Source organism: Mugil cephalus, chromosome 8, assembly GCF_022458985.1.
Source record: "Mugil cephalus isolate CIBA_MC_2020 chromosome 8, CIBA_Mcephalus_1.1, whole genome shotgun sequence".
Classification (NCBI taxonomy): Eukaryota; Metazoa; Chordata; class Actinopteri; order Mugiliformes; family Mugilidae; genus Mugil; species Mugil cephalus.
This window is the reverse complement of record NC_061777.1, coordinates 6,333,980-6,394,927: the sequence shown is the minus strand read 5'-3', so window position 1 is coordinate 6,394,927 and position 60,948 is coordinate 6,333,980. Positions and strand designations below refer to the sequence as shown.

Below are 60,948 nucleotides of genomic sequence, written 5' to 3'. Positions count from 1 at the left end.
GGTCAGAAGGAACAGCTGGACATGCTAACGTTGCTGAATGCCTGCATTTTCTTCTAGGCAAGTCATTCTTGTATGAATTCGCTATCTGAGAAAGATTTCCCATGATTCAGTTTGCAAAGTGCAGAAAAATTACATAGAAGAGACTAACTGCAATTTTTCGGATAAATAAATAGCACCTATTCCTAATTCGTCCACTAGGGGTTGCATTATTTTAGCAAAAGTTGCGGATATAACACAACAATGAGACCATGAACTAAACAGCAGGTGGAAGCAGTGCACCACAACCGCAATTGTTTTTCTGGACAAAAAATTCATTGTTGATAAGGTTTCGTTATATTAAATGCATTTTTAAAATAAGGTACAAGGGCTTATTTGTACTAAGACAAAAAGAAATGGACATGGGCCTTCTGATTGTATTCTGTGGTGTCTGGCCACAGAACATTATTAGTGGAGGCCTTTGGCTCCTCAATGTGCAGAGGAGAGGGGCCTCTGTGAATCTGGCTTGCTCCATGATCAGTTTGGGATCTAATGAATTTGGAGGCCAGATCAACACCTCATGCTGTTCTTCTTTTTTCTTTTTTAGTTGTTCCTAATTCATTTTTTGTGTATTTCTCTGTGTCAGGCTGCATTCAGCTGGGGATGGCTGCTGTAGTGTCTGGTCTATGTGGGAGCTACATGTCTAAGTAACACCCACACGAATAAAAAGGTCCAAAAGTTTCCCAGCAGAACATTGTATTGTCACAAGATGGTTAGTGTTATTTACTTTTCCTGTCAGTGGTCGGTGTATTTTACAGCTCTGACCCACTTGAGATGAAATCGGGCTGCATACGTGGCCCTCCCCGGACTGAAGCGAGTTTGACACCCCCCTGTTGCAACATTTATTTTAAAAGCTCAAGGAGAGTGTGGAGCGGTGGCAGCCACCAGCAAAGAGAGCGACACTAGTGCGTGTTCACGCTGTAGTCGTGCTCTGGCTGCCGCATTTAGATTTCCAGCTCAGGCCAGATAGAGCGCACAGCACGCTATGTCTCCAGTGAAGAAATGTGCGTTTCCCACGATAGCCGTGGCTGTCACAGGAGCCGAGTCTGACGACGATCGTGTCGGTACGACGGACCTCCCTCTTTCTGCTCCAGCTGGCCGTCTGCTGGACACGCAGAGCGCAGATCTCGCCCGGCTGTCAAGAGATCTCATTCCTCCTGCCTTTCTTTTACATCCACTTTTTAAGCCTTCACGTTTCGACCGCGTCCCCGTTCCACCGATCCGAGGAGAAGGAGGAGAAGAAGAAGCGGCAACATGCCGGTGAGAGGAATAATGGCTTCTTATCCGAGCAAGAGCGAAAATGTCGGAGTAAGTGGCGCTGTGCTGCGTGTGCGCTGGCGACGTTGCATTTGGCAACGCGGGGGGAACTTTGCTTTAACGCGGACACAATTTAGTTAAAGCTGTGCACGTGGATCGTTTAAGAGCGCGAGGTGCAGGTGTGGGAGTTAGTAGCCAGCCAGGCAGTCAGTCAGTCAGTCAGTAAGGCAGGCAGTACACCTGTTGTCGTGTCTCAGGCAACAGAAAAGACGCTAAAATAATACTTTGTCTGTGTTGGTGTTTATTTTCAGCCTTGAGAAAAAGTGGAGGAACAAAGTTCGGCGTTGAGCCACAAATCAGTGCGCACATTCTCAGCGCAGTGATTGTGGTAATGCACAGATTGACGCCTTTGGTTTGGCTGGCAGTTCTCTGCAGATCAGCCACAACATTAAGACCACTGAGAGGAGACATGGATAACATTAACCATCTTGTGACAAAACTTTTGTTCCTTTTATTATGTGGATGTTACTTGGACATGTAGCACCCACCTAGACCAGATCTGGCACCCTGACCCCATAGCAATAACACTCCTTGTTGGCAGCAGGTATCCCAAAGAGGATGCAGCCTGACACAGCTGAAGAAAAAAAAAAAAAAAGGTGCTGACCTGGCCTCCAAATTCACTACATCCCAAACTGCCAGACACCACTGGACATCCTCAGAAGGCCCACGTCCATTCTCTGATGAGTCTCCACTGTTTTGAAAGCTCAGGGGAGATCTAGGCAGTATTACTCCGGTGGTCATAATGTTTTGCTTGTTCGGTGAAAGCGAGGTAGTGTGTACAGCAGAGGACACAGGACAGACTCCTAATGGGAGCCGGTGTTGAGTTTAACGGTGGAAGATGAGACGCCATAACAGACAGTGGCCTGCTTGTCAGGAAGTCCAGGGCGCAGTTATAGAGATGGATTTAATCCAGGCCGCAGCAGTTTGTCGGCTAAAGTCTGCAGAAGGACGGCGTTTAAAGAAGAGCTCCCTGGCATGAGTCCCTGTTCTCCAGGAGGGTGAGGGTGGATAACGTGGACAGACCGGTTGCTTCTGTAAGCGAACCCATGGGGGTCCATGTTGACGGTTACGGTGGCGTTTCGTGTCGACTGAACCAGCAGTTCAAAGCGTTTTCATGACGATGAGGGTTAAGTTCTGCTGAAAGGGTCGGTGTCCACGCTTCTCACAGATGAGTTTCTGGGCTCTGGAATGACGGTGGATGTTTTGAGACAAACAGACACCGCACCCTGGGAAAGAGACTTCATGCAGACATGGACTGACCCTAGCTCAGGGGTGTCAAACTCATTTTAGGCCGGAGGCCGCTTAAAGCCCACTTTGATCTGAACTGGGCCGGACCAGTAAGATCATAGCATAATAAGTTTAAGAAAAAGAAAAGAAAAATAAGTCCAACGTCTGCTGTGTAGTCTTGAGTGCCAGTGTTATGTTCTGTCCACTTCTCTGACTTTGTAGTTTTCGCACTTTTCAAATTCATGCTGCCCAGACCCTCTGATCGGCCACTTTGGGCCCGTATCGACCGTATGTTTGACCTGAGCCCTAGATTGTGCTTAATTAAATAGTATGAATCCGTGCAACCAATTACAACAATCAAACCATTTTCAATTTGGCTTTGAAATGCTACATATAAGCTAAGTAAAAACTCAGATTAGTCTCAGATTTGAGGTTGATGTTTCAGTGCGTTCATGGGTGAGGGCCTGATTTTTTTAACAGCCGACTAAAAGTAGACTGGTCGATGAAACAGGATAGGAGTTTGGGATAATTTGACACTTTCAGATGAATTAAGAGGCTGACATGAAAAAAAAAGAAAGAAATTTGACTCCGGGCCAGGACATTCGTGGGAGTGATTGTGAAGCGATTCTGGGTGAACTGGCCCCTTGTGTAACCCAGAGCCCTTTTGGATTTTGAAGGATAATAGACTCCTGTGAATCCTTAAGTCTCACTAATCAAGTATGAAACTAATAATTCAAAACTTTCCCACAGGTCTGCTGCATTGCTGACAAAGTATTGTCTGTGTGTGATGATACGTTATCTAACTACAACAATTATGATGCAATAAAACGTGATAAACAGTTGAGGCTTTTGCTGACGGTAGAAGAGACCTTTTCAGACGGTGTGATGATGAAGATCTAAATCTTCTGCTGCTGCTGTGCGACTGATTATTCATCTATAAAACTGTGTGGCTGTGTGTGACTTCTCAATTCACAGGAGTAGAGCTGGTACAGATTGTGCTCCTGGAAATAAATTGTTATAAAGGATAAATAAAGTTACTTCTGTTGTTAGTGTTCGTGCACAATTACGGGTTAGATTCAGAAGCTGCTACTGTGTCATTTTATTAATGGGGGATTTTTCCTCTAAAAATAAACATGAACCAGATGGAATGGAGGTTATTCCTCTGTGATCATGACCTGTCATTGGATTTTGATAATTGATTATGTGTTTTTTTTTTTTTTTTTTTGTGTCACCTTCCAGTCACACAATGGATGGAGATATTGATCCTCCAGCTCTGTGAAGCTGTTAGTCCGCCCACTCTGCAATGTGAACTAATGCCGCTGTTGGACGCTTAAATGGATCCTGCAGCTTTTTAATAAACTCAGAGTTGGTTTTGTGGTTGGAACCACACATTTGCGCTGGCTTATATATATATATATTAGCGTTAGTGAGGATAAAATCAAGGATATTTTGTGATAAACTGGTTCCAGTTTTCTTGGGCGGGACGCCAAAGTGACCGATTACTGCTGCAAACTATTTGATCGACAGGTCAGTTTTATTTAAGTTTAAAAACTTTTTATACCTCTGTTAATTAAAGTAATTGTAATTATGGATTTTAATTTGCAAGTTGGTGATACTACTACACAGTAGCCACAAAATTCTATAAATTAATCAGTTTTTTACCTTTATGTGACATATTTCAGAAGTCAGTCGCACATTATTAACCCTATTTGCCGTGAGGACCTTCTTATCATAAATATATTTTCTTTGAACTCAGTGTAATTGAAGAACTTTTAAAATGTGACCCTCTTGCATCTACACTAACTGAAACGTTTTAAGATTATTTTTGCTTTGATCGACGTCCAGATTTGTAATGATGTCGGCTCCTTCGCGTCTTTAAATTAACGGGACACAGTAGGTTTGCACCACTTCTCCGTGGATGACAGACTCGGTCCGCTGCCTCAGACGGAGCCGTCAAAGGGTTAGCGTGGCATTCGCTGAGCTAGAGGGACGCGGTTCAAAATACCTCGCATCAATAAAGGAGGCGCAGGCGTTAAGTTTGCCAGCATTACTCCTCCCTCAAAGAGAAACTCCAAGATTTTAGCTGACCTACTTTCATTCTTTTTACTCTCGACGTCTGTGATGCATTCCTTAGTTTTTTCGTTTGAAAACTTTGCGGCCCAGTATTTATCTTCTGCCTCGTCCTCCGAGCTTCCAGTACGCCCACGCTTTTCAGGGCGAGCTATGCAGAGGCAGCGTGTTCACTGTTCTCACTGTTCTCACTGTTCTCCGGGGAAACATAAAGACCCGGTTCACAGAAAGTTGCGACGTGGTTTTCCGCTCTTCTCCCTCTTCGCTGTGTCCAGATGTTTAAGATAGTTACCAGCACTAGAGTTAGTGGAGCTTGTCCACAGCACAGAGCCTGCTGACAACCTGTTTTGTGACTATCTGTGCTGTAGTTAGACCTTAGGTTATAGTCAGTAGGTTTGTGCTGATAAATATTAAGGTTTTGTAGTATCTCAGTTTTCATAGGAGTACTGGAATAAATTTTGGCAGCTGACCCTGTGGCCCATTTAAATATCCAGTTCACTCAAAATACCACAATCACTGCGTTGTCTACAGATACAGTATAAGGACAGCTTTCATGAGGTCAGTTTATGATCGTGATGACGAATATTATTTCAAAGTAAAAAGCCACAAACAGCTGCATAGCTTTAGTTTCAGTGTTAATATTCATTCATTCATTGTCAAATGTTTATTATGATCAATATAATCCGGTTACACAGCTACACTCCTGCGTAATTTTCACGCTCGTCGGATTCTGAGACAGCCTCCCTATTCTCCGATTCCCTGCCGTCTGCAGCAGCTGTGAGCGAGTGGAAATAACTTCCAGCAGTCACACTGCTTTTTTTTCCTCAGATCCATGTTTGTTGTTTTTAAAGTCATTAAACCACAGTTCATGTGACAGACACCTTCCAATTTTTATGTCTGACTGAAAAACAACAACTTTTCCCCTGCGTGTCTTTTATGACGAATGCGCCGCTGTTGCCTGTATAATGTAAAATTTTGTAATTTACTTTACGCTGATTTGTGTACTTCTCTTAAAAGCAGCATCATCTGATTTATTTATCTATTTTTTTTTTTTTTTTCTGCTCTGGAGACGCTGTGAGTGTGCTGTTATTTTTAGTACCCATCCACCCCACCCCCAACCCTCATGCCCCCATGTCTAAACTAATCCGCCTCTGCACGGGCTAATCCAGATTGCAAGACTTGCACCTGTGGGAAGCCTACTTTTGATGTAATGCTTTCTAAGCTACCTAAACTCAGCTAGGTCATACAAAAGCAGGATTTTGCTTGTCAGGGCGGAGGGTATGACAGGGGAAAGCATTCTTTTTTGTTGTTTTTTTTTTTTTTTGTTTTTTTTACTCAAAGGAGCAAAGAGGAGGCTTCAGGCTAGCTACGTATGTCTAGAGTGAATGCCGATGGGCCGTGCCAGCCAGCCCAGCTGGCACTGGCGTAGGCATGGGGAGACTAGCAAGATTGGGTCCACAGGCTGCTAGGAGGGGGGTTTGGTGGTAGGATCCAGCTAAGAAAGCCAGGCTCCAAATAGCTTAAAGACAGCCTTGTGTTCCAGATCAGGCATAACATTATGACCACCTTCCTAATATCGTGTAGGTCTCCTTTTTGCCTAAAAAACAATTGGGACTCATCAGAGAAGGGACACGGATGTTCTGATCGTGTCCTGTCCAGTCTGGAAACAGGATGTTGTTAGTGATGGTCTTTGGGTCCTACGGGTTGAGGTGGAGGGGGCCTCTGTGGATCAACCCACAAATACTTGATCAGTTTGAATTGTTACAAGATGGTCAACGTTATTTACATCTCCTGTCAGTGGTTTTAATTTTGTGGCTGATCAGTGTGTGTTTCCTCCTGTCTGAGAATTGCATGAATGGATGGAAAGTATTCAGTTTTAATTTTAATTTTAATTTTAATTTTCCTGCTGGTAAAAGGCATAAAGGAGTTGAACATTGTCAATGCAGAGAAGGATCAGACATGCAGTGTGACTCACCTGATTTTATTTATTTTTTTTTAAATAATAATTACCCACAGAAACTTAAGTCATGGAAAAGAACCAATGAAAGTATTGATAAAGATATAATTTTAAATCCTTCGCTGCCTCGCTGCTACAGGATCAGAATTAAAATATTAAAAAATTTTTGCTTTAGATTTTCTTTTTCTTTTATTAGTTTCATCATCATCTCAATGAAAACTGACCAAAATGTTAAATGAAGACATTATTTTGAGTGATGAATTTCTTCATCTATGTCTCTTAGTTGGCTACAAAATCTAAGAGCATCTAACTGCAGATCAGATTTAATGTTACTTGTCACTGATGGACAGCATGACTTCAAATTTTCTTATGTTTTGTATCCATCATCTCACTCGATATAATTCCTTTGTGTCCAAAAAGTTGTGACACATGATTAAAACATGATATCAAGGATTTGCAAATCATTTAAGCCCCTTATTTAACTGAAAATAGTGCAAATACGAAATCTCAAATATTGAAATTAAGATATTTTTTGCCCTAAAACTGTCATGGTTTATACCAGAATATCATTTAAAACTGAGATGTGAATATGTTTGATTTGCCAAGTTGGTCAACTTAACATCGCTCCTGTAAAAATGTGCATGGATGTCACTATTCCTGCACCTTCAGACACATACAGAATAATTGCTCTTCATGTGAGAGAGGCAGGGGAAGACTAAATGCATTAATAATTAATAAGTAATGTGCTTTAATAAAAGTTATCTAGTCTAAGTCCTTTTAACTACGCTTTGAACAAGAAGGTAAATTCAGCTTTATTTATTTATATAGCACTTTAAAAACAGCTACAGCCGAACCAAAGTGCTATACGAAGGTAAAATAAGAGCATAAGACATAAAACAAACAATTAAAAAGCAATAAAACAATGAAAGCAATAAAAGCAATAGAAAATAAAGAAGCACCAGACATGTGTGCCATATAACTGTTTCAGAATGTGTTTTAAATGTGCCGTCAGATTGAATATGACTTGGAAAAGCTTAGAAAGTTTAAAAACGTTGTGAAGATTCATCCGATAATCGGTCGTCTTGCTAAGACTGGCCTGTGTTACTCACGCTGAGTTGTCACCACCACTGAAATGTTCTTGTTGTGTCTGTGTTTCGTGCAGAGCTCCGGGATGGAAGACACGGTCTGGGAGCAGTACACAGTCACGCTGCAGCGGGTGAGTTCGTTCAGCGGTGCTGTCGGCCCAAGAAAAACATCCATCCATCTGTCTGATCATCAGCCGGAAGTATCTGGGGATTAGATGTTGCATTGATCCCGGTTTAATTCTAATAAAGAAGAGAATATCATCATCTAGATCAGGGGGTGTCAAACATGCGGCTCGTGGACCAAAACCAGACTGCAAATTAGCTGCAAATAATAACTGCAATTAACTGTCTGCTATTCCTAAATTGTCCACAAGAGTTGTGGAAAAAACTCACCACAATTATACTTGTCTTTCTTAAGAAATGTCAGATTTTTTATAAAAGATTTTACAAAAAGATTTCATAAGTTTCATAATGTTCATGTACATCTTTGCTCTAAAATATTTAGTTTAACACTTTATTTATAGATTATTATACTCTTATGTTACTGATCCGGTGCTATGGAGATTAAATAAAATGAGTTTGACACCCCTGATGTAAAATATCATGTAACGTTAGAATAAAACAATCTTAACTTTATTAGACGGATCACATTTTACAGAAGTTTAGTCAGTTCACTTGTGTTTGCTGTTATCTAATGTGGCCCTCATTAATACTTTTACATTTTTAAAAGGTCGCGGACAAAGAATAAAAAAGCCTGCAGCTATGTTTCTTATAAAATATACATATATTTAAAGCGGGGGAACATAACAGTGTCTAATATGCAGCATACAGTATTCCTTTTACTGATGTTACATAAACTTAGATCTAAATCATGAACAGCACAGAGGAAACCCCCTGTGTTACATCAGAAAAAGTTAAAAGTTTTCACAATGGTATGGTCTCACAGTAAATGTGTTTACTTTGAAAGGCCTCTATGTTGAATAGCTCTGTCCTGACCCTAGCTAACCCACCCCGAGGATGACTTTCCTCAATGGACTGTGTCAGCATCACTTTATTGGAGCAGAAAGAAATGAGCACCCAAGTGAGCACCATTACTTACCACCACTACTTCACCACTGTCTTTATATATATATATATATAACATTTATACACAACTGAAGCGCAAAATAAAAACATTAACGAGCATATCTACCATGAGATGATGACTGCAGTCTTTCTGTCGAGGGAAGATCGTTACTTAATTTGTGCGTTTGCGTCAGCCCTTCGTCCTGTCACCACTTTGCCATTACCTCTTGTCGTCACTAGACTTCTGGCCTTGGCTTGAACAAGCGTCACTTCTCAGTTGTCCATTGTCCCCGTGCCCTTCGCCACCTAGCTCGTTGTTGTGGTTCCCCCATGACTACTCAAGTAGGCTGTTGTTTATCTCTTGACCTCATCTCTAGTCCTGATCCTTAACCATTCAGCCAACTTCAAGAGCAGATGTAATGTTGTGGCACGCAACACAATGACCAGTTGTGCGCCGTGAGACTGTACTTACTTCATGCTTTTGCCGTTCTGTTGCTGCGAGCCTTGTATTGAATGCACCAAAGTAGTCTTTCAGGAGAGCTCGCGTCTTACAAGGCTATAGACTGTAGTGACCCGCCAACGTTGAATGGAGCCATCTCCATTATTTAAGTGCAGATGGCTCCATTATATGAGACAACAATGTCAGTCGTGTTCTTTTGCTCTGAGCATCCTGGCCAAATATGAAAGCCGAGTGCGTTGAAAGAGTTGGTTTTACTCGACATGGCAAGAATTAGATCGACTGGTACGGTTTAGGACCGTCACAATTAAAGTTCATAAGCTCAGCTTCATAAAATGACAGAAACCGTTGTTGGTGAAAATGTATTTTACACGTCCTCGGCTTCCTTAGTTTGGCTTAATATCCAATGGCTATCCATTAATGACACCAGCATCTGCCGATCCCCCTCTTTCCTATTGCCTCTGTGATCGTAAATACAAATACTTACATTGCTCGACAGTTCCCTGTGCTGTTTGTGACCTTGGTCTCAGTATTTTCCCCCTCCACGGGTCTTTCAGCTTTTATTTTTGTCTTCAGTAAATTAAACGCATGCTAGATCGGGTTGAGATCAGGTGTCTGATCCCTGCCGTTACATAATATTCCAGTACTATAACTTCAGAGACTCCTGGCTTGCTCTCACAGTATATTTTGGGTCACTGCACAATTGATTTGCTGCATTTGGCTGAATCTGAGCACACAGTATATTCCTTTACACTTAGGAATTCATCCAGCTGCTTCTGTCTTCTTTCACATCTATAAACACTAGCCCACACTGTTTGCACCTTGTATTATGGATGATGATGATGATTATGAGCTGTCCTAAACCCTCTACATACTATTTTCCATGTGTCTTTTAGGTTCACACTTCAGATTTATGGATGCTTTGCAGCTTTATGGATGTTTTTTTTCGAGCCCTTTGTGTTTGCTCTCATGAAGTCTTTTCTCTATTACTGTAGATATACTCAGACATACTCACTATGGTCCTGTGTACTGCATAAAGGAAGAAGACACAAGTCAGTGTATCGCTTAAATTGCGGACACTACATGCATCTTCTACACAGGACAGTCATCAGACTCAAGAGTTGTGACGATAATTACCCTCTGGTCTTCTAACTGACCTTTCCCACTTGCCAAAATCTTGGTTTTGTCATCTCAAGCCCTTCCTGTACCTCAGTTGTGTTCGGGAGTCGGTCATGCTCCATTATCTCCTGGTTCCTCCTTGGGTCACAGTGCCCCCCCCCGAAGTATTCCTCTACTTCCTCCCTCTGGACAATGTAACTTGCTACTCTGTCCGTCCATTGTGTGGCGGACTTGTAGGAAGTCAGTGTAAAGTTCAGTGATGACCTTTCAACTTTTGCAAGGATGCATTTCCTTTCCTTACTTTCTTCATGGTGATCTTTAATTCTCTTCAACCTTCGTCTTGCTTGCTTGTCACCAAAAAAAAAAAAAGTTTCCCAAGAGATGAGATGAGAGTTCATAAATCTACTACTATCTCTTCTCCTGGAGGTTTATTTCACTGCGTTTTGCCTCTTGGCATCCGAAAGGTGCGGTACCACTGTATGTAAAATATTGTACTGTTCTATATAAAGTAAAACCCTTTTAATCTAAAAACATTTACGTCATTCTAGCTGGATAATAATTAAGGAGACGTCCATTGTGTACATGTGACCAAAACTAATCAGCCCCTTGATAAAGCTGTTTTTCCTCTAGGACTCTAAGATGGGCTTCGGCATCGCTGTGTCCGGTGGTCGTGACAACCCCAATGTGGAAAACGGTGACACGTCAATAATTGTGTCGGATGTGCTGCACGGAGGACCAGCGGATGGATTACTCTTGTAAGTCTCTAACAGCAGCCAACTCTCTGATCGGGCTTGTAGTTTTGTAATTGTTACAAGATTTCATTTGGTTCTCAATGTTTTATCATTTGTGTGTGTGTGTGTGTTTTTATCTAGCGAGAAGGATCGCGTCATTCAGGTCAACTCTATTTCCATGGACAACGTGCCTCATTCCTTTGCTGTACAGTCCCTCCGTAAATGTGGAAAAGTGGCCAAAGTAGTGAGTATTGACTGACTTTATATAAAGAGCACGATGTGAGTTTATCATTTTCTTTTTAAGGCATGCTTAAGGAGTTTGTTCAACCGATTAGCTTCACCTGGCTTTAGCTGGGTGTCACCTGCATAGCAGTGCAAATGTATGCAGTGTTTCCTCACGTCCTGGCACCGAGCCCTGGGGAACTCCGCCGCTAATATTTGTGCATGTGGAAGAATCACCATTAACGCAAAGACATCTGAATCTAGAAAAAGATTATATCGTATCTAAGTAAGATATCTGACCAATCTGAGGCTTTGTTTAATCCCACTGACATATTCCAGTCTCTGCAGTAATATATAATGTCAAATGCAGCACTGAGATCTAGCAGGACAACTATGTGGCAGGGAAAAACCACAAATTTCAAGAAAGACAGGTTGGATATATGTCAGTAGTTGGTTTATGTGTTACTAAAGATAGATTCATCTGGTTTAATATGGTGTTATTTTAGGATAAGACATTTTTGAGCAGCTTAGTTGGGTGTTGATGTACGTGTTAACTGAAAAAAAGGGTTTTGAACAAAGACTTTTGTTATTTGTTCTTCCTCCGTCAGACAGTGAAGAGACCTCATAAGGTGGCGTCCCACTCCATGAAGCAACCCCAATCCCCAGACAGGGACAGCGGGGAGTACACCCATTTCACCCACTACTACGACGCTGACACCGACAACGGCTGGTACGGCGAAGACAGCCAGGACCACATCCCTGATAGCAAAGGATACCCGGACTCTGAATACAGGGGAGGGCAGGGCTACAATCAGAAAAGGAGAACCAACGGGCAGAACCAGAAGAAAGCCTCGCCCAGCCCCGATAGATCCAGGAGGGAGGGAAGGGGTTCACGTGCCCTGGACGCAGGCCATCAGAAGCACCACAGCCGAGGACGCAGCCCCGGGGGCAGCTACCACACAGAGGACAAGTATGAAAAAGGACAAGGCGGGAGGTTTAGGAGTAGGGACCAGCATAACGACGGGTCTCCATCCTCACAGCGCAGCAAACATTTGAAGCCACTGGAGAAACCCGTCAACGTCCTGCTAGTGAAGGAGAGATCCAATGAAGGTAAAATGAGAACTACTCGCATCACTGTGATGTACGACTGTGGACGAAATGAGTATCATATTGATCTCATGCTTTGTGTTTGAAGCCTGTGACTGACTGTGTGTCATTTGAATTGGGTGGGTCTCCTGTCTTGTTTTGCTCTGCTGTGCTGGTAGCTGGTAGACAGAGTTGGCAGTATTTTCTTTTCAGAAAGCAAGAGGAGATAGTTCTTGGTGATGTCAGTTCTGCTTGTTTCACTCAGTCGCTTCACCCAGGGACCCCAGGCCTTAAATGTCCTCAACCGTCATTAGAGAAGAGCAAATTGCTTTATGTGGACGAGGCTACTACACTTTTAGGACCATCTCTCTGACCCTGTTCAGACCTTATAGTAACTGGCATCCTGATTTCCGTTTTTTATTGGTATTAGTATCGGCCGATACACAGGTGCATCTGCAGGCTGCTCGAGACCTGCTGACCCATGCAACCCATAAATTTCCCCTCCCCCACTAGCAAAGTGAGCACAGCTGGAAGCTGGAAAATCCTTGTGCTCATAGATGTGTCAAGCCTCCCTAAAAATAAGAGTCGGAAAAAAATCATCTTTCCTTTGGCTTATTTATTTATTTATAAAAATAAAATTCAAAACAGTTACCAAACCAAGATCTACGTACTTTATCACTCAGCACCAACACATGACAATCATTACAACAGCCCTAAGTTTTACTGTAGTTGTTGTTAAGTAGGAATTTGCTAGCTGATGTTTTTCTTCTGTCTCTGGCAAACTAATGGTTGTCAGTCAACCACTGTCCACAGTTTTAAATTGAAGCTGTTGTGCTGTTGTTAACCTTTGGAGGGAGTCAATGTTTATGTTTTTGCTTAAATTGAGACTTGGAACATTTGTTATTGTGTAAATGGAGGGACAAAAAGCAATAACGGCAGATTTTTACATCTGCTGATGTAAAAATCTGAGAGTCCACCCTTAAGTACTTGTGTACACACTGGACATCTAAATGTGTCTCTAGAAGCTTCTAGGGCCACAACTTGAGATCTGATCACAGTTTCACGCTCACACAGTTCGTAATACACACAGACGTCATTTGGTGCACACTGGATTCTTGTACAAACAGCTGCTATAGCAAAACAATAGATTTACTGTGTTCAGTGCTCTTTCTGAAACACAAACAGTGCTGTTTGTTTTGTGTGTGTGTGTGTGTGTGTGTGTGGGAGCGTGGCTCTCTAGACAAGGTGACGTAACACAACTCTCGAAACATAATGAGATGTGGAGTCGCCCACACTCAACCCACATGCGTTAAGTGAATATTTATTTATATGCCTCCCCCTGACATTAGTTGTTTAAGTGACAACAACTCAACTCAAACCTTGGAAGAGTTCACACACACACAAACACTGCTGCACACCCATAGAAACACTGGTCATTATTGAGGTAATGTGTAACTTAACTCCACATGGCTGCAGAGCTATGTCAAAATCAATAGATGCTGATATGTTTGTTTGTTTTTTTTTCATTTACATGTTCAAAATATTGCAAAAGGCCTTTTCTACTAATGAACGCTACATTACTCAATAGCGGTTGTGTATTTTTTCTGAATGAATGAAGCAAAACTGTGGCCAAGATGCATGTTTGTTTGTTCACACTACTAAGGGAGCATGGTCTAAATAGTAGCAGGTCTGAACTTTCTCCATATGTACTGGTGTACTTCTTTGTTTCCTTTGGTTTGCAGCAGCTTGAAATACGCAACACATGATACTTTCACACATCTCTCTCACACACACACGTAATGCCATTCAATTGGTGAGTTCCATTTACCTCGGAGGTTGGTAGTCAGAGCTGAGAATTACGTCACACCTGAGTTATCTGCATTCCACTTACAGAGATTGGAAAACAAGATGGCCGCATCCATGAAAGCTCTTGTCTTGTCCAAATATAACTTGGTGGAAACTTGCTGTCTTCAGTATTGACACTTTTTGAGTGCAGAGTGAATTTAAGTTTTTAAAAAATTCTTGATATTAGCTAATATTATTGCTATAATGTTAAGCCAAATTTAGGCTATTTAAGTTGCACAAATTGTAAATCGAATAGATCACTTGAGCCAACCAAATCTACAAGACCACATGAGGCAGAAATTTATAAAAATTAAGTTTTAATTGTTTAATTTAAATATAGAAAAAAGTACACCATTAATCACAGTTTACCACGACGGTGTTTGCCTCTGTTTTGGTTTTACCAGGCCATTGTTTTTAGCCGTTGTTAGCGTGACACAGACTTGTAGTTTCAATATAACACATGAAAAACTTACACTGTAACAGCATTTCAACATATATGTGTGGAAAAATACTGTCTGTACGACCAATTTAATGCAACAAGAAATAATCAGAAGTGCTAATAAATGGAATATTACAGGAGTTTCTAATTACTGATTACACACAAGGCGCCATCTTGGTAACTCAGCTTGGGGTTGGTGAGGATTCTACAACTTTCTGAGTAGAAAATCAGACTTTGGGGACGTTCCAGTTCCAGTTGAAAATTCAAACTTGGAACTCGGGAATTCTGACTTCTGAGAAAAAATGGAACGTACCAATTCAACCAGTGACTCTCTTAAGCGTGGTTTATGCTTCTGCCGGACGTAGATGGCGATACGTACGAACGTGGCCTACGCCAAACCATTTATACTTGCTCATTGGTTTGTCTCAACACTGTATTTTTTGCCAGTCGGGTCAGTCAGATCCAGCAATGGATTATAGAGTAACTGTGGTGTGCTTTTCTTTTGTCTATTTTCGTAGAGTACGGTCTACGTCTCGGGAGTCAGATTTTCATCAAACAGATGACCAGCACGGGCCTGGCTGCAAAGGACGGGAACCTACAGGAGGGAGACATTATTCTCAAGGTGCACGTTCATTTATTCACAAAGTTTGTCACAGTGGAATGAAATAGAAAAATGCACGGTTTCTAGACATGTAAAGACATACAGCAGATTGATCAAGTGTTGAAACTGTGTTTTCTAGCCACTCTGTTTCAATCTTTGGTTTAATATTTAGGAAAGCAATAGTATATGTAGTGTTTTAAAGAAGGTCTGTGGTTTGTAAACCAGACATTTACTCAGTCTGGGCCTCCACAGCCTTTGTCTGTCATATGTGTTTGCTTGCGTGGTCTTATTTTTATTCATTGGTGGGAAAGGCGGTGATGGGTCAGGTACCTAGGGAACGCATCAATGAGATGTCCTCACAAAGATAGAAACACAAGTTTGAGTTTTACACCATTGTACTTTGGTGGATGTTTGTGCAAAGTGAGAAGAAGTTGGCTGGGCCTCACTTCTTTGAGACTTTTAGGGTTTTAGGGTAAAGGTTTCGATTGGAGTTGGGGTAATGGTTAGTGTAAGGGCTTAGGGTTAGGGGCCAGGAAGTACATTATGTCAGTAAATGTGTTCACAAAGATGGCCATATAAACATGTGTCCGTGCACATGTGCAGATCAATGGGACGGTGACGGAGAACCTGTCTCTCCACGACGCTGGGAAACTCATAGAGAAATCGAGAGGAAAGCTGCAGCTGGTGGTCCAGAGAGACAGCCGCCAGATCCTCGTTCGCATCCCCCCCCTCACAGACTCCGACTCGGATAATGACGGTGAGTCAGCGAGTGCATGTCCTGACCAACAGTGTTAAACCATAATGGAGGTTTTGTAGCCACGACCACGCTGTGGGTTATGATGTGTACATGTACATCATATGTGTATTCACATGTGAACATATATATATATTGGGGCCCAAATGTCTGAGACCATGCAATTAACCTCTTCATTACAAATTAATGAAATATTTACGATTGTAAAAGTTCAATTTTAGTAATCTGGTCTCAAAAAAAAAAGGATTCAGTGACAGCTGCACTTCAGTCCAAATGTGGTAACTCGTGCATGATGTAACAGTGTTTCAAAGTGCTTTAGGTGATATCAGTTGAGAAGTTAAGAGACATTTTGAAGGGAAATGTGCACAAGAAAAGGTGAATGTGGAGAAAAATGCTTAAAAAATCACTCCTGGTTTCTGAGTAGTTCTTGCAAAGATGTGAGGTATGTTTCTTGAATTATCTTGCTGTAGTATGCATCATTCAAACACAGTGTAGCATGTCTCTGTGGTATGGAGTTGCTCAAATCAAACTCAGATAAAATCTGAATATTTGTCTCGAACAATAGTCTCCTGGTAAACTTTGGAATCATGTCGCCAGTAAAAGTTGAAGAGTTCAGGATAAATGTATAAATACCAGAGGTCTGCAACATAAACTTATGCAGCAAATTAAAAAAAAAAAAAAGTTTAATTAGTTTGCATGCAGAGCTTATGTCTGTGTGAAGTGTAACTAACATGCAAACTAAGAACCTAATCATCAAAAGCCACAGAAATAAACATTTTAGCAGATCTATAGCTACCGCTCAGTGTTCGCTACCGTTTAAGGCATTGAGAAATCAATTAATGAGAAATCAACAGTCGCATTGGTTGGTGCTGAAGTCGTTTAGAGAGGGAAAACCTGCTTTAATAAGCTTCTGTAATCAAATATCTGATCAGTGCACGGAATATAACTCAAGAAAATGTGCTTATCAGGTTATTGCCGTTTAATTTGTTAATTCTAATTGCTTTATATGTCAGAATACTTTGCCATTTCCATATTTACACATCACTATGTGGTCTCGGGCATTTGAACCCCTATTTATAAACCATCCTGTCACCTCCACATGTGGCGGTTGTTGTTTTTCTTCTCCAAACACAGGTTCTCTTTTCCTAGAACTGCGCTGTATATACTGTATACAGTATGTTTGAATATACAGTACGTTGGGGCATGTGTGTGCATATGTGCTGTATATTTAGAATAATCATCATCATTTTGTACAAACGTCATTAAAATGCAAATGGATTTGAAATTATTATGATATATGAAGGAGTTTAAAAAGTGTCCATTGACATTATTTCAACTGCTTCTTAGACATACACCTTTATACAAAAAAAAAACTGAGCCGCTCCAGGTCAGCATTTAATCAGCTTCTTACGTATCGATGCTGGATGGTACTCACCTTGACAGGCAGAAACAATCCCTGCAATCGCTCAAAAGTGCAATCTTTGTCTTGTGTTTTCTCTTTCAGATAAAATGTCATACTTTTAGATGAAGGACCACCCAAGACACATCATGTATAAACAGTCTGTTGCCTTTCTCTCAGTGACAAATACCTGTGACACAAAAGTTGTAAAGCTCATAACCTTTTTTTTTTTGCGCTTCATCTTGAGACTGCTCTAACCCCTTTTTTCATAAATTACTAATATCCTTGAATAAATAAACACATATAAATCTTTATCTAATCGTGTGATTTCATTAAGTGTAGATGTTGAATAATGCCAGTGGAAGATGAATGTCCTTTATGTTAATAGTAGCGCCGTATACAAGAATACTGGATCATAATCCTGCATAACGCTGGATGATATATTTTTCTACAGAACGTGGCATGAGAAATAGAAATTTCCTGTACAGTAAATAAAAAACGGACAATGTGTTTCCACTTCCTTGCATTGTCCAACGTGACGATATTTGACGCCATCTTTTTAATTAACATTAAGCTCTGCTCTAGCTCCACCCGTTATAAGGAAATGTTGGTGGTCGCCATTGTGTCACATCCTGTTTCTATAGCGCTATATATATATTGGCTATAAATAAAACGAAACTTGTCCAAAAACACTTGAACATACATCAGCGTTATATTAACTACTCAAAATGACAGAAACCATCCTTGAAAAGAAATTAATTGGCGTGTATTTTAATGCTTTATTTTGGCCCAAGTCCCATTCGCTAACATGGAAGGGGGTGGAGCTTATGACCTATACTGCAGCCAGTCACCAGGGGGAGCTCTACTTGCTTTGGCTTCACATTTCAGGAGCAGTTCCATCTTTACACTGTCTATGGTTGCAATTATCTCTCTAGCTGATATACCTGAATTACAACATGTCACATAAGCATCCTCATATCATTCTCAGACATCTGACAGTGGCGCTATAATCCACAGATACCAGGGACCGGGATGGTCCGTGCAGACGTTGATGCTGGCTGCTCTTGCGGCACGTTAGCATTTAAGCATTTGCTGTGAGGAATGCATAAACACAGTTAGAAGCGGCGCGTGAACATCGACCGCAGAGAACCACACCATCTGTCAACAGAAAACTACTGATGTTACAAATTCAGGCAATACCGAGCTGATACTGATACTTTGTGTAAATACACCCTAATGTGTCTGGTACATCTAAAACAGTATCATCAGAGTAATTTATTTATTTATTTTAAACTCTGAAGTATATTGCGGTACCAGCTTCATTTGCTATATAGCCTCAAATGAGAAGGTATCGATATTTTGATTTGAGAATCGACTTTAGAGCATGAAGATCTGGTATCGGAAGTATCGATATTACAGTATCACCACAGAAAACATCCCAGTCAAAACGAACTGCAGCACCATCAGCGTCTAAAAGGCTATTAGGAAAACATTTTTCTGTATTTGAAGCTACGTCCTCCCCTGCGTGTTTTTAACGGCACGGTGAGAGTAATCCAAGGCAATATGTGGTGAACAGGCTGGTGGGATTGGATTTTAATATTTCATTTTGCCCATGTGTTATTAACCAGGGTGTGCAGTTCTCCGAGCAGCTGACCCATTTAGCCTTGAGTCATTCCCAGTATCATCTTGTCTGTGTCAGCACATTCATTTCGAGCGAATCAGTCCACATAATGTACACCACCTGTCAAAAGTTTTAGAACACTCCAGTTAATCACAAACCAGCTCCATGGAGTTAAAGTCTAGGGAGTGAACCATGATGCGCTCCATGTTTTCCATCTAGTTTTTATCCTGAAGTAGTTCTGGTAGAGCTTGGACTAAAGTTTTGAGTCATTATCTTGCTGTAGGATGAAGCCCTGACCAACTAAACCAGAGGATACTGATGCTGTTCTAAAACTTTTGACCAGTAGTTTATGAGCTAGAACCATAAACATTCTTTGTGACTTTTCACACTGCAAATATTATGATTTACATCAATATTGTAAGGACAGTGTGGAAGACGTAGACATTTTAAGAATACTTTGGGTTGAGGGGGTTCAAAAACTACTTGACACATTTTTGGTGGATAACCCCTTGCAGTCAATTAATGCCTGAAGTCTTGGACCCTAGACGTCAGCAGGTGCTTTGTATCTTCTCATGGGGGGCACTCCCAGACCTTCTCTGCAGCCCTTGGTTGGTGAATGTCTTTAGCCTCATCTTCCACAAGTAGAAAGCAGTTCAGTCAGATTGAGATCAGGTGACTGATTCAGAAGATGTTCCTCTTCTTGAAAAAAAAAATCTTTCTTTACGTGACTCGGACTATTGTCCTCTTGAATGTTTTAATGCATTTGGACTGAAGTGAGCAGAATGTTCCTCGATGGCCATGGATCATAAGCTGTTCATTTTTTTCCCCCTGTCATGAAGTCTTTCATCTTCCTCCTCAAGTTATGGAGATGACATGTTGTTGTTTTTTATTACTTCCAACTCGGTCTAAATGAAAACAGTCAGCTCTGAGCCACATGAGAGCTCTTCTCCACATGAAGGTGGTGGGAGAGACAAATGCATTTTGCCGTTAAAGTTAAAAGGATAACATGAGCATCCATGAGTGCAATCTGCCACACAAGACAAAAGACAAGACGGCTACTTATTGATTCTTTGATTAAAGATTGTGGTTTGGATGTACATCGATCAGGCAAAATATTATGGCCACTGACAAGTGAAGTGAATAATCTTGACCATCCTGCAACATTTCAATGTTCTTTATGACACAGACACACACATAAAAATGGTTTAGGAACAACTCAAAAAAACATGAAGAACAGCACAACCTTACCAAAGTATCTGTGGGATGGTCCATGGACTCATAGGACCTAAAGGGCCCCCACCAGCACCACAGGACTCCTTCATAAGACCCATGTCCATGAGACCTACACAGTCTAATGTTATGCCTGATCTTTATCTTATGACATCCCACCAGTTATTATGTGGATCCAAAGTATCATTACAGTTTTTAATTATATTATTATATCAAACGCCGCATTTGAAGATAAATTCTTTATTGAGCTTATATTTTAGTAGTAGCATACGCCGTTCATCACATTCCAGTTCTTCCATTTGTCCTTCCACAGCTCAGATGGACGTCTCCGAGCCAACTCAAACACTCTACTGTTGACCTTTGTGCCAGCTCCTTGCCGGCTTTGCCATTGTCTTTTCAGGTCAGATGAGATGTTAAGCTTGTTCTTGGTCTGGTCATGACTCAGTGTAGGAGGCATCCTAAGACCTTTTCACACCCGAAGATCCCAACAAAGGTCCCGAAACGAGGTTCATGGCTTTCACATTGTTGCTCTGTATGCATTTGATCTGGATCTGAAAGGGCGCAGAATCATTTTACACATCTGATGTGGGCATATTTTCAGCTTGGTGGGTGGCTTTTCTGTCACTGTGTGAATGAGCACGTCTATTTTGTTGCCATTATAGTAATAGCATGGCATTAGTAATAGTTCCATTAGTGTAGCATCCCCAAAGCTGAATCTCGCTGTCTACCCAATCTCTCTGAAAGAATCTGAAAGCTTATATCTGCTGCATAATGGAAATCCTACTAAAAGGTGTACGATATATGAATGGGAGACCGATAACCTCGATATTAATTCTGTTTTCATCATTATTGTTTCTGAGCTGTTAATTCAGTGTGTTTAACAACTCTGTCCCGTCTTTCTTTCCTGTGTTCCTGTGAGCTGTGGCAGTCGTCACGGCAACCGTTTCTAATAACATCCTCTGTTGACGTCTTCACTCTGTGCCATGGGTTAATTTGGTGGTGGTGGTGGTGGTGGTGTTGCAGCTTCTTGTGGCAAATCATTATTTGATTTTTTTATTTATTTATTTTTTGTTAATGGGGGGAGGTTGGAGCTGAAAGACGTTTGTGTGTCTAACCGAGGTGTCTGTGTGCTTGTCTGTCAGACATATCAGAGATGGAGTCATACCGTTCCTATTCTCCTCCAGAAGACCTTCCCTGCCGCTCTCCTCATGAAAAAGCCAACCACAGGTAGGACGTGTTGACACTTCACAGATGCATGAAGTCAAATCAAGGCTCGTGAACGGACACTTGTGATGTTCGATGCCACCGATTTCCTTTCTGATCCGATACTCAGTAAAATCCAGGCTGGTATCGATGATACTGATCCGATACTGATACTTTGTGATAATACACCCTAATATGCCTGGTCAATCTAAAAATATGTTTATTTATTTTAAACTTTGAAGTATATTGAGGTTGTGGCCTCATTTACTATATAGCCGAGCTAACACATATATAATGTCCTCCTCATCATAAATGCCTCATGTTCTGTGTTGTGGTTTGACCTGAGCTGTTTCATAAGGTTTGTTGTGTTGCCGCCGCTCAGTGGTTTAGTTACTTTCCGCTGTGTTCCAACACATTACCTCGAATGACCAAAGTATTGACATTTTGATTTGAGAATCAATTGTAGAACATAAAGACCTGACATTGGAATTATTGATATTTTGGTATCGATCCGCACATCACTAATGGACACATCACAGACCTGCGACCCAAACCTCGTCTACATAGGTCATTTTCTGGCAAATAATTCAGTTTTGGAAGCAAATTAGAACATAAAATATTATTTTAATGGTTTTCAAAGATGTCAGTTGTAGATGTGAAGTGTTAGGTTCCCAGAGATGCGTTAAGTGGGGTGAGATGCGTAGCCGTAAAAAAAATAATAAATTAAAAAAAAGGATAAAAATGTCAAGACTCCAGCAATACTTCATCAGGGCCACGAGCCCAAATGTGTCAGTCTAATATACTGCGACTGCTGCTGAAGGCTTGACCTTGTTATATATCTTCTCCTCATCCAGGCACGCTTGGTAGTAGGTGAGGTGGCACCATAAATATACACCCATCAGCCACAACATTATGACCACTGACGGGAGAAGTAAATAACATTGACCATATTGTGGTAATTCAGTGTTTTGCTGGTAAACTTTTGGACCTGGCATTCATTCGTGTTTATGTTACTTAGACATGTACCACCCACCTAGAGCAGACCAGGTACCCCCACCCAATAACAATGACACTTCTTGATGACCCCAAACCGATCAAGTATCTGTGGGATGATCCACAGAGGACCGTCCCCTCGACCCATAGGACCAAAATCCTGTTTTCCAGACACCACAGGACGCCCTATTCTTCCTCATGTGCATTAAATCACCCACTACTTAATGATGGCTGCATTTCACCTGGAGCACAACACTCACAAAACAGATGTTCTCGGCTGGACTGATTAGATTAGAGTCAAAACAGACGACGGACAGATTTATTTGAAACTCCTTCTGTGCAGATGCAGCTTTCCTGTAATATTGTCTCTCTCCTGCGTGAACTAATTTACCATAGCCATGCTTAAAATTAGTTTCTTTAGAGCAAAGGTGTCATTATCATTATAGATCAGGGCGCATATGCAGGCTACTTTGATCTCAAGGGGGCAGGACCAGTATCATGATATTATAATAACCTATAAATAACGACAATAATAACATTTTACAATTTTTAAGTGAAAGAAACTATCCTTCAATAAAAAAAGAAGAGCTAAAATGTCTTGAGAAAAATAGGTGCAGTTTCCACACATTGCTGCCATCTGCTGTTTAGTTCTGGGTCTTAGCGTTGTGTTATGTCCGCAACTCTTAATTAAAACGGCACTTTTCTAGCGGACGAATTAGGAATAGTAGTTTATTGACCCCTTCATGGCCTACGTCACTGTGACGTCACCATGTTAACTGGAGGCAGAACAGAGGGAAGCTTGAGGCGAACACTGTCGCTTTCAACCATGAAAAATGTCGTCTTCTTGTATTTTTTTGGTGCCAAATCCGAAAAATCTAAAAAGTTTTATTACATACCAGCCACTGCCAGATACAGACAACTTTTGTGATTAAAAGAAAGGAAAACATTATGGGTTAAAATAAATTATGACTGAAATTATGTTAAGTTAATCATTATTTGGAGGATTCTTGATACATGCTAATGCTAACCACAAGCTAAGACAACATTAGTTGTGTGTTTCAGGGGCGTCCAAGCAGAAGTTGCATTTGCTACATTTCCCTCCAAAGTGGTTCCACTTACTTCTTGTAATATCTTTGTGGGGAGGCTTCACTTGATAAAGACAGACCGGCCTTCGTGTCCTCCTTTGGTTAATTCCTCCACACAGTGAGTGAGAGTGTAGGTGGTCGGTGAATATAGTCCCATCAGTCAGTCAGACACTCATGGTCTCGGGGAGAGAGTATATTAGTATATTCTCTAAAATTTGCATTTTCCTCGTCCATTCCAGTTGAAATAGTCCATTGAAATACGCTAACAGCCATTTACAGAATATAATGTTACAGATTTTTGCCTCCAGCTAAGCCCCGCCCCTCAAAAAACGTCACACTGTTTACAAACCGTGAAGGGGTCTATTGATTCATTGAACATTTTCAGTTAACTCCTCTTTGCACATTCATCCCACGGACAAGATCGGATCCTCTTGGGGCCCAGATTTGACCTGCGGGCCATATATTTGACAGCCCTGCTCTACAGTCTCTCATCCTGTCATTTATCTGTGTGTGTGTGTCGCTGTGTGTGCGTGGCGGGTATGACAGACACGAACCCATGAAGACCCAACCCAAGGCGTCAGCGATGGCCTCTCCATTCAGAGTACCCGAAGAGCCCCAGACGTCAAGTGGTGAAGTGGACGCAGATACGCCGCACATAGAGGAGCCTCCAGGTCACCAGTCCCACCACACAGTCCTCACACTGATTCTTTTAATGTTGAGAGAGCACATGCGTATTGGGCAGTAAACATGTCATTACTGCTTTATTATATAAGAAAAATCATTGTCTAAACTCAGAAATTCATCCATTTACTAGAATAAACTTATATGACATGTGGTTATTAGCTCAAGGCTTTTAACACTCCTGATTTGTTTACATAGTCGCTGTAACAACGACGCCAAAGATTCTCCTCAGACCAAGTCCGGAAGAGGAAAAAATATATGGGTGAGTATATCTTTTTATCCTTTCACAATTTCTTTCTTTCTCTTTCTTTTTATTATTTTGGTAAATGCATAACAATTTGAATTCAGTGCCACATCAATTGGCATTTTGACAAATTTCTTCTCCGTGACGAAGGCAGCTGAAGCGAATTTAATTTGTATTTTACCATTTTAAACTCTCAACTCTCAAATTCTGACTCCGGTTGGCTTCATCTGAGTGGAAACCATTGCATTTTATTTACAGTGCAGCCTCAGGAGACATAGTGATGGAATTACACTCACATCATCAAACACAGAAATAAATAAATAAAGAGCGCAGACTTATGTATGAATGATGACACATCCCGCAGGCTTTACAAGTATCTAACGTTTGTCTGGACCAGATTTATATAGAAACTCTGGATATTTGTTGTGTGCTTTTGGTGTAAGGGAAATCTTATTAATGATGACATGACGGTGTTTGTCAGGCCAAACACAGTGATGGTGAATTTCCAGAAAGGAGACAGTGTCGGGCTGAGGCTGGCAGGAGGAAATGAGGTCGGCATCTTTGTCGCCGGCGTCCAGGAGGGGAGTCCTGCTGAAGTGGAAGGCCTGCGCACCGGTGACCAGATCCTAAAGGTACTCAGTTCGTTCCTTGTCTTTGTTTACATCGTTTTTTGAACATGCAAATCTATATAAAATCTAATCTCCTGGTTAGATTTTTTTTTTTTTAATCTGCATTCATCAGCGTTTAACATTTATGTCATTTTTTGAGACACTGTAGCTGAGTCACTGTATTTTTAGAATTCTACACTAGGATGGTTACGGTTTTTCAGTAGTTTCAAAAAACATCCATGACTTTGTCTTCACTGTCAACAGCCACGTTTTCAGTCTCTATGTCTGTCCACCAGTGCCATTCTCACTGATGAAATTATTCAGAGCCCAGAGGTCATGGTGACTAGGATTTAATTCTTGTAATCGTGTCAGAAATGCCTCAGTGTTTTTTTTTTTCTTTAAAGATTTGGCTCAGATATTCATTTGGAAGCCATCAAAATCTTATCAGTCGTCTCTATGTACAGTGGGTATGACGAGTCCATGCATTCCTGGTAAATCAGCAGGTTTTTGTGATGTAAAAAAAAAAATCTAACAAATTTAAATGATATCAGATAATTTGTAGATTTATAAAAAACATTCCGGATTAATAAAAAGAGGAATAAACTACATAAATACCACTGAAGCAGCTACTGATTTTATTACAGTGCTTTTATTTATTACAATGCTCTGGTCTTTTTGCCATTTTCATCACAAAAAGCTACAGATAAAGACTTTTTATACAAACTTTACATCATCTGACTCTGGACCAACAGAGATGTAAACTGCAACAATTTCAGACACAGCAGTTTCCATGTTTTCAAGACTTTCTGGAGCATTTTAATCCTTTAAATTAATGAGCTGAGCCTGAGAGGAAAGGCTGACTCCATTAAATTTACAGTGGAGAAAAATTACTTTACCTAAATAAAATATTCACATTATGCTTTTTTCCATAGTTTCTACAGGACTATTAAACAATCCTAATTTTGCTTACCTCCACTTGTGCTTTGAAGGTGAACAACGTTGATTTTCAAGGTGTATTGAGAGAGGAGGCAGTGCTCTTCCTGCTGGACATCCCTAAAGGGGAAATGATCACAATCCTGGCCCAGAGCAAACCTGACGGTAATACATGTCCTCTAGAAACATCACTTAATGCACAGTTCTTCTGTTGTCACTTTAAATTCTAATTTGAATGAGATGCAACCTTTGCTTTTGTTTTGTTTTTTAAAAAAAGGATAAATATATAGTATATTCAGTATATTATGACCAATATTTCACCTTCACACACACAAAAAAATAGTTTATAAAACAATTTATTATGTAATTTGCCAACTTGATGTATTTTCAGCTGCTACAAACTTTCTTTCCTCGAATCTTTTCATTCAAGGGATTATTTCACAGTATATTACAATTTAAGTCACCATAAAAGTGTTTATATTATGCAAAAGCAGAATTTGAAATGATGAAATCCTAATGTCCTCTAATGTGTACTTGTGAATTTGTTAAATTTGCATGTCAAAGCTAATAAGCAGTACCAGTACATAGCAGACAAAAGTGTCTCCTTATGAGGACAAGAAGTCTAAATGAAGACAGAATGAGCTGCAACAAACCTAAAACGTAATGTCCCCATATGAGGACGTTGGGTCTAATATAATTGCAGGTTGTTTGTGGTGTTCTTTTTAAGTGGGGTTTGTGAGAGTTGAATCATATATAATATATGAAGTGGTAATGAGATATAGTACCTTTTATCACGTTAAACAAATAGGATGTACAGATGACAGCAGGAGGAAGTTGTCATGGGCAACAGGCTGCTTTAAATTTGTCATGCCCTCATGAGAGTAGCATCATTACTCTTATCAAAGTCTTTGCAATTAACTAATAACAAATTGTAAAGCTATTGCCTTAAGTGTTTGCAGTGTGACCACATTTAATAACTAATAGGTTGACATTGACTATTTTCAGGTGATATAATTATTCCTCCACGTTTCTATGACGTCTCACAAGTTTATATGTTCCACATGTTTATGGACAGGATGTGGTGAAGCCAGAGAAATGAGGGTGTCCTGTATGGGATATGTGTGGTCTTGTATATGTCTCTGCCTTTTGCAGATGATGTGGTTTCATAACACCATGAACTTCAGCGTACACTGTAGTGCTTCATAAGCTGCAAACTACCCCATCAATCATGATGAGATGAGAGGTTGTGGTGCTCGGCAGGAAAACTCTCACTTGTAGAGTTGGGGTTGACTTGTTGCACCAAGCGGAGGAGTTTAGCATAGTTCATATGTGGCAATAAAGTGGAACAATAGATGAAAGTGGAGATTGGTGCAAATGTTGTCACTGTGGTGAAGAGGGAGTTGAGCCACAAACATTTCAGTTTATCATTTATCAATCTACATTCAACATTTACTCTTACTGCCTTCTTTTCCTACATCAACAGTTGTCTCACTCTTTTTAATCCTTCATCTTTACCTCTAATTTTCTTGTCTTTTCAGTCTATAACGATATCTTGGCGACGGGCCGTGGTGACTCCTTTTCCATCCGCACCCACTTTGAGTATGAAAAGGAAATTTCTCAGAGCCTGGCTTTCAGCCTGGGTGACATTCTCAAGGTGGTTGATACCCTGTATGATGGCAAGCTGGGCAGCTGGCTGGCAGTCCGTGTTGGCAAGGACAATCAGCTCCTGGAGAAGGGCATTATCCCCAGCAAGAGCAGGTAGGGCCTGGACTGTGATACTTTGCCTTTCCACACTTCAGATATGTCCAGACAGCACCTGCATTTGTAGCACAGTGACGCCTTGAGGAGCCAGTACTTATTCTTCTTTCCCTTAAAGTAAAGCTCTGCAACAATGAGATCTATAAACTTGACCTGAATACATATGCTAAGAGCAGACAGCTCATACTCTGCACTGCAGGCATGTATAGCCTGTATAAAACAGGCAGCAGGTCAGCACCATCGGGAGTTGGACCGTTGCTCTTAGCCGATTAATTCTTCAAATGAAAGTGAATTGCAGTTGGGCGTTAAATCAGGGTCATTTCATGTTGTTGACTAGTTGACGTGATGCTTATAACACTGTGTCACAACTCTGTCTCAGTGTTGGCAGATGAAATCACCAGGGAAATGACAGATCATCGTACCAGAAGCTTAAAATGATCATAGTTTGAGGAACATTATGGGGGTGAAGAGGCTTATGGGATGGTGGATGGCTGTGCACAGCACTATTTGATTCCTTATTAAAGCCTGAAGTAGTTCAGTTCAGATTTATTGCCGTCCCAAAGGAAATTCAATTTGCAGCAGACATCAGAGACACAGTGGACAAGGACAACATCAGATGACATCAACAGAACACATTAATCACAATAAAAGTAGTAAAAATACTACTAATAAAAATACTATTTATAAAAACGTGACACATTAAAGTGCAGGGTAGAAGTGCAAACAATGCATAAAGTGCAGAGTACTAAGAATCTCAAACATTAAACCCATTCTAGTTTGGTTGACAGTAAAATAGCAGTAATTCCGACTGCTACTGGGAAGCTACGTCCGATCTGATAGTTTGATGACAGTGACTAATATATTATCCTCCCCCGTCAGAGCGGAGCAGATGGCCAGTGTCCAGAGATGTCAAAAATCTGTTGTGGGTGATCGAGCTAACTTCTGGCGGTTGCGAGGCCAGCGTTCGGTGAAGAGGAATGACCTGAGGAAGAGCAGAGAAAGCCTGAGCAGCCAGAGCCCGACCACCAGATTCCCGGCATATGAACGAGTGATTCTCCGCGAAGGTGGGTGAAACACCTGCTCTGCGGTGATTTATCCCCCAGTCCAGTACCAATCTAATATTCAATATAGGTCAATCTGAGTCCATATTAAAATTCTAATCCCTTAGTTCTTCTCTACTACTACTGTGTACCTGTTAGCTGTGTGAGCCCCTTCCTTAACCTCCCTTTCCCTTCCCTCTACATGTATGATCAACATCGCAGCCGGTTTCCGACGACCCGTGGTGCTGTTTGGCCCTATCGCCGATGCCGCTACTGAGAAGCTGGCCTCCGAAATGCCCGATCTGTTTGTGATCGCTAGTGAGTCCCAGCCTGTTCACACGTGTATGCGTTTCAGTCTTTTTTTCCCCCACGTGAAAACATAAAACACTGCCCCACTGTTTCTCTGTTGTCGTGTTAGAAACCGAGCCAAAGGACGCCGGCTCTGACAGGACCATGGGTATCGTTCGTCTGAAAACAATTCGGCAAATCATTGAGCAGGTACTTAGCGCCTACACTCAGTCACTCCATGTCACGACCAATACATTCATTGGAATAAAAATATTTAGAAATGAGAGCATTTCATTCCCATGCACCCCGATGTAGCTGCTCGGCCTATGTACTATGTAAATCCTCCATGAAGTGTATAGCAATGCTTCCATTGGGTTATAAGTTTGATCCACTGGCGTCGTTAGGCCTATTGTAGGTGGCCTGAGGCTGAAGCTGAAGCCTTATCCAATCCACTCCACTTGTTCATATGTAGAGCGTCCACATCACTGGACATCCAGTCCATGTTTTCCATGCGACCTTGCTCCAGCTAGCTCCCCAGCTAACAGCAGAAAGCCTCATATAATTAATGAACCAAATGATCCCTGTTTGACAAAAGTGTTAAAAGATACATTCCAGCTCTAAAAGAACGCTGCTGCTTAGCTTGCTAGTTAGTCTGAAATGCATGGTCCTGGTTGTTTACAGAATTAAGTGAGCTTTTTTTTTTTTTTTTCTATCTTTGCTGTGACTTCCTTCGGGAACATCAGCTGTGTTTCTCACTTTAGGCGTGGATGCACACCGTGAAACAGGAGCTCAGCTCATTCACATGACGTACGAATTAATACATTTTCAGTCTCTGTTAGCTGTTTCTGAAATTTTGTGCTCATTCGCTTACATCCTGTGTAACTCCTGGGGGCTAAACCTCCCCTGTCCTTAAAACCTAGTGACGCCGCTGGTACATGTGATTGACAGTGTCATCGAGCAATTGACAATTTTGTCACGTCTACACTTATTTTGTGTCTCTCTCTGTCCCTCACACTTAATAGGACAAGCACGCCCTGCTGGATGTGACACCCAAGGCGGTGGACACCCTGAACTACACCCAGTGGTATCCCATTGTCATTTTCTTCAACCCGGATAGCAAGAATGGCGTCAAGGTCATGAGGCAGAGGATCATACCCAACTCCAACCGCAATGCCCACAAACTCTATGAACAAGCCGTCAAACTAAGGAAAACCTGCTCCCACTTATTCACGGGTACAGTCATACAGAGATTCAACCATTGGAAAACTCTAGTGCTGTAGCTGTGCATTTTTTTTTTTTTTTTAATATTGAATTGTGTGCTGAGGTTGGATGGTTTTCTCGTCCAGACACCATTGATCTGTGCTCTGCCAACGATGCCTGGTACGGCAGCGTCAAAGACTCCATCCGCAGGCAGCAGATGCAGGCTGTCTGGGTTTCTGACGGCAAGGTAAACACACTCACACACAAACACAACATGTTTTACCATTACTGCAGCCTTGTGCTGCCTGGGAACTGAATGCATTTAGAAATATCCGATTACCAAAATGCATCACGTTTAGTTTAGTGCAATCTAAATACCAGGTTTTGCTTTGGGCATCTGCATGTTTCTTAAATTTAGTAAACTGCTGAGGTTGTCGTCTATGCTGCAGACTGACACTTGGTCTGGAAACCATGAATTCTTAATAAAAGCCAATGCAAACATGATGGGAAAGTTCTCTCAAATAAATGATTCAGTTAATGGACAAAACCAAATTGTTTCCCAAATTGGAATTTGAAAAACAATTTCCATAAATGGGAAATGAAAGCACGCTTTTTTTTTTTTTTTGCTTTTCTTTTTATAAAGAAAATCTCCTTCAGAGCCATTTCAGTTTTTAATTCCCTATCCTTGAGATTGTGTGCCTCATATTCTACCAACTGCAGTCCCTTAAATAGTCAGTGCAATTCCCCGATGATGTATCCTGTTCCTGCAGAAATGATTGTGTCAACAAATCCAAATATGCGAGGCTGCAGCAGCTGTTTGTGCTGTTTGACATGGAACAGAGTTGTGGAGCACTGAGTGACTAAAAAACAGAACATTATGAACTGGAAGGAAGGTATTGGTGCAGGATTATTAGTCTAACATGGTTTTTAGTTTAGTTGGGACATATTCAATTGGCAACTCCAAAACTTTTTATCGTTATTCAGCCTCAGTGCATCTTAACTCCACTCCGACTCCTGCCACGTGTCAATCAAAACCAACTAGCATTAAGTGACTGTGGGTTATAAAACCCTTTATCACAGGGTGAGTGCAGGTTCCGAGTCCTTGCAAAACCTACAAAAATAATTTCATAGATAGTGGCAGCAATACACAATTAAAGACATAATCTTTGGAGTAGATTAATGTCTGGGTTCGACCAATGCAAATAACAATTAATATGTATAATTTGCTAAATGCCAGGTAACAGATTTTGCTCTTTCCCGTAGCAACAGTACCAACTGAATTTAGCCTGAAGGTCTGGCATGGGGAGCATTTTTCTGTGAGAGCGCTACTTCAATTTTGGTAACATCCTTTGGGGGCCATGCTAAATTATTGACCATTTTAATGCAGCGGCAGCGACTGTCTCCTTCTGATGAGGCTTAGTGATGGTGCTGACGTCCGCCATGTGTCTCTTTTAGTTGGAATCAGAAGAAAGTGACCTGGAATGCCAGGTCATGGAGGATCTGTCCTTTCTGTCCACGATGTCGACCGACTACCTCAGCATAGACAGTCGGCTGGTCACCAACCCCGACGAGGTCACGGACGAGGGAGGCGTCTACGCCGACAATGAGCCCGAGGGGGGGGCGTTTCACAACTCCGCCATTAGCCGCTCGTCCGAACCTGTCACAGCTGAGGAGGTGAGAGTCTAGCATTCACATACACACAAACTCACGTTGTTGTTGACACGCCCATTCTTCCAACAGGCTCACTCACAATTGTGTTTGGTTGATACTGGGCTCTGTTCTACCTCCAATATTTACAAAAAACATGGGATTATATGTTATGTTTTGTAAAACAAGCACCATTACGGATTCATGCTTTGTAAATGCTTACTACTCATTTCCAACTTCCCAACAGAGCAACAGAGTGTTGTTTAAGTCTCTGGAGATCGGTTAGCTGACAAATACAATATAAAATGGCCAAAATATGACTTTAAATTAATATAATATTATCTTAAAATATGAAATATCATAATATTATCACTTAAATATGACCATAAATCTGTCCATTTCCCTTCACTTCATACTGTCAGGTAGAACAAGCCCCATCAATCTGTCCTTATCCAATCCATTCCACTGATTAATATTAATTTAATTCAAGTAATTATTAATAACAATAATAATAATAATATTTTTCAGGGCTTTTAAAACCACTTACCGGTAGGGCTGCTTCCTGGTTCTGTTGCCACTGCTAACTGTCAATCATTGTGTCATATCTTTTTGCCCAAATGTCCAAATACCTACCTAAAACAACATCAGCATTACATTAAGTTCCTGAGGGTTGTTTCAGTTTGTCCCATTCACTAACATGGAGGGGGTGGAGCTTATGACCTATACCGCAGCCAGCCACCAGGGGGAGCTCTGCTTCCTTTGTCCTGGCATCTACTTTTCCTGCCGTCTGTGGCACCACATGCTGATGTATCGTTGAGCACGACACTGAACCCTAGAGCTTGGCACTGATGTGTGAATGAGCACAAATGTGTCAGTGTGCGACTATTAAGTGCTTTGTGTCATTTAACATTCACCAGTTTACACAGAATGGCCCCATTCTGATATCCACATAAAGCAATCTATACGTTCTTCTCCTTCTTTTATTCACTTTCTTAACCGATCGCGGTGTAAACTAATTCTTCTTCTTTTTTCTGACAGCAAACTGAATGCTGATTGGATACCTGTCAAAACCACTTTCATCATCTGTGTATTTCCAGGTTGAAATAGCTCAGATGCACCCAGACATCTACGCTATTGTGAAGACTGCCAAGCTGAATCACGGTCACCCACAGCTAATTGGGTAGGCTTACCATTTTTTTTCCCCCTAGCTTTGTTTTGACTGTGTTTCTACGCTTATTTGAATGTTTTGTTGTTGTTTTTTTCCCTTTTTGTAGCATTTGTGATCTTGGGCGTCATGCACGAGCCATGGGCATTCACGGATTTGATCTTAAATTGCTTGTATGCACAATATAGATTGTTTTTATATAATTATTTTCTGTGCCCTTGCAGCTCCAGCTTCTGTCCTGAACACACCCCTCCATCGTCCAATGAGGAACATGCCTTCAACCTCAGTGAAGAGGAGGGAGAGGAGGAGACGCTGGCCGGCTACTACACCATAGACTCTCACCATTACCAGGACACTGAGCTTTAGGGTCACAGCCAAGCAGCATTTCATGGACACACATACGCGAATGCACTGCACACGAGGCGTGCTCACTTATCTACCAGTCATTCCATCTCGCCCCTGCACAAGTCCACTGCTGACTTTAAAGTGACTCATGCTCGTTTGATACCAAGGACACACACACACCTTTCCCGAAACAGTCCGTACTGTAAGTGGATGACACGCGTCACTTTGCTTTTACGTCTGTAACTTTTAAGTGTCAAAACCGAGTGATCAGGAAGCACTTTTTATATTCTCGCCTATGCAGCTCTTTCCGTTTGTGCACAGCAAGTGAAACCTTCCACTGCCACTGAGTTTTGCTCTCACAACAACCACAAACAAACAAAAAAAAAACAAAAACACAATGCGCTTTATCTATGGCCTTCACTTTTTAAGGTCCTATTATTGGAAATTATATCCAACAAATGTATATAAATGTCTATACTCTTCTATAATCTTTGCATTCCTTCCTTTATGATAGTGCCTGTGCATAAATATAGTATCTATATATCTATATATCTATTTATCTATTGAAGTGCCTTTTACTTTCTTTGTCCTGTGAGGTTTGGGTTGTTTTTTCGTTTTTTATTTTTATTTTTTTTACCCAGGCCACACTAAATCCTCTGCTGCTAATGTTATGTGTAAGAGAGCTGATACTGTTCAGGCTCTGGATTTCCATGTAGTCCAACTTTAATCCACTCTTCCCCGGATGGATCTCTAACTCTTGTTTACACCTCCTGCAAGATTTCTTTATTTTCCTTGAGCAAAGCCTCACACTTTGATAGTCTGTCTCTGAAGGAATCCCCCTCATCCCGGATTATAATGTTGGTTCGAGCCCGTCTGCGTCGGATGCTTAGTTTAATTGCATCGGTGCCATTTTACTGTTGCCGGTTGTTGCGTTCTTCACATTTCAAACGCACTGTTACGATGAAGTTTACATTTTTCTTTACAGAAAAAGAACTCATCCATTTGTTAGTGTTATTAATGTATTAAGTACTGAAATGTTAGACATGACCATATCCAGATTCATCATTCTTTAACTTTACTTTCTTGCCCCCCACTGTGCATTATTACTTCTCTGCTCTGGTAAAAATGTGTTGAATTTAATCTGGAAATGTCATTCAGGAAACACAAGGATCTGAATTCACCTTGAGCTAAATGACTTATTAAGTAATTTGATTCACGTAATATTTAAATAACATCATATTCATGACTCCTGCAAACACACACGAATCTCGGTCTTGTCTCCAAAAAAACACACGGACAAAAATGTTATTTATTTATTTATTTATTTTTGTCATGTAGCTGTAAAAGGTGCATCAGCAAACGGACACCACCTCCATGGTAAAGCACGGTGGTGGCAGCATCATAGTTTGGCTTTAATGAAGATCATTGGAATTATTATGAATATCTCCAAGGGCAAGTCTGTTCTGTTGTCTAGAAATCAGACCAAGAGCTTTAATAAAACCAAAGTCTTGACTCAGCTTATAATTAGTTCGGGAGTTTGCAAACCTATGACATTTCCTCTCTGGGATGTTTTGCTTCGGAGTTGCACAAGTTTTAATATTTACATTAAAAGGTTCGAGTTATGATATGATTTCTCTTTGTTTGTCTGGTTTTTACATCACAAACGCCTGCAGTTTTGACTTTCTGTTTACTGTAAGTATTTATTACAACGCACACTTTTGTAAAATCGTATGCGATGTGGAGGTTGTTTTAAACTGCTAAGTCACAGGGTATAAATACACAAATGATCATCAAAAGTGCAGACAATGTAGGAAATCAAAAGTAGAAGTTTCAGAAAAGTCATTTGATGGTAACGTTGTCCATCAGTCAGCAGATGCCATTCCACGGAAGGAACACGAAGCACTCAATGTTCATGCGTTATCCAACAAAACATGTCAAACTTTACTATATCCACCTTGTAATTCTGTTTTCCTTTTATTTTACAATCAACAAAATGCAAACTCTAATTCATTCATTGCAGTGTGCGTGAGCTAAGACTCCTGGGACTAAAGGGGTCCTGACTAGTTTTAAGAGGGGAGACTTCATTTCAAATAAAAAGGAAATAATTATATTAACATAGAACTATTTTCATAAGAAAGAGTAACATAAGAGATTTTTTTTTTACATAAACATAAATTACATGAAAGCCGAAAGCAGAAAGTAGACTTTTAAACTGGCAGTACCGTATGCGTATAGTACCGCCAATACTACGTGGAAGAGTATTGAGGTTTAATTAATAATTAATACTAAGAATATAAAATTGTACTGTGATTATTGTTTCAGTTATATCATGTTGGACTGTTGCGTGTCAACAGTGGTGTGGATATTGTCACACACTGTTGCCTCGTCAGCTGAGGGAGCGATGTTTATTGGTCATTAATCGACGCTTTACTCTGCCATCTAGTGGTAGCGGAGGTTAAAATTTATTTATTTATGATTATTATCTCTAGTTTGACATGACAAACTGTATCGACAGTAACAAGCTACAACGTCGCTAATTACCAAGTACTCATTTGAGGATTATTAATGAAATAATCCCAGTGTCCACATATGAGGACGCCGTTTTTTCAACTTCTACTTCCTGTTCAAAGATGATGCTTAGTTTTTATACTTAGGTCGTACAAATCCCAAATACATTGGAGAGATTAAAATTAGATCAAGCTCAGGTCTCAGGAGATTATAGCTATAGCTTTCCATGACATGTACATGAAGACTGATTCTAGTTTTTACATATTATGCATACATTTTCATTCAACTCTTGGTTATTCCAGACATTGTTTCTTACTTATTACTCTTAACTTATTACTATAACGTGTGGAAATGTCTTTCTTTTTAATGGTGCTGCTCTTGTGTCAACTCAAATTTCCTCATATGGGGGATCTATAAAGTAGATGAGTGGTAATAAGAGGTTTAGTAAAAATATTTTGTCCCACAACCAGGGGAAATAAAAAAACACATTTAGGTTATATTTTCACATGTTTTATTTTTCGCAAACTTTTGTCCCAAAGTTTCATTCCATGTCAGCGAATGTTTCGTCCCTAAGTGGCACGTATGGGGGAATTTAGAGACAAACACATGAAAGTGAAAGAGTCAGGATAGAAGGCAAACTTAACAGATTTATTTTACACATTAACTGTGGGGAAGGATGGGACCATGCGGTTGTGCCAAATAAATAAAAGGAAATACAACAAGACGAGGCCTGACTAATGAATTTCTCTAAAGTTAAAGCAGTCTGCACATTAAGACAGTTGTGTTTGTGTAACCGGACGCTGTTTGAGGCAGGATTCGATCCACGCTCTTCATATTTGAGGAACACACTCGTCTTGAAACTTCCAGCACGTGTCAAGAACCAAAACGTCAGCCCGACTCTTTCTGCCAGTCATTTATTGTCGTAATTATTGTTACAAACATTCTGTGAGAACATCACAAAAAAAAGCTAGCAAATAAATAAACATTACTGCCGCTTTACAGAAATAATTGCATTTTTCTTGTACTGTTTTTTTTTAGTACGATTTTTTATTTTTTTTTCCATGTTTAGAGACCACACGAGTTAATGTTTCTTGTACATTCAAAATAAGTGCATTTGTAAATACTTTGCCAGCCCTGCCTACCAGCAGGATCAAGGGCTCGTCGCCTTCGACTGGCGTAGCTATCATGAGTAGCCTACAGTCCCTGACAAACCAGAGAGGGAAAATATCACACACACCTTGTGCTCTGGCTATATACAATATATACTGTACATGAATGTTATTTCACACGACCGATTCCCTACATTTCACCCACCCCCCTTTCAGCAATTCCTCCCACTTAATTTGCCCACAAGTCCACCCAAACACACAAAAACAACCGTTATATACCTTTACATAGTTTTCTATATACTGTGTAGTTCATCTATGTGCATATTTTTACATCCAGCTATTTTTCTTTGTTTGAATATGGAGAACACCGGGTTGTAAACCACACACCACACAGCTACAATGTTGCCGTTACGCTGTTGCCATCGTGTTGTCTATTGGAGCACTGGAGCGAAAAGTGGAAAAAGTGCAGTTCAGATGTTTTTTTTGTGTTTGTTTCTACTTTAGATAAGATGCTTTAAGAACAACAAAAAAAAAATGTCAAGAGTCGATGAGACATAAAAAAAAAACGCCTCTGCTGATGAGCTGCCCGTTAAAAGAACTGTTTCAAGTGGCGGCGCTGCTACTATGTCTCTGTTTAAAGGAAAGAGTTCACAAACACTTTAAGCTCTCAATGAAAACTTAAAATTAAAATTCACTTTGCATACTACGTACCGGATGAGAAATCTCTGTTTGGACTCACAGGCTCAATTTACAGAAGCTTTGTCAATTCAACCAATCGGAGGATGATAACTTTAACTAAGTATTTCAGTTCTAAAATACTTTTTTTTTTTTGCTATTACATAAATAAATCCTTTATGTTTATATATTAACATTAATTTTAAACCAGTGCCTGTTAGATGCTGTTACCTGTTACACAAAAATGACATGTAATAGTAGACCTATTTAATATTTGCTGTCATGTCTTTTAATGGTGACATACACCGATCAGGCATAACATTATGACCACCTTCCTCATATTGTGCAGGTCTCCAAATCAGTTCATCAGAGAGTGGACATGTGTCTCTGAGGGCGTCCTGGTCTGATCTAGGTGAGTGCTACATGTCTAAGTAACATTGTCAGAATTATCACAAGATGGTCAATGTTATTTACTTCTCCTGTCAGTGGTTTTAATGTTGTGGCTGATCGGTATCGGGATTGGATGAAGAGACAGAAGACGCACAGACGGACTGTGGCACATTCTCAGAGCGTGCATGAAAACTCTGTAAAGGTGTTTACCGAGGAGCACTGGGTCTGTCTGAAAAGGCAACGTCGCTAAAGTCGGAACTTCATCGAGTTTGTTTTCTTCCGTTTTGCCCTTCGTTATAAAGGTGATACGTGTGCTTACAACATGTGCACATCACTGTACAGGATATAGCACACGCTCCACAGACGAGGCAAATCTATTTCCTTTGTCTAATTAGTAGAAAATAGAGAATTATCACTGTATTTATTTACTTATTTTTTAAGTTTAAATACCTCCCGACTATTTTCCACAGCACAACATTCATTTTATATATTTTTTTTTAGATGCGGTCACTGATTCTTCTCAGAATCAGCTTGTTGAAACTAGAAATCTTGACAGCAATACTCATAGCCATGGGTTATATATACGGGTGTGTCATTATAAGCAGCATTTAAAAACAAACAAACAAACAAACAGACAAAAAAAAGCTACTGTACGATGTTATTATCATGTATAGATACAAAATATTATCAAAACGCACACTCACACGCTCACACACAATCTAAATCCCATTGCACTTGCGGTAGTGTAAGAGTTGAACCTTTTCTGGAAGATAACAGAGAGCTTGCAGTAGACATTGAATTTGGTTTAGCGTGATTTTACTTTATGATGGAAAACGAGTTGGTCCTGGAAAACATGCAGTAGATGGCTGTAAATCTTCCGAATGCCTGTACACCAGTAAGATTAATGCACATCCTGTTTTTTAGATAAGATGAACTAAACACAACAAATTTTTTTTGTTTGTTTTCTTCCTCAGTAGCAGATGACATGTGTATAAATAGGTCCTTTTATAAGAAATAAACTGCTCAAAGACGGCTCCAAATTGTCAAGAGGAGGTTTGTCGCCCTCTGCTGGTCTGAACTGTGTCCGTTTGTGTTTCCTCTCTACCTCAGGTGTGCAGATTAGAGCTGCTGCAGCCTCAGTTCAGATTCATCTTTGCAGTTATGTGAGTGACAGATCCCTAATCGATTTTTGGATAAATTCATTCGGTTCAGAAACCACTGGCTTTTAGCAGGGAGTGTACTTTCAGTGGGGAGAAAGACGTGAGGGTCTGTAGAAATAATACTGTCTACATATCGCCTCTTTAATGAGCACTATTTGTTCTGTGGTGAAGCGTTTACATTGTTGTGTCTAACGTGACGTTTGACGTGATGGGTTGTGGTAAAGTTGCAGTTTCAGCTGGAACATTTTGCAGTGGAGTCCTCGGCCGATTGACATTAAAGGTTATGATATTGTATTGTGGCCTCACAGTCCACTATTCTTGGACATTTTGTGTGAGTGTTAAAACCTGTTAAGAAAATGTGGTTTTGGGTTCCGGTTGCAGCTCTGGTTATATTTACGGTCGGGATCAGGGTTAGGCACTGTGTTGCATTCTTTGTGTACTTGATGTTGTTCTTACTTTGAGATTATGATTTTTGCACCAAACGCCATGACGAAAAACCTTGTGCATGTGAGCAATTTATGTAAAACTTATTAATAGTGTCAATACATAATTGAGGGACTTTTGAAGTTCATGATATATATATCTTACATACGTTATTATCAAAAGTTCTTAAAAGTTTTTATGTTCATTGAGATCATGTCCAAATACATAATGATTTATTATGGAAACAATCACTTATTAAAAAAAATGACTAAATATCACTAAGATGTAACTAAATATCCGTCCCATTTAATAACAACAACCACCTTCTAATTAGATAAACAATGAGTTTATTCAAAATTAGCTTTGATTGTTTTTTTTTTGTTAAGTTGAGATAATCATAACAGATATTTCTTTTTTGGCAATATATCAAATTTTATATGGAAAATAACAAATTGAATCACTTTCAGCTAAGTTACACATTACAAACACATTAGATTAAACCTCTCAAGGAAGTGTGTTAAATCCAGATCACATGACCTGCTCCAAGTCTGTTCTTCCTTCTCTTTCTTAGTTATTTCATATAAAGTAGCAGTGATTTATCACATGTCAACGGTGTTACTACAATATATTTATAATGAGCTTTGAAATTTGTATTTACTCACTTGTATAACGTGTTGCTTGGTTACAGGCGGCCATGTTGATTTTAAGCCTGAAAACAGCCTGAATGTGCTCAACTTTGATGCCTGTCAACTAACTCAAGAAGTCCCACAATTATATATTGACCCAAAATTTCTTTTAAATTGCTCCTAATGCAAACACGCACTTCTGATCAGATAAGGTCCGATCACTGGTACAACACCGGCGTCTATCGTTAAAAACCTTCTAACTGTCCAAAAGCTTTCGATTCATCTCCACGTAGCGATGACTTTCAGTTTCTGCTATTCTACCAAAGCAATTACTTATTAATATTTATGAACGAATGAAGAAAGTAAGACGCTAATTGTGTTAAAAAGAAGAAAAAAAAGCACCAGAAATTAAGGTAAGACATGTACGTTGTTAGATTAGGTTTATTCCAAGCAGTGTTTAGTTTAGTGTTCTTCCTGTAGGCAGTGCACAGTCAGTCTCTGTGTTAAGGAAACAGACTAGTCATGCCGTGCTGTATGGTGTGTGTGTGTGTGTACATTCACATACATAGCATGATTTGGTCACAAGCTCACGCTACATTATTTGGGGTTATGTCATCTGATGAATGTATATATATATATATCGATATATAATTAGATATAGATAGATATATATACAGAGCTGCTTAAAAGTCTTTACAAAGCTCAGATGTTTCAACATTTCTGCATAAAAATGACTCAAAAGGCAGATTTTCAGTCCTGCCAGTAGACATGGACGACCCAGTGAATCAAATGAAGGAGGACGTAGCTGTGATTCTGTTCAGCCGCCAGCAGACCACAAACCAATCGCTGCTGATGTATCACTTTCTGTATTATTTTCTTTTCTTGTCCTCAGCTTATATGCTGCTGTAACATTGAATGAAAATTTCCCCCACTGTGGGATAAATTAAAGAATTATCTGTCTATCTACCTTTGTGCAGCATTAATGGCAAATAAACGTCTCTGTGAGTCGTCTGGAGCGTCTAGGAGAATTTTTTTGGCTACTACAGAACATTATTATTCATGAGTATTAACATAAGCCAATGTGGAAGAGGCTTTTAGTTGCTCAGACATTACCCTGGGATCCTTTGTGACCTCTCAGGATATTACGCTTCTTGCTTTTAGATCGATCTCTGTTGGTCAGTCGTCCTAAATCTGCCTGTCTGGCACTAGACTTGTTGGTTTTGTAACCTTTTCCAGCCTGATAATCAACAACAAATCTTTTTCTCGGGACTTCAGAAAGCTCCGCAAAAATGCAAAAAATCCCTGATTTTCTAAAACAAAGCACGGAACCGAACGACACCTGAGTCTCATTACACTGATTGGAAACGATTCTGAACAGAGGGACTCAAACGATTTCGTTTGGAAATTCGCTTGTGATCCTAGAATTCCACTTCCCTTTTCTCTTTGTCTGCTTTCAGGACTTGATGTTTCGAGTCACTTTCATGCAGAAATGTAGAAAATTCACACACGTTTAAGCAGCCCTGGTTAATATATACTGTTTGTGCACAAAACCATAGGCAGAGAAGTGATTTTGCCACTGAGCCGTATACATTCCACTGATATTCCATTCCTGTGTCTTGTGCAAACATTTAGTTTTAACGTAGTAGGTTTGGTCGAACAGTACCGCGCTGTCAGCTCTATGCTCCTGGTTGTAAGAGGGGTTTTATTACACGACGGCTGGAGGTACCGCTGGTGTGTTACGCACAGAGGATACAAAAACGAAACAAAAGGAAAGGGGAAAAAACACAACCGCTGCGATCCACCCGCTGGAAACGTGGATCAAACAAACGAGCCGCAGCAAAACGAAGCAGCTACCGTGTGGAATGTGTTGAAGTGTCTTCACACTCTCTGGGGAGGTCACAGAGAATCTTTCGTGGTAAATTAGTGGGAGGGAAAACAAGCGTTGCAATGTGACTACCTGTTTTTAGTAATATTATTAATTTAATATTTATAGACGGTGTCTTGTCAGTAAAATAGCAGCATTAGGAAAAAAAAAAAAAAAAGAAAACGTACAAGCAACGTTAGACATGCAGGCTCAAGGTTTTTACCGTGTGAGAAGTTTTAATTTTGCTTATTAGACAGTCTTACGTAACTTAATGTGTCACCAGTTAAAGAAAAAGGATCCTGGGCATTAACTAGGGGCTAAAAACGCATCAGAGTAAGAAAACATCTTTTAGCGAAGACACGTGTATAATAATTTGGGTTCCTTTGTTGCCCCGAGACTCGTCTGAGCAACAGAACAACTCACTGCAATGCATCAAGGATGAGCACTGAGCTGTGACGGGGTCCGACTTGAAGAGAGGGCGTTGACTGCAGGTCGTTTTAAGGGCTGCGAGGTCAGAGCTGTTTAAATGTAGACGGGCTGCTCCTGGGCGGTCAGCAGGCGGTACATGGCTGCAGGCATGGTTTTCATGTGAATCTGAGTCAAACACAAAACAGGACATGGAATTAATTCAGCTCTCCCACAACCCACAACCTCCAGGTTTTAATTTTCATGCCAACGTCAGGTCTCCAGTGAACGCCTGCATACGAAAGAAAAACTTCTTAAAACTTCCTCGATAAATATTAGATTATTTTGGTTATTTTGGCAGACAACAGTTACAGAATCAGGACTTTATAATTTGACTTAGATTTTACAAAAGGCTAAAAGAAGCAAAAACTGCATGATACTGCATAATACATAATATAAAAGTGGGGCAGGGAAACTAATCCTCTCATTTCAGATGAATCATGGATGAAATACTGTGAATTTTAACAGATAATAACCTGTTCAGCTTGGAGAAACTGTGGCTCCCAGGAATCACCACCAGTATTCATGCAGAATGTGTAATCATATTAGGCACAAAAATTAAATTAAATTATATATATATACATATAAAAGCAAAATACCAATTTGGTTTATTCTTCTTCTTATTATTATTGTTATTATTATGAGTGGTCATTATGTGTTGCTGCTAGAAAAGCCTTCACTAAGAAGTGTCTTAAACCAGATCTACCCTCTCTGGATGATTGGTACCAAGTAATCCATGAAATTTTCATAATGGTAAGAATCACTTTCTCCAGGAGGTTGTAAGAAACTGAATTTGGTGAAATTTGGAAGAAATATATTTACACCAGATGCCTGTCCTTTGTTCTTCTATCTTCTTTTTGTTTTTGGTCATTTTTCTGTGTGGATTTCACAACATTTTACTGAAATTTTTCACAATTTTAACATGACAAGATTTTACTGAAATATTCACAATATATACTGTAATTTAGTGTATTACTGTGAATTCCTGTGATATATTGAAAGCAAATTACTTTAAAATGACTGTGAAAGCAATGCACTTATTAGCCAGTAATTTACTGTAAATTTATGGTGAAAAATTTACCAGTGTATATATTTATGTATATATATGTATATATGTGCATTGTATTACATCAAAAATTTGTCTGGATGTTAGCAGCTGCTAAATCTACTAAGGACAGTTAGACGGACATATTTCTGCACAGATACATGTAGAAATATATTTCGTGGACTAATGGTCTGAATGCAAAGTGCATCCTTATCTCTTCAGTCTCCAATAACATATGCACCAGACTTTCACTGTGGTGAGGAATAATAACTTCTCCATTATTGGATGATTCTTCAAAGCACGAACAACTCAGTGAAACGAAGCGAAATGAGTGCTTCTGGGGGTATTTCACTAAAGGGTATGGCGATGTCTCGTACAGAGGAGTGGATTGTAACTCCTTTCGCAGGGACAAAGTTGACAGGAGCGCAAACTGAATTGATGGATTACTCAAACCTAAGCAGAGGCTCGCGAAAAACCACAGGATGACTGTGCACTGAGAGCATCAGTGCAAATGGAAAAATACTGTGAGCACTGAGAAACATTACATTACTTCACATCAGCACCGTAAAAAGTCAACTTTAACATAATTAAGCCTGTGATAACAACAATAAAAAACAAAGTTTGTCTCTTGACATGAATATGTTATCTTTTGATTTAGTCTACATTTGTTCAAAACACAAGTCATTTGGATTATCTGTAAGTGACTCTGCTCCATCTGCACCCAGATGTAATGAATTCTGGGTAAATCCCATCAACCAACCAGCTCCACAAAAGAAGAAATTGGGAAAAGTGGGAGACTGAACTTTAAGGTAAGAATAAAGTTAATTAAATTAGTGATATAGTTGGTTAATTACTGCAGTCCTTCAAATTTTATATTGCTGTAGAAATTAATAAGTAACATTACTGTAATTTGGAGTTAAAAATGGCGAGTGGTTTCAAAAGACTATGTTAAACTAATGTTAGCAAGTTGTTTTAAACTACTTGATTCAAATTTAATTTCAAGCTCACGTTTGCAAATGACTGTAAATCAAAGTAGACAGAGATATGTTTTTTCCTCTATCTAATGTTAGCTTACGGAGCTAACACCGGTTGGCCGTTAGCTAGCAACGGTTAGCCGTTAACTAACAACCGCCATAGGTATATATTAACAACCGCTAACAACGGTTAGCCGTTAAAATACAACCGCCATAGGTATATATGAACAACCGCTAACAACCGTTAGCCGTTAGCTAACGCTGTTAACAACCGTTAGCCGTTAGCTAACGCTGTTAGCAAGAGGTTTTAGCTATAAGTCGGCGATGCACTGATACGGTGCTCTGTCTACTTAAAAAAGTAAGGCAACTTTTTGCATCATTTTATCCCGTAGATCAAATAAGAGTAGTCTTTGGTGGTACAACATTAATGCTGTTAAGTAAAGTCAATATACTTTTGCAGATGATGTCAACTTACTTTCGCAAAAGTGAGTTGTAAAACATACCTTTGTAAGTAAAGTGAGCTTATCTTTCAGCAGTTGCTTATGTACGTAGCCCACCATGTCCTGCTTGGCCAGCTCAATGCAAACTCAATCATCCCGCTTAGTGTGCAAACAGTATTTTACATTATAGTTAATTATAGTTACGTTGGTTTTAGTCCATTAAAACTAAAACTCTACTCTTCTACTCTTCCGTAAAAGACATATTAGATCATTTATTGTTCACTCTGTTCTAAGTATATGCTTAATATTAGCATCAATGTGAAATATAATTGAATTCAAATGGCATTTTGAACTTCCTGACCAGGGATTTAGACCAGAACCAAAAGGGAATTAATCCAGTATGACGTCTCACCTCTCCTACAGCATTGGACAGAATGTGGACAATTTTCTCATGGGGTGTGGCCACCACACTCTGGCTGTTGATCTCAATGATGCGGTGACCCACTCTGACCCCGCCACGTTCAGCGATACCTCCACGCATAAGGCTACAGATCTGTTGAAGGGAGGTATGTATTAGTTCTGTTAAATGACATTAAATTTCCACATAAGCAAGTATCTTTAAACGCAGAGCATCATCATGCTGCCACTCACGATGCCATTCTGGACACTGAAGCCCAGCTGGTAGCGGAGGTCTGGGCGTCGGATGAGGACGGTAGTCACAGGGGGACATCTCACAATGTTCAGCTTGATCCTAGACTGGTTCTTCAGGCCCTACGTAAAAGAAATGCATAAAATTAAGGCTACGTTTTCTGGTATAGCAGAGAAAACTTGAACAAGGCCCATATTTAAGAAGGTGGAGGATGAATAGGAAGGGTTTTTATTTCGAGATTTAGGTATTATTATTCAGATATTTCAATGATACAGGGCTTGACATGGCCACCCACATTAAATTTTGCACATGTAACTACAAAACTTGTATTGTGAAGCCGCAGGTGCTGCCAACATTGACACAGTGGTACAGACAGATGAGAAACTGTCTACTTTATTGTCTACTTTATATTTGTTTTCTGACAAATCAGTATCAATTCTAGTTTCCCCTGTATACCGACCAGGCATAACATTATGACCATCTTTCTAATATTGTGTAGGTCTCCCTTGTGCCTCCAAAACAGCTGTGATTCATCAGAGAATAGACATGGACTTTCTGAGGGTGTCTGGCAATACGATGTTGTTAGTAAGGAACTTTGGGTCCTGTGAGTTGAGGGGATAGTGTTGCAATGGCGTAGGGCTAGCTGTGGACTTTACCTTTATTATGCTCTGGCAGGTGGACAGTGGCAGTCCAACCAGACTGGTTCCATTGATTGACATGATCTGGTCTCCTATGTTCAGTCTTCCAGACCTCTCAGCCGGCCCAGCATGCATCATGTTGGCGATGATGACAGTCGGTAGGATGGAGCCCCATCCACTCTCCACGATAACCACGCCAAGAATCTCCCCCTTAGCTTTCTCTATGAGCACCTGAGATCAAAGAAGACAACCCCCAATATTCAAATTTAACTTTATTATAAATAACATATTGTATTTTATAGAATAGTGCCGCTGTAGTGGTTAGCGTATTTCCTACTTACGTCTTTGCAATTCTCAGACTTGGAGAAGTGGATGAGGTCATCATTGTACATGTCCTGTGTGTTCATCAGGTCACTGTATTCCTTCTGGCTTAGGTCCTCGGGGTTAATACCGTTGGCCCGCAAGAATTCCTGGTAAGCCACACTGAAGGCCTGCCCGATGGACTGGGCAATCAGTTGTGCCTAGAGGACACAGCAGACTTAAAATTCCTGCTATAATAATCATGTTCAGCTCTGAAGAAACCTTGAAATGTAGTGTTCCATTGCAGAAACTGTCGGAAATGTTGGACTCACATCCTCAGACTCAAACACGTGGCAAATCATCTTGTACTGCCGCTTGCTGTCTTGACCTGGGTCCGAGTCCTCCAGGTTCTCCTGAGAGTCGGGTCGGGGCATCCTGCGCCGGGCCATCAGAACCACAATGTTGCCAATGTCCGCAATGTAGGAGATGGTCCGTAAAGGGTGGTCGATCATGGTTTCCTTTAAGTCAAAGAACAGTCCATAGATGATCTAAGCCTCTGGCTCCAAACCAACCTAAGCAACTTTTAACTAAGACCTTGACCTCATCTGTTACTAATCTCTGTAGCTAGTAGCAAAACAATTTAGCCTAGCTCACTAAAATGGGCCTATAAAAGAAACATGTGTTTGTACAAAACAATACAATTCAATAGCTGAATCAACAGCTCTCTCAGTTGTTTTAAATTACTACCATAACCTTCATAAAGCTAAGATTTAGTGCAGGACAGTTTTATTAGAATGCAGTGTATGAGGGTCTTTCATCAGGGAGGGGGCATCGAGTCGGTCCTGTAGTACCTGGGAGTCAGCATTCAGGACTTTGATTCTCTGAGTGGAGATGAAGAGATCCACCTCCGTCATGGGCTGAGTTTCTCCCTCCGGAGCCTAAACGCGTACAGAATCACATACACAAGCAATATTGATACAGTATGCAGACATTGAGTAGATGTCCTAGCCTCCCGAGATCCTGCGTCCTCATTTGGGGACATTAAGTTTTAGGTTTGTGGCAACTTATTCTGCTTCATTTACATTTTTCCTCATAACTAGATACTAGTCGGTGTAAAAACACGAGGGCATTTCAGAGGAGTCATCCTATAGCCGATCACGTAACAAAAGTGGACATGGTACAAAACCTGATCAAATTTTACAGTTTAAACTTCTTTATTTATGCTTATTAAGTTTTCTAGTTTAATATGACACACAAATTCTATCAATAGTAACAAGCTACAACTTCACTAATTAGCAAGTAATTGATTAAGGACTTTGGGATTTCATTACTTGCAATTCTGCTTTTACACTGCAATGTTCAGACATGAAAATTAACAGTTTTATATTTTGTTACATATTGGCGACTCTATAATAATATTGAGTGAAATAATCCCAGTGTCCACACATGGGGACAAAACTTTTTCCATAACTACTTCCTGTTCAAAGACAGTGCTTAATTTTTATAGTTCTTAGGTCCTACTAATCCAAAATAAAGACAAATGGAGAAATTAAAAATGCATACTAAACAAAAGCTCAGGTCTCAGGAGGCTAGAGCACATACAATAAAGGAAAAAAAGGTGACAACAAATAACAGGAAAGGTCTGGACTTAAAGCTGCACATTTATAAATTCTGGGATATGATCAAAATGTCTTCCTACTGTTTTCACAAATTAGCTCGTAAAGTACAATCAGGCTCATGAAGACTGTTCTGCACAGACTTAAATTTAAGTGTGGATTTCTCAGTCTATGGACCAAGAATGGTCAGTTTGTCAAATGCACTACCACAGGAGCTAGTGTGAGGATGTAGATGCTCAGTCTTGAGAAATGAAAACGTTTAGGACACTTAACAGCTCGATGGATGGATGTCAACAATTGTAAACCCAGGAAAGTACTCCTTCAACCCCTTGATATTGCACATCCATGAGTGAGTTAATCCTGCAGTGGGACATGATTGGGTTTGATGATTGGTTTGGACCAACCACCCAATAATGTGGCTAAAAAAAAAGCGGTCCTGCCTTCTGGGTTATAAGTATTTTATGTAAGAACACTTACTGTCCTTGACTTATTTTTTTAATATAATACAATGTAATGGAATTATCTACTTATGCTTTCAAAGCAAGGTTTTATAAGACCTATTACTCGTGCTGATGTAGTGTGGTTTTGTGATTGTAGATTTGAGCAATGGTACATCTTCTTATTAGACTGACAATTTATTGAATAAAACTGAATCCAACTACAGTTCCCTGAATGTAATTGTTCTTCTTTAATGATCAGATGTAAAATAAATATTAAAAAGTGAGCTGTAAAATGAGACTGTGCAAAGAGAGCTGGAAAATGTGGCAGACAAAGCAAAAGCAAATGACTTACTTGCTTATTTTATTATATTTATCCATTTTTATATGCTTAGAGTAAGTTATTTCCTTTATTTGGTTTGGTTTAGATGTGTGAAGGCAACTTGCAAAGTTGTATATGACAATAAACTTCTTGACCCTTAAATCTAGTGGTGTAGTGGAGATCCCAAAATTAGGTTTTTATTGCTTGACTTGGCTAATCGAGTTTCAAGTTTAAGTGTCTGCAGATGTGTTGTTTGTAGAAACAGAGATTTGTTTAAATATTCTGAGTCTAAGAAGGAATAAATGGATATTAGCTATTTATAGTGGTCAACAGATTTAAATGGAATGAAAATACTGTGGAGTTGTACTATCAAGATTCAAAAGGTGGGACTAAAGCAATGAGCAGCATCTCCAGCGATACAATGGGGCTGGATGCTGGATTCGGGAAAATGCCAGCAATTCATCAGAGTGACAGAACACTGAGAAAGATACAGAGGACATGATAATAAAAGAGACACACAGAAACAGAGAGGAACATAGCGCCGAGCAGAAAGAAGGCTGCACTGAGCCGTGGAGGAGATGAGACAGATATGTGGGGTACTGCACCTTCTTCTTGTTGTGGGCTAATTTCTGGGCCGTCTGTCAGGCATGGAACAAAGCAGACAGGAGAGTCATGGGTTAGAGCAGTGCACAGGAAATAGTGGCTAGATCACAGGGATTTGGATCAAGGATTTGCTGTTTTGTGAACACTGACTGTGCTGTAGGTGAAATCATATGCGTGGCTGTTTGCACCTGTATATGGTGAACGTCTCAATTTAATAGATATGTGCAGTATTTGAAGATGAAGGAATATGCTGTGAGGTTTAACGTTAATGAGATGAGAATCAACGATGGAGCCTCCTAAAATTACTTCTACTACTGAAGTGTGTGGTGTAACAGTTTAGAACAGTAACTAGGACTTAATATGTAAAGGAAAACAATGCGGGTTAGGATTTGTGTGAGGTAATTCTAAGTCTGGTACAGACACATACTATCGTTCATTTGATTAATTAATATAAAAAAGTGGATTGGAAGACTGATGGATTTGATTGTTTTTGTGAATTTCTTATATAAATTACTATCATTATACATTTTGTGGTGCCTTGCAAGCAGCATTTAGGTTTTTCCTTATTTGTTTGCAACATTGTCGGACAGCAAATATCTATCATTAGATGATCAATTTTCAATACAGGGAAAATGACTCATATATATATATATATATATATATATATATATATATATATATATATATATATATATGAACATACATATTTAATTTTCCACCCTACTGTTGCATGTGTTTGAAATATGCATATTATTTGAATAGCCTAATATTGAATGCAAAATTATGTATATTTATAAATAGCACTGAGACTAGTTTAATATTTAATATAACATTGAAGAGCCCTGTCTTAAACTATTAAAAAATTATAATTCTGATGGTTTTTCTCCTAAAAGACTAGGAACAAAACGTGCAAAACTGTGTTTTTTTTGTTTTTGTTTGTTTGTTTTTCTCAGACTGGACTGATTTGCTCTGATCAAATGTTGAGACTGAGGTCAAGGGGGGGAAGGAAAGTAGCTGAATTTCTGTCACCACCAGGGTCAGACTAACAGAACACACTGATGAAAGACACACATGAGTACGCCTTATATATTATTGTGTAAAAATAGAAAATGTATATATATATATATATGTACACATTTTCTATTTAAAGAAATATATCATTGCAATTAATCGCAACTGATTTCACGGGATGATGATGACTTGCCACTCTCTTGTTTGTGTCATGTTGAGTTACATGCACAGCAACAGTTAAACAATAATGTTTCTTAACATAAAACTGCAAACTATTTGGAAAATTAATCGTTAACTCCACTTTATATAGCATCCCAATTTGATCATCATATAGTGTTGTATTTCTCTGTAAGCTCAATGGAGATTGCACTGCAACCGTAGCTATTACATAAGATACACATATAATGTCTACTTCAGGCTAGTGTGCACATACTACATTTGACTGTTCACCTTAATGCGGCTGACGGCCTCCTGTGCCTGCATCATGCGGATGTTCTTGGACGGCGTCTTATCCGACAAGAGTTGAGTAGAGCCTAGGTAGTTGGCTGCGAAGATGATCCCATCAATCAGGTCCTCTGGGTCACAGGGGCCAGGCACTGGAGTGATGAGAGCAGTTCAGTCTCACGACATGACACATTATTTATTCACTCCCGCTTTGGGATTTAGGTCATACGGTGCACATGTCACTGGACAACTGATTACAGTGATGAGTTGGGAGAATGAGTTGTACAATCATGTTATATGATATTGTTATTAATGCTATATAAATACAATTTAACTGAATATGAAAACTTATTGTCGAAAGAGGAAAAGCTCACCTTCTACATAAGTTGGAAAGGATGCAAGGCTTCTCCTGGACTATAAAAAAAAAAATATATGAGAATGTTAATATTTTTCAAACTGCATTTTTACCCAATGCAATTTAAAAATGACACACTTAATGGCAATTAGTCAAACCCTGAACACACCTCTTTACTGGAGGGAGACGATTCAAAGCTGTCATCTTGCAGTAGGTGTCTGCTGGACGACTCTGCTCCTAGAGGAGACGGAGAGCCTGAACGAGGAGACTGTGGAGAGAGAATAAGGAGTAGGATCATTAAGCAAAAATCCTTAATCCCGAACGAACCCATTAAATGTAAGTAATGGAATGAACAAAAGGGTTTGTGTTGTGTCGAGTCTTGGTTGGTTGGTTGGTTGTCAATTCCTGCCTCTCCCTATGCCAGATATAGATAGCAATGTTAATAATTAAATGGTACACTTTACATTTATAGTATGTAGGTATTTGTGTTTATGTTCTCATTTCCAACTGGTTCCAGCTAATTTGTCAAACTGCCTAATCTTGGTGTCCAGGTTAATCCAGTCCTAATGACCTACAGACATCGTTGCTGTAGATCCTGGTGTTGTGACTACAGATTGATGTCGTCTATATAGAGGAAGTAGCTGATGGTTCATCATTAAGGACTGTATCCGTAACCAGTTTTGGTAATGATCTGACTGAGATGGATTTAGCTCGATGAGGATCCACATCTGTGACAGAGCATCTTCCTTTGTATGTGCTGCGTTTGATGGTGACGCGTGCAATTGGTTTGAAGCTGGCCTCTATCGTCGCTGTTCACAAACCCATTGAGTACTTGATGAAGGATCTGTCTAATGTACGAAAATGATCCGGTTTTCCTTCCTGTTGACTATTTCTCCCTAAATGTCGATTCATTGCGAGACCACACCTAGTTGTAGAAAGGCTGTAGTACATATCCCAGACCTATGCATGGCGCTGTTTCTGCATTCAGACCTCAGTCAAAACAAGAAGAAGAAGAGGCGGCTCATGCACATCAACCTAGCACCTTGCGTATACAAACATACAGTCTAGATTACAGTCCGTAATCCTTTTTAGGTCATCGTAGTGGCGAAGCAACAGGATATATTGGACCTAGCCACCCAACAAGGGTCAATATGTGATGCAGCACCGTCACAAGCGTGTAGTCCATCATTAATGTTGTTGTTATGACTTCGGGGGCTAGAGGGTCAGGGGGGTGAGAGTAGGCCGATGTCATCATCGTGTTCGTATCAGGCTGTTCAATGCAAAAAAGGAATTGCATATTTTTCTTTTTCACCCTGGGACCTTGATTTAAAAGGACGCAGTTCCAGTCACAGGAAGATCCAGATCCATCATTGATGTGCAAGACCCACGCGCTTTCACCCAAAAGTCGTATTTGTGTAAACGTGGCCTAAGTCAATCCAGGTGGTTCATAGGTTGATTTGTCTGGTCTTACAGTCACAGGTGACTGTGCCACTGGTGTTGACATTAATTACACATACATACATATATGTATATGTATATATATGTATTTTTTTACTGTATTATCAAGCATTTCCTACCATGAAACCAACAGGGCACATTTTTAAAAGATTGACTAAGTTATGTTAGTTTGATTTGTCTTTGTAAGACTCATTAACATAAGTTACAGTAGTTTCCTAAATTTCAATTTGTGTTTTTAAGTTTTCTATATTTCAGTGGGAAATGTCATAGTTTTAAGTCTAAATATTTTCAGTTATCGTGACCAAGTTGTACAATTCTATTGTATTATGTCCTATGCGACTAAACAAGTGATCAAACACTGTTAGCATTAAGCTACTCTATGTTTCTGTATGGCATTACATTTTCTAAAAAACTAACATATTTTTTTTGCGTTGTTTGAGAATTTGCCCGAGACAACGGATACCATGACCATAACCATAAACCATCAACACCCAATGGAAATATTCACCACAAACTCAGGAAGTCAATACCTCATCTTGATCCTGTTTCTCAGCCTGTTGCTTCTCCTTGGCTTGTTCCTCCTCAAGCTTTTCTACCTGATACATCCAGAAATTCTCCATGACTTTTAGTAAATGCACAAAAGCAGTCGCACCTCACGAAGTGCAGAGAAACTAGCGCTGGGTAGAGGCGGTGCGTGGTTAAATGCAACACCTTAGATCAACGGGTTACGTCAGCTGCTCAGGTGACAATGAGATATCAGGGTTCATCATGGAATCAACAGGCTGAAGCTGTATTTCAACCCGGGTTTATTCTGGTGATACTGCGTTAATGTCACGTCGTCTTATGCCAAATTAATTTCCGTTGTATGCTACAAACACATTTACTGGACAAAAGGGCAGTTTAAAGCCTTTAAAGTCTTATAAAAACCACAATGTGATTATGAGACAGGAAAACAGCCCTGATCATTCTGTCACTCGATCCTCACTGAATTATTCAACTTGTCGTACCCATTACCTTTCTCTCTCCCTTCTGAATAAATCATCGGCATGAGGGAGCAGTAGCATGAGAGAACAGAGAAGCATAGTGTGACTGGGATTTTATTCAGAACCACAACAATGTTTGAATCAGTCACTCTGACCAATTCAGCTGCATTATAAAATGCAAGAACAATGCATTTCTAAAATAAGGTTATAAGAAGGAATAAGGAACTAGGATCCTGGAGTTATCTTCCATTCACTGCCATCTTTGGTCACAGCTAACACCTTCATGATTATCATTGACAAATCCCAGGAGTAACACAAACCATGCCCATACCAGCCTTGTGCAGACCACACAGATCTTATATCACAACCCATGCAAGAAGAGGTCAACACATGAACAAGTGATGAACACTTGAATGAATGTGTATACTCTTTTTAAAGGGTCTACAGTTAGTGTAGAAGAGACAGCCACACACACACATTTCTACTTTCATCTCTGTGAGGACACCTGCTGACAAAATGTGAGACTGTCCTCGCTCTCAAGGTGACCGAACGCCAGTGGGTCCTCACAAAGATAGCTATATGAATACACAAATACACAAGTGTACACTCGCACAGACACAATCACCCAGAATGGCAGGTTTGTCCATAACAGCTCTGTGACTGGTCCTTGATTCATTCATGACTGGAATTATATCCCTGAACACTGATCTAGTGAATATAGCCCCAACTCCTAAACGTACAGTATGTTGGAATACTTAATTAAGCCACAAGAAGCAGCAGTGACTATGGAGGATTACAGTTACTTTTTCCATGAAATCTCCAGAAAAACATACTGAAAACAAATGACCACTTATGAGAGTCAGAGCAGGAATAGGAAGTAAAAAGTGTTTTGGGCTGTTTAGCTGCCAAACATCATGACAAATTGAGGGTTTGCACTTAATATGCTAGTCTCTGATTTTATGACATATTTATTTAAACGTTTTACCGTAGTCCATTGACCTGATTACACCATAAAACTGGAGTTACTGATCTGTCTACAGCAGGGGTATCACACTCATTTAAGTTCAGGGGCCATATGCCGCTCAAACTGATCTCAAAACATAATAGCATAATAACCTCTGAACAACAACAATTTTAAATGTTTCCCATTGTTTAGGTACACAAACATTACATTACATTACATACACTGCCATTACATTTAATGAACTATCCTTTTGCAAAAAATTTTAAGGACAATCTGAAATTTCTTAAGAAAATAATTTCACAACTTTCCTGCTTAGTTCTGGGTCTCGGTGTCTCCTCTTTCTAAAAAACAGCACAAGGCTTAGTGGACAAATTAGGGATTCAGAGAAGATTTTATTGAAAAATTTGCAGTTAAGGTCTCCTATGTAATTATTCCACTTTGTAAATTAATTCTGTGGGCATGATTGAACACTGGTCAGTTTTGGACAGCCCCTGGTCTACAGCTAGGGCCGACGCTGTTCACGCTATATGTACACACACCTAAAGCTGGTCACTGGAAGCTGGGATTGCCCAAATTGGATCTTAATGTAAGGTCTGAACAGGGCTACAAGGAGTTTAAATAAAATTAGAATAGGATAAAGCCTTTATCTACCAGACTCCTCTGCAATTCCAGAGAGGAACCAACTCCATGGTCTCTACTTTTAAGGTTGGGCTTAAATTAAAACGTGCTGTATTGTTGTTTGTTTCAGTTCTTTAAACAGCTACTGCTCAGTACTGGGGTCACTGGTCCAGCAGCTCTTGCTACATACAGTACATCTGTTCTGATATTTTCATCTCTTGCCTTCAACGCTCTAGTTTTAGTCTCCTACGCAGGCTACATTTCATCCTTCTGGCCACCAACAGCATTACTCATTCTTGTTAGCCGACCTTTTCACATCATGAGTTTAACCGTTTCTCATCCCAGTTCTTTCCCCCGAGCCCAACCTAATTTGTGTAGCTTTAACAGCATCGTCAGGTAAGCTCTTGATCGTACAATTACAAATTAATCGAATCAAATCGAAACTGAATTGCAGTGAATTAACACTATCCGATACTTGCTGTACTTACATCTCCCCCAAGCGACGGCTGTAGATCACATTCAGCTGTGGGGCTCAGGTCCTGCCTCATTATCCAAATGGGTTCTTTTGGCTCATCCGGTGTGTAAGGAGATCGTACTGTTCTGGTCTTCACCTCCTCTATGGCCTCCTTAATGTCTTTGATAGCCAGAGATATGGCATCCCTCTTCTCCTGACTATTCCTTCCCATCACAGGCTCCTCTGCAACGCTCACAGCTCCCTGCTGTCTGGCTGATTTCCTTTGGCTGGCAGTTGTGTGATATTTATCAGAGTCAGTTTCAGTTTGGGGTTTGTCCTCTTCCTGTGGTACCTGATTTTCCTCCTCTATGATGTCTTCTGCAGCACAGTCAAGGCTATGAGAGCTTAGGCTTTCTTTCACTTCGGCAACAATGCTGTCAATGTCCTCCTCCTGATCGCAGCTGTCAGTGCGCGGGTACGGGGCGAACTCAGCCTCTTTCTCCGGGCTATCCGACTCGCCGTCCGAGCGCTCGTCGTAGTGCCGCAGACGGGAGCCCACCGCCTCCCGCTGCTGATATTCCCCGCCTCCCGACTGGCCCTGCAACAGTCGAATGCCGCTCGTCCTCTTTTGGAGAGACTCTGCGTTGTTCGCCGCACCCGCAGAAGGAGAAACTGGTGTCGGAGCGTCGCAAATCTCCTCGTAAACGTGCTCGGCGAGCGAATAGATGTCATACGGCTCGGAGTAGGCTTCAAGTCCGGCATCTACGCCTTCCGAGCCCTGACTGGCCGAGACGTCGTCCCTTTCTACGGAGTGACTTAGCGGCTGTGTGTAGACGTAGTTGGAGTATCCAGCATTCAGTATTTCCTCTGCTTCATTCTCTCTGTGGGGGCTTTGGATGTCTGGCAGGGGTTCCTGTGACTGGTTTGAGAACTGAGGATAATTAAAACATGGAGGGATGTGTTGCTGATCAGCTTCTGCATTTTCAGTGTACCCCTCTGCCTCGGGCCGCAGCTGGAGCCCATAGTTGCCCACTTCATCTTCCACCTCTAACTGCCCCTCGGGCTCCAGAGACATCATCACGAGGCCGTCGTCGCCCTCCGCCCGGTCGGTGTGGGTGTGGAAGCCGCTCTCGGTGCTCGCCGAGCGGGCCAGCACGGAGTCGTCCCTCTCTCGCTCGTCTTCCTGGGTCATCTCCGCGCGGTGCTGCTTCTCCAGTTGCCCCATGTGTTGCGCTCTCTCGGCCTCTCTCTGCTGCCTCTGCCTGTGCCTCTGCTGTTGGGCTCTGATCCGGGCCTCAGTGTCCCCCTGCCTGCGATAACGTGCCACCGCCGGGCGGGGAATGGGCGGCATCTGCTGAGGCTGAGGAGTTCCATGCGGCGGCTCCATTTCTGGCTCCTCCTGTGACCTGCGCTGATGTGGCGCTCTGGATCTACTGCCAGCGTTTCCTCCAGCAGAGGCTTCGCAGCGTCTGTAGCGCTTTTCTTGGTTACGGGACCGGCTGTTATGGTTGTTGGTGCGATGGGGAGGAGAGGCATCCGTCTCCTCCGTCGCTTCCTGGCCAAGGTTCATATCCTGGGGGTTCATGGTGGTCTGCTTTTCTGGTTGGTTCAGTGATGTTAGGGAAAGGATTTAAGAGACCATCATCAGCATGGCAACTGCTGCTGATTAGACACTGGATGTGGTGAACAGAGAGGAAGAAAACATGAGTAAACCAGAAGGACAAATACATGAGAAATCCATCAACTCTCTGGTCACACTAGAATCTTACACAGTGAATCATAAGCTCTTCTCAAAACTTACTTGAACTTCATAGTAACATTTTGAGAGGAAAATTAGCACCGTAGCTAGATGGCTTCAGATTCCCACTCAGTGTGATCAAGAAGAAAACTTGTCCCTAATGTGTGGTTTACGCTTCTGCTGCAATTTGACGCTGTAGTTATGGCAACAGCTCAGACCCTATTCTGACATGCATCTCCCCAGAAATGTAATTGCACGTTGTAGCATCTTGGTAGTTGGGTATTTCCGCTCTAGTATGTCCAGTTGCTTCTCCATCTCCGCAATTTTCGAATTGATTTTTTTTGGATCAATAAAGACGGAATACATAGAGGAAAGGTTAACTGATGAGGTTCGGAGATACAAACTCAGAGATTATTAATCGTCTTCTGTGGAAATTCAGTCACCGCTGAAAGATAGAACGTGAAGCAGTAAGTAAAAAAAAAGGCGCAGTGCCGACTAGCGTCATTACAGAGTGAATCAGACTGACGGGCGCAGATGTATAAATAACTCGCATCGGCATAGGCTACATGCGTAGGTTATGGCGTCGATGTCCCAACTGCACTTCAACTGTTTGGGGTCCTATGTCTGTCCTATGTATGGGGCTAATAATAGATAATTTTAGAAGTTTTCTGAACCTTTGAATTTCAAATGAAGGTTGTCTAATCAAGATAAACTATCAAAAAACATGGACAAACATTTTGGCACAGGATGCCTAATTTGTCGTAGGCACAGTAAATGGTTCAGTTGAATTTTTCCAACTGACTTAAAACACAAACCTACTAGACAAAGATGATGCAGATTTTAACGTAAACAATTGGTCAAATGGCTCATTAGTAACATGGACTATTTAAACCTGAGCCTAACATCATTTAATACACGTGTTCAGATCACCAGATAAAATGGAGGAAGCTAAGCGCCAGATGATGAAGTGGGATTTATTAATAAGGAATAGTTCTCGACACAGAGTTAACAGTGTGTTAATGAAACACTTAAGACACATAAGAGAGAGGGATGATGACTCCCATGAATGTTTTTTAAGACAAACTAATGAACAAAATTGATGGGAGTGTTTAATGGCTTTAATTGAGTCTGAATAGTTTTCCAGGTTGCAGGACACAAAGGAAGAGAGCCACCTTTGTCCCTACAGTCGTCCAGCTCCTGAACTCTGACCCTTCCTTGCTCTAGCATCATACTGATGCTCTGTCCCTCAAAAGACAGCTTTCCTCTCCAAAACTAGACCACACATAGCACTTTAGCGATGAGCACTTAGTCAGTCAGTGCACAATACCATAAAAAATGCATAAAAAAATGCATGCAACACTTCCATGCATGGGAAGCATCTCTTATTACTGTCTTTTTTTTAAAAGTGTTGTTTATCAGACATTAGTAAAAGAGTCCAACATACAGGAAAAATACATTTGAATATATTAGTTTTAGCTTCAAAGCAATTCAAAGCAAGGATTTTTGGGTTTTGATCGTCTGCAAACCCTCTCACATTTGGAATTCAGATTCATAAAACTTTATTTAAGGCACAAGTGAGAGGCATGAGGTGTAAGTGTAAGACAGATTTACGGAAGAAAAGAAAAAATAGAACCACACAACACAAAAGTGTATCTATAACTATCTCATATGTTGAGCTAGGACATAATGTTAATGAGTGGAGAGTGTTATACACACACATATATATATATATATTTATATATAGTTATCAAAAAAAGATGGACCAGTTATTCCAAAAGACTACTAACTTTTCGCTCCTTCTTAAATTGTCTGCTTTCAGTCTGAATTGTGTGTTAAACGCTGAATGTAAAACCATTAGACGTGTGCGCGCCAGTCATTGGTCCTATGTTGCAAACACACGCTGATGGCTGCATTCAGCAGCTAAACCCGGGTTTGCTTCATTACTAACTTGATAACCACAGTCGTGTGACCGCTTAGAGAAATGTTGCAGCTGAAGCCGGAGAATGAAAGGGAGGGAGGGTGGCAGGGCAGGGTGGGGTGGGGTGTGGGGGGGTCTTGGTTATGTTGAGCTGGCATCGTAGTGCAGGCCTCAGGCCAGACTGCTGAATGAACAGCTCTGCCGGGGCCCGACACCTGCCAAGAATTAGGGGGCCGATGCGTTCAGGACACCCATTAAAAAAGACGCATATATTTAGCTGCAGCCCGGCGCAAAAGCCTCATGCGCCGGGTTGGTTTAGCGTATTTTTCCATCACAGTCCCGGTATGGCTTCTTTTTTTTTTTTTTTTCCTAACTGAACGGCGCCGATGCATGTATCCTCCTGCAGCCACCCATCCTCAAATAGTCAACAAACCGAGCGGTGACACTTTGATAGCGCACAGCCTGACGAGGTGTTTGGCGTCTGATCCAAACGTCGGATGTGAGGAACTAACCTGTTTTCATGAGTGATGTAGTATGATGGAGGTCTGCTCCGCTGCTCCCACAGCCGTCCTCCATCTTTCCTGTAGCGGCTGCTCTCTCTCTTCCTCTCTCTCTCTCTCTCTCCCTCCCTGTCTTTGCGTGTCTGTGTGTATGTGTGTGTGTTTTGTGCGTCCTCGCCTGCCTCCCAGCTCCTCCCTCTTCAGCATCGCAGAGCGCACAAAACATCCTGTGCGCTGCTCGACTGTTTGCAGCAGTTTTTAAAGAAGCTTTATTTATAAAATAAAATTAAATTAAATAAAAATTGCTGTCAAAATATTTTTAATCCCAGTTTGGACTCATGTACCTGTGCCTGATGTGTTGCTGTTGTGTTTAAATTCTACACCGTCTGTATCTATGGAATAACTTTAGATTGTTTTAGGGTTAAGTTACAGTTTAGGTAGAAATAGGTATTATTTTCCATAATTTAGTGTATTGTTTCTGGATCCACGTTTATAATCTACTGATGGCGTCTGGGGAGATCCGTTTTTTTAAACAAAATCATATCCTGTGGTGAATTATGAAATGAAATTGTATTTTAAATGATTTGTAAAGTAAAATTAAATGAAACAGATCAGATCAAATCAGAATGAATTCACCGAGGATAATTCATCTTATCTGTTAAAAAGACAGTATGAACAAAAGAACAACGCTCAACCATAACTCGACAGGAATAAATAGGCATAACATTATGACCACCTTCCTAATATTGTATCGGTCTCTCTTGTGCCTCCAAAACAGTTGTGAGGTGATGGACATGGGTCTTCTGAGGA

General features: G+C 40.5%; 2 protein-coding genes across 5 annotated transcripts; one reads left to right on the top strand and one right to left on the bottom strand.

Moving 5' to 3' along the window:
• Positions 1 to 908: 908 nt before the first annotated feature.
• On the top strand, positions 909 to 36,687 carry LOC125011573 (tight junction protein ZO-2-like). 3 transcript variants are annotated; one of them, XM_047590761.1, is made up of 21 exons: positions 909 to 1,344; positions 7,770 to 7,823; positions 10,964 to 11,088; positions 11,206 to 11,308; positions 11,895 to 12,396; positions 15,175 to 15,278; positions 15,861 to 16,014; positions 21,404 to 21,488; positions 24,089 to 24,213; positions 24,422 to 24,485; positions 24,949 to 25,099; positions 26,065 to 26,173; positions 27,547 to 27,766; positions 28,646 to 28,830; positions 29,029 to 29,124; positions 29,225 to 29,304; positions 30,117 to 30,327; positions 30,441 to 30,541; positions 31,750 to 31,968; positions 33,039 to 33,121; positions 33,331 to 36,687. In XM_047590761.1, the coding sequence occupies exons 1-21, from the start codon at positions 1,291 to 1,293 to the stop codon at positions 33,470 to 33,472; spliced, it is 2,967 nt and encodes a 988-aa protein (XP_047446717.1). In that variant the 5' UTR covers positions 909 to 1,290; the 3' UTR covers positions 33,473 to 36,687. The 3 variants fall into 3 exon arrangements, 2 of the variants coding, with proteins under 2 accessions (XP_047446717.1, XP_047446718.1); XM_047590762.1 differs by having other exon boundaries at positions 910 to 1,296; XR_007113206.1 differs by having other exon boundaries at positions 912 to 1,344; positions 32,980 to 33,121; positions 33,331 to 33,401.
• A 299-nt stretch (positions 36,688 to 36,986) lies between these two features.
• Positions 36,987 to 60,410, bottom strand: apba1a (amyloid beta (A4) precursor protein-binding, family A, member 1a). Of its 2 annotated transcripts, XM_047590763.1 has the most exons (13): positions 60,151 to 60,408; positions 56,017 to 57,655; positions 51,675 to 51,773; positions 51,525 to 51,564; positions 51,157 to 51,302; positions 49,698 to 49,730; positions 47,569 to 47,655; positions 47,050 to 47,235; positions 46,759 to 46,938; positions 46,436 to 46,648; positions 45,782 to 45,901; positions 45,543 to 45,683; positions 36,987 to 42,800 (listed from the first exon to the last, which is right to left on the bottom strand). In XM_047590763.1, the coding sequence occupies exons 2-13, from the start codon at positions 57,565 to 57,567 to the stop codon at positions 42,729 to 42,731; spliced, it is 2,868 nt and encodes a 955-aa protein (XP_047446719.1). In that variant the 5' UTR covers positions 57,568 to 57,655; positions 60,151 to 60,408; the 3' UTR covers positions 36,987 to 42,728. The 2 variants fall into 2 exon arrangements, with proteins under 2 accessions (XP_047446719.1, XP_047446720.1); XM_047590764.1 differs by lacking the exon at positions 49,698 to 49,730 and having other exon boundaries at positions 60,151 to 60,410.
• Between the last annotated feature and the right edge of the window lie 538 nt (positions 60,411 to 60,948).

Coding starts and splice junctions, on each gene's coding strand:
- LOC125011573 (XM_047590761.1), top strand. CDS start 1,291: ATGCCGGTGAGAGGAATAATGGCTTCTTATCCGAGCAAGAGCGAAAAT. Junction 11,309..11,894: donor GTGGAAAAGTGGCCAAAGTA/GTGAGTATTGAC, acceptor TTCCTCCGTCAG/ACAGTGAAGAGACCTCATAA. Junction 31,969..33,038: donor AACCTGTCACAGCTGAGGAG/GTGAGAGTCTAG, acceptor GTGTATTTCCAG/GTTGAAATAGCTCAGATGCA.
- apba1a (XM_047590763.1), bottom strand. CDS start 57,567: ATGAACCCCCAGGATATGAACCTTGGCCAGGAAGCGACGGAGGAGACG. Junction 47,656..49,697: donor TAGCCCACAACAAGAAGAAG/GTGCAGTACCCC, acceptor GTACGCGTTTAG/GCTCCGGAGGGAGAAACTCA. Junction 45,902..46,435: donor CCTGCCAGAGCATAATAAAG/GTAAAGTCCACA, acceptor TCTTTTACGTAG/GGCCTGAAGAACCAGTCTAG.